Source organism: Falco rusticolus, chromosome 4, assembly GCF_015220075.1.
Source record: "Falco rusticolus isolate bFalRus1 chromosome 4, bFalRus1.pri, whole genome shotgun sequence".
Taxonomy (NCBI): domain Eukaryota; kingdom Metazoa; phylum Chordata; class Aves; order Falconiformes; family Falconidae; genus Falco; species Falco rusticolus.
The window spans coordinates 60,287,024-60,358,585 of record NC_051190.1 but is presented as its reverse complement, the minus strand read 5'-3'; the positions used below and the strand labels follow the sequence as shown (position 1 = coordinate 60,358,585).

Here is a 71,562-nt window from a genome sequence, read left to right as displayed (position 1 = left end):
TGGAGAAAATACACAGAAGTCAGAAAATCTAGTGTCACTTAGTCAAAAAAAGTCAGAGCAGAGACTGGTTTAATATTCTCAGGAACAGCAAGAACAGGTCTTCTCCGTGAAGGAAGACAAGTGGACACCAAGCATGACCTCAGCACAAGCCATGCCCTCCCCGATCAGGACATAATCACACAGGATCCAGGCATAGTGGCCAGAGCCCAGCAACAGTTACAGGGTCCACCAACAGCTCCAAGCAGGCCAAGAGGATGAGTCCAGAGAGTCCAGACACGAGCAGAAGACAGCGCTAAGACATAGGTCCAAGGTCCATCCAGGAGGCAGGGCTGGAGACAGGTATGCCTGAGCTTAGATGGACCAATGAGCAATGGAGCAGGTGAGCGTGGGTCCTGGCTGAAGCTGTTCGGGGCAATTAAGTCATGTCAGTGCATTCAGGGCCCTGACAAACACAGACTCAAGGATCTAGAGATATTGCTCTTGTAGGTATGTTGTGTTAACACGCACCTGCCTCACATGCTGCAGTGTAGTTAGCTGCTCCATACAGTTTCCCCATCTTTCTCACCTCCTTCTTACTGCACATTCCAGCAGATTTTTTGCATTCTCCTAATCACAGTTCTCTGCTCTCTAATTGTTCCTTTTTCCCTCTACAGGCATATGTACACATTGCTTCCAGGTACAGCTGGATTGCAGAAGTCCAATTGTTCATCAGATGACAGTCTCTTAGATGTTATTGAAATTTTCTTCACTCCTCACAATCAAGTTTTCTGAGGGTGTGTAAATACCTTCTTTTTCTTGTAAATGCACACCACAGAAATTAAAACAGCACCACAAAGATGGTCACATTTGTCAAAAATATGGGTGAAGTGTGGTTCAATCTACATTACAGAGAAACTTATCTATAGGTTCTCTCCTGGGCCTGCCTCTTACTACCACAACACAGGAAAAAAATTGTGGTACATATCTGATTATTGTAAGATGTTTTTCCTTTTTCACTATGAGGGACTCAGAGCAAAGCCATCTTCTAAGTGTAGCTTGTTGACACCTTGGTGATTTAAAGTTTTTGTATACACTCTACATATTAAAACAAATCAACATAATTTACATTTTAAAAAGAAAATAAATACTATACATGCTGGGTTTACCCTTTGAATGAGCACCATTTTATATCTACAGTCTTTTTTATTCTCAGACTAATCCCCAAACAATTTAACTTCTGATGCATTGTCTTTCTGGCCCCATTCTGTGCATGTATTCCTGATTTAGACAGGGTAAGCAATCAAGAGAGTATTTGGCAATTGCTCAGTTCTGTAAGGTATGATGGCCAAATTGTCACCATCTTATCATTACTTTCCATTCCCTATGCAATTACAATAAAGTGTCCTAAACTTTTATGCTGACTTGCTGAACCCAAATGAAAATCTAAGATGCACTGACAGCGCTTCATTATGTGCTACATTACTTCCCAAGATGCAGAAACATTTTTTACAAGACTGCATAATAAATGAACAGTAAATAAGTTAGAAACACTTTAATTTACAGGAGATGAGGCTTGAGATTAGTCCAAATGCTGTGATAGGCCAATATCTGATTTCTAGTAATGTTTTAGTAAGGTTTGCTATCATACAGACTGATGGTGGGAAGTAATTTATTTTTTTAGAATTTATTTACTCTAGGTAAAACACTGAAAATTAAATCTGTTCTACCAGAGAAGATACTGGCAAGACCGTAACATAAAAAGCACTTCACTTAAGCACTTCCTTCAGTTAAACCTGAGTGCCAACAGCCACTGCCAAGGAATGAAGACATTTTATTTAAAATTACACTGGCAAGAGACCATCAAATTATCCTTAACATTTTCATTAAATTGAGATACAGATATAGTTAGGGTAGTAAATCTTTTCAATACAAGGAGTTTATTCCTGAGCCAAGGCCAGATTCAGCAGTAATTGTAGGAACTATTAGGACCTAAAACCTCATCTACATTACCAAAACAACTGTTCAAGGCTTTAGCCCAGTTCTGAAAGATGGAGGGGCTCCATCCTGTACTACAGAGCTAATCAGATCAGACAGTGATGCATTTGGATTCCATTCTGGGGTGATCATTCCATTTTTTGTTGGCTTGGTTCAATGAGATTTTGGGGGTTTCTATTAGAAATCTGTCAATACCTATAGGTTGTCTGCAGTCCATGCTCTCAAGGCTGTAAAACAGTCAAACAGGTGGTACCTTTCTTAATATTGACACTTCATACCTCTATAGGAATGTTGGGCTGAAAAGGATAAGGAACCTTATTTCAATAGTCTCTAAGATGAAAAAGTTATTACCCTATGGTCTCAGCTCCTTTATAAGATCTACACAGCAAAATTTCCCCCCAGAGATTCCCACATTTCATTTACAGCTTCTGATTGAACAAGATCATTTATTTTAGGCATCCAGCCTTGGGAGGAGTGTGGGGGTAAGGGCTTATTATAGTTTTATAGCTATGGTTGTGAGACATGATTATGTTACTTGGCAAGTGTTAGTTAACCATAAATCCTAATTTGTTTTCTGGGGTTAAAAACTATAAACATATTTAATTCCAACACTAGTGCTGCAAAGATGTTCAGCTAAATAATAAAGTAAAGGTTAGGATGCTCTTTTCCAAGTCTGCCTAAAAGCTTAAGTATCAATTTATTTTAATAGGAATGGAACAGTCAGGATCCTTAGGTGCCTCTGAAAGCCCTGTTGCAAATAATAATTGCTCTCAAGTGAGGACAAACATAACTTCATATTTACCTTGTTATCTTTGGCTCACCTTCAATATACCTGGAAGCTTTCCCTATATATAAGCATTATAAAAGATGCCATTCCAAGCAAATTCCAATATGCTCATTTTACACTGACAGAAACATATTTGCTATGGGCCAGTACACGTCCAGCTGTTGTTAAAATGTGTTCCACTTCATTTCCTATTTAAATTGGTTGGAGCATTTTCACCTTCCCTTGGTGCCCATGTAAACAAGAGCCTTATCGAAGTCACATCTTTCATGTGGTTTGAGGAAAACCAGACCAGATTATTTCTTTGGTTTAGGTAACCTGAACTTCCATGCAATCCAGAAAAACACATACACACACACGCACGCACTTGTATGTATGTATGTGTGTATGTATTGATAAATGGATATATGGAAGTTTTTTCTTGCAGAAGTTCTCAGAAGAAGACAAAGAGGTCCTTCATAACATAATTACAAATGTTAAAGGTCTTGAATGTCTGAAGAAGAAGATCCCAGTACATCCCAACCTATGTTGCTTAAGGATGAACCTCAGATGGGTTGTTTGGAGTACAGGGCCTTGGCTCTTGTAACAGTGACATAATGTAATGAAAAACACATGCCAGTACCATGCCCTCTCAGAAGATAGCTTTTCTCTGGCCAGCTCTTATGAGATGGAAGTGACCTTCAAAACCTATGGGAAACAGTGGAAATTAAAGGCCCGTGATAAGCTTAAATTGTGAATCATAGAATCATTTAGGTTGGAAAAGACCTTTGAGATTATCAAGCCCAACCATTAACCCAGCACTGCCAAGTCCATCACTAAACCATGTCCCTAAGCACTGCATCTACATGTTTTTTAAATACCTCCGGGGATGGTGATTCCACCACATCCCTGGACAGCCTGTTCCAATGCTTGACCACCCTTTCACTGGAGAAATTTTTCCTAATATCCAATCTAAACCTCCTCTGTCATAACTTGAGGCCATTTTCTCTTGTCCTGGAAGAGGAAGTCCTGAAGACTTCTCCAAAAATCATTTAAGGGGCAAAAGTTATGATCTTGTGGAAAATAATTAAGAGAAATCAAGGAAAAAAAATCAATTCAGGTAACTAAGAGAAAACAATAGTATTCTGATATGTAAAATTATTCTGGGCAGTTTACTACAGCTACACCTTGAAATCCTAGAAGATTGTTCTGACTTATGTCTGTGCATCATTCAAGTTATTCAAATTAATTTTCTCCATGGGTGTATTAGCTTAATCCTAAATGAGCTGTATAGGTTCTTCTATAATCTTAGATTTTGCATGGCTCAGATCCATTGATTTAGCTTTGCAGTTGATAAAAATCAGTGTGGCTACACAGAAATCAGTAGAGGTGAAGATAGTTCATGCTACCTTAGAATAAAGTTCCTGAATTTTACTCCTACCTACTATGAGAATTCTTTACAAGTAAGATCAATGTAATCTAATTTTAGCTGTCTAAGTACTAGGCATCTAGTCTAGCCTCTTCATCTAGACGTCTCAACACAAAGGCACTTCCTTCCTATTCTAAACTCTCTCTTTTAAAGGGTTCAGCTCACTGGATGTGTTTATTAACTGAAAGTTCATTATAAGATTAGGCACTTGCTATGTGTATGGTTGAAGTTAGCTGAGGTGAGTTCACCTTCCATATGACTGAAGACAAGCCACACAGTAAAGAAGAAATTTATCCTTCATCCATAAGGAAGGAGCAATGAAGCTTAGAGAATTCTAAACAGTCTTCCAGACCTAGATGATGAATGAGCAATAAGAATGTTCAGGATTATTATTAGTGTCACAGAAGGATGTTGAGAGAAGTGCCAGAGACTGTTGAGTAATTCCCATTTTACTTTAGTACTGATTCTAAAGGCTGTAGTTAACATCTGCTACATAGAAATTACATTTGCCTTTGATCTCTGCTGCTAAATGTGGATTTTTCAAAATACCATTAGGAAGAGGAAAAGATGCCACAGCCAGGGTTCAGGAGATGTAGTTTAAATGACCAGCACTTCCACTAACCTTCTGTGTAATCGCGATCGAGTAAGCTAGCTGGAAGGCATATTTGTAGAGAAGGACCTGGACTCCTCCTAGACAAGAATTTGAACATGAGTCAGCAGTGTACCCTTGCAGCAAAGAAAGCCAACAGTGTAGCAAGCTCCATTAACCAGAGCATAGCCAGCAGGTTGATGGAAGTGACTATTCGCTTTGTTTGGCACTTACGAGACTACATCTGGAGAGCTGCACGCAATTTCGGGCTCCTCAGGGGAAGAAAGGCATTGAAATATTGGAGCAAATCCATTAGAGGACCGACGAGATTATGAGGGGCTGGACTGTACAATACAAAGAGAGTGAAAGAATTGGGTTTGTTAATTGGGTTTGTTAATTGGGTTTGTTCAGCCTTGGGACAACAAGCTGAAGGTAAGACCTTACTACAGTTTATAACTAATGGGAGCACGTATAGAGAAGGTAGAACCAGACTCCTCTTGAAGTGATGGACACAAATTGCAACCAAGAGGCAATGGACACAAGTTGCAATGAGGGAAATTACATTATTTTCAAGTAGATATTAGGAAGAAAACGTTCACGATCGTGGTGGTCAGACACTGGGATGGGACCCCAATAGATACCTAGTGAAAACTCCATCCTTGGGGATATTCAAACCTAAACTGCACAGAGTGCTGAGCAATGTGTTGCCCTGCTTTGTGCATGGGGTTTGGACTAAGCCTATAGGTCCTTTCTGGCCTCAACTGTTCTCTGATGCTGTGATTCAGTTCACCTAACTAATAGCTACAGTGTGGTCATTTACATATGACCTGGTTGCTCTGGGTTCCCTTTGACATCAGTGTTGTGGCTCATCTAACTCTTATTTTAAGATGAGACGTACCAGTCCATGACCAGTAATATTGTTCAGTTGCTAAGATCTTTCTGATAACAAAGGAGAGTCCCTTCTGAGCCACAATGACTTAGTCATATCAGTCCCACACTCTTTACCTCTCTTTCACATTTGTAAAGCAGAGATACTCCTACCTCTGTATTTTTTGGGAGGAGCACATTTGTTAATATGGGAGTCTCGCTCAGAGACTGTGGTGTTGGCTGCTACAGATGGAAAGAGAAAAAAGAAATAAAGTCTTCCAGATGATGACAGCACTGTGGCTCCCTTCTTTCCTAAGCAATGCCAACAATAATTTTAAAAAAGCCTTTTATCTTCAAACGTATTTCAGAGCCACTTCAGAGTGAGAAGAGCTTCTTAACACATGAACTTTCAGATGGCTGGGTGGAAGAAAATATGGAGCTTTCCTTTAAACAATTAGAGCCCATTTTGCTAATCAATTTTTGTCAGGCGCCTAGAAACATTTTTCATTATCAGATTCCAAATTGTCTTGAACAGTGTGAACTAATGACCTTTTATCAGTCCAGTTTGGGGCACTCTGATACATCCCTGCTCAAATTAAATAAATCATGAACCTAATGAACACAGGCTGGCATGACTGCAAAAGCAATGAATTAGTTTGTACGCTATCTGAGAGATCACAAACGTACAGTAGTTACAATTAATGGATTTAATTTTAAATGCTAGGGCTCCTGCATGAAAGTGCCTAAGAAGTCCATCCCGGCATTCTTATTACTCTTTAATTATAATTGATGTACCTGGGAAAGATGTCAGCAGTGTACGCTTTAATACAGGTGCTAGTCTCCCTTAAGAGCTCACAGTCCTTGCTTGAAACAGTCAATGATATGCAACAAGGTTTTGATGAAATCCAAATTTATTAGGGTTATTAAAAGTCATTAATTATTTGGCATTGTAGAGATGTAATCTGGTACCATTTTTAATAGACAGCTTTATATATTTGAGAGTTTAGGTTTATTTTTAGTTTAAAAAACCTCTGTCCCTCTTGGGCCCCTCCTGCCATTCCTGTTTCTTGCAGATTTCTGGTTTTCCCTCCTTAGGCTGAGCTCTTATCTTCCACACAGATGTTTCCAGCTATTTTCCATGCTTTTTTTCCAGCCTCAAGACAGGCCTTCACTGCTCCACTGTCACTGTTCTTCTGCGAAGCAGCTCCCAGGAGGTTCAACCAGCAATGCACAGTTAGTCAAGTCTGAAAGATAAAGTCAGCTAACATCAGAAGATAAATCCATCTTCTGTAAAATGACCTTGAGTCCACTGGCATTGTTTGAGGTGTCAAGCTTAATCTGAACATAAGTGGCCTGATAATTAAATATTTTCCAAGGGTAGTCCTGCACTTGCAGCCCAGCAAGCAGAGTTGACACCAGGCACAGATGAAGTCAATGGCTGCCTGGGGCAGCCAGCTGCGAAGGGCAGGACAGCAGCTCTGCTGTCACTGTGCACTTGCCTCTGCTATGTGGAGAAGACCATCAGCTCCTGCCTCTGCAGGAGGGCACAGAGCATAAATGTGACAGCAATGAGGAAGGAGGTGCACAGTCCCAAAAGTAGATGTCATTGTTCCAACCTGTCTGTCCCCTGAGGAGCAGTGGCAAGGTCAGCTCAACCAGGATCTGCATCCCACTCTCCCTCCCAGCTTCGTCCTTCCACCTTCTCAGAGGTGGCTGCATCCAGCTCCCAGCCCTTCATCCCAAGGGCACTCCAGCCCAATTCATCACATCTCCCTGGGAGGCACTCTACCCTTTTCCTTCAGCATGACTTGGGAAGAAATATTTGTCCTCCAGGTAACTTTCATAATTACAGCACAAACCTTGTGTTATTGCCTCGACTTCTGGAGTTATTAGACTATAGGAAAACTCTAGCAATCAGTTAAAGAGGAAAATTAATTTTCTAGTTACAGAGACTGAAAACGGCAAGTAGGTGAGTCCTGAAGGCTCATAAAAAACAACAGGCAATTAAAATTAATCCCATGTGGATTTCGTCATTGACTTTACAAAAGGTTTGTCATTGACTTTAATGCAGTCAGAATTTTCTTGATTCCTTTAAAAAATGTATTTTTTAAGGATGTATCATGATTATTGGGGTCTGATTAATATTTTTTTTAATATTTAGGGTTGGCAATAAAATATTTTATGGAACTTGGTTACACATGTAAGACCATTTGATAGATTTTGTGTATTATACATCTCTGGAACACAAACCTATAATTTAAAAATTAAATTATGTGAATTGAAACAACATCTAAACCGTGATTTGTATTAATTATATACTTACTTTCATCACTTCCATTGTCTCTGCCTACCAATTAGTCCCTGCAGCGATTGAAGTCAGTAACAGTGGTTGATGGTGGAGAATCAAAACAAAACACTTTTAACTGAGAAATGGAAACTTGCCTACAAGTTTGTTTGCTTTACATTATCTGGTACCCTAGTCTTAAGCAAATAAATATTTTGGCCAAATAAGAACACTGGTTTGGTCTCTTGTGGAATACAGGACACACAATTTGATCCATTTGCCTCTGCAGTGGTCCATACACTTTAGATGTAGGACTTGAAAAAGCATCCTACATCATGCACTCCAGTCCCCTGCTACCACAGGCTCCACATGTATAATCCTTTGCACAAATTTATGGAGCCCCATCCTAGGAACACTTCAACTGTTTGAAGCAGAAACTGATGAGCTTCCCCCTCCAAAATCTGTCCAGTCTCTGTTTGAGTCCATTTATCCTTGTGGCCTCTGTAACATCCTCCAGCAGCAGAATCCTGTTGCTCCATGCCTATAAATGCTCTGTGGGTGATAAAGCAACACCTTCTGTTTGTTTTAATCTTTTTTGCTTGAGTGTTTATTGGTTGTCCCTCAGTGTTTGTATCCACCCCATTTTCCTGACTAATCCCATCAGAAGCTGTTGCAGAATCTGGCTGATACGGAGCCTAAAACTTTTCCTCTAATTCACAGCCCAACTCTGTTCATGGCCAGTTTATATCCATTAGTTCTTGCAACAGCATTGGCCTCTGGTTGAGTGCTGCTAGACAAAATCTTCTTTCTGCCCCATTGAGCTTTGCTAGGCTGAACAAGCCTTGCTCTGCTGCCTGAAGCTGGGGAGCCAGAAACAGGCTGAGACAAGCTATCAGCCCCTTGCCATTGAAAGGGACGATCCCTGATTTTCTTCTCCTACTCCTCCTCTCTCTCCTGGCCACACGTATGTTTCCTGTGCAACCAGTTCTGGATCTTGTCTGACCTTTCAATTTAGCTGATTAAATCAGGACTAAAATAATCCAGCAGAAAACACGCAGAGTTTCCTGCTGGCTTCGTGAGCAGGATCAGTTTGGCAAGTGGTCAAAGCCAGGCTGGTTCAGGCCACCTCCAGGAACTGCACCGACTGTGTCTTCTTGCAAGATCAGCTCCCCACTGCCTTCATCACCCTGTTAGCTCTTCTTCACCCTGTTTGTCACCATGGCTGATCAGAACTGGGTGCTGTGTTGCAGAGCAGCTCTCCCGTGTCATAGTGAAACTCGCTCTTTGAAGCACCTTCAAATGCATCGTTTCCATTTACTTTTCTCATATTTGCATGATGTTGTCTCTTAATAGTCCTGGTATTCACTGGTACATCCTGATCTTCCTTTTCCTCAGACATTTTCAGTTGATGAGTTCCATCCACAGCAGAAGTTCCTCTGATGGTTCCCCTAAAGCAGGACACTTCTGCAGGATGAAATTCCATCTCAGTTTTGGATTCTAGTACTTTCAGTTATTCAGTGATTTCTTTCTGATGGATATTTAGATTCACTTCGGTATTGACAGCACCTGTCAACTTTTTACGGTGGGAAAATTCCTCGTGTGTGTGTCACAGTCACTGATAGAAATATTGTACAAGACAGGCCCTGGACTGGACAGGTGCTAGAGAACATCTCTGGTGGCCCTTCAGCTTAGACAAGTTCTGCTTGACTGAAGTTTTTCCTCACTAAACCGGAATTACAGTCACTTTAAGGAAAATGCAATGTCGCAAAGCAGCCAGATTATGACAGACAACTTGACCTTGGTTTTTTTCCTTACCATCCAAAGTACTGTAAAGCCTAAAAAGAGGAAAAGTAAAAAAAAGTAAAAGATATACAGGTTAATTGCCATCAGTGACTGTAGTCCCCTTATTATTTTCATTTATTCATATAAAGCTTTTTAAATAGGCTTTGTTTCCAGAGTATACTATCTTTGGAAGGCTTCCTGGAAATAGTATGTTTTAAAGCTAACTTTAAGTGAACAGAAGGTCATGAAATTGTTTCAAAAGGAGACTGGCTCATGCATCTGATCTCCTTATTGCTTACAACTGGTATTAAAAATTTTCAGGTGACTATGCTAAAGGATTTTAGGAAGTTTATTGTTATTTATTTTGCAGCTAACTAAATCCCCTGCCTCCACTTTAATTATTTTTAAATTACAACAATGTGGCATGTTTAACATGGTTGGGAGTCACCAAGTAGTATGCCACAGATAACCTTCAGGTATTTACTTATCTGACTATAGAAACAGAACAACGAGATCTTGAATATTAGCTGCTTGTTAGTTGTAATTAAGTTATTTTTAGAAACTGTTGAGATAAAGTTTGATCTTTCCGCCTGACTCTGCACCAGACTGATGTATTTGCTAGGTAAAGTTCCTGCCTTCAGGAGCCACACAAGCAAACAAAACACTACATTGTACAAAAAATATACAGCCTTTGATATGTATTTGTTGGCCCTGCACTGTCCACTGTCTATCTAGTATGCAAGACTAGAAAGGGAACCAAATTTTACAGATATGTTCAACTTTTGAACTCAAGAAAAACTGTTTACTTACTTTCAGACTGTTGCTCCTAGAATGACAGTTTTGCAGAGCAGTCTCACGCTGCACTTAATATGGTAGCAATATGTCACTGCTGATCATTAATTTACTAAAGAAAGTATCTCTGGTAACAATTTCCCAAGGCATGACATCTGTTGTAGTTTGTATTTTGATGTTAAGAACATTAATCTCAAACAGTTCAACAATAAGGCTTGATGGAGACTAACATTTTCCATTGCATAACCCTGGTTATCTGGGAAAAAAAACACCAAAATATCTGAGTGAATACAGAGAAAGTATAATTATTTCAAAGAGCAGTTATTGCTGTACGTGCATTAACCTTGCAAGTCTCATGCCTAAAATGTCTATATAATGTATTTAACCTTGCATTCAATAGTGCAATATGATGAACAGATCACTGTAACAAAGTGCAAGAGATGATCAGAAAACACTCACCAACCAGCACTGCTAGAGCCCGCGTGATCAAGTGCTGCAATATGAAAACAAGAAATATGGCTGTAAAAACATGCAGTGTGACAGACAGGGAAAACCAAGGCAAGAGGGAGAAATGTCAAGAATTCAAGTTATTTTGAACATGATAGATCATCTATAGACTTTGTGAAACTGGAGTTTTATTGGGTTTTGAAAATGTAGTAAAAACTCCCCATTACTTTTGAGAGTTTGGGTCTAACAGACATGAGAGTGAAGGGAGGCTGGAAGTATTTATTCCCCTGAAGAGACAAGGCAGGCTGCACAGGTTGCCCAAGATCAAGTAGGATAGCACTAACAGAGACCAGCAGAATTCCGTGTGGATCTGTGTCCTGTTTCCTGTAAATGGGCTGGATTGCAAAGGTTTACATTAGCATGGAAGTTTAACCTATAAAGCTGAAAATGCTGTCAGTAATTTTGCAGTGAGTTTATCTATTGTTCGTGTTCAAACATGCTGAAGTTATGAAATCCCACATTGATTCTATTTGTCAATATTTTACTTTTAATTTTTAATCCACGACCCTTCAAAAATGCCCCTATTAGTGGTGTTCAGGCAACCAAGTGGCAAATACTTGGGGAACTAAAAGAAAATAGATGTACAGCTGGTATTTGCAGCAAAGTTAGCTGATGTCATCATAGAAATGTAATTTCTAGTCATAGTCAGGCCCCACACATAGAAACTTTTAAACTGAGTGAGATGATGCATTGAACTCAAGTTGGTTAGGCCACTGGGGTAGAAATGCTGAAGTAGCCTGGTCCACGCTTGGTACTTCCACAGCAACTAGGTAGTGTGAACCTAGACCAGCCTCACTCACCCAGGGCCTTCTCACAAATCCTGTGAGAGCCAAAAAAAAAAGTTCTTCCGTGTTCACTAGGAATGAAGTTGCTGAGCAGGTCAGTTTTTACCAGTGCTGTGAATTCCAAAACTCAGCTTTGTCAGACAAAAGAATAAATGCAGGCACGATTTGAAAGTTAGTTCACAGGTAATTCAATTCCAGTGAAGCTAGCTCAAAAAATGAAACCTAAAGGAAAATAAATTGTGTTACCTCTGTAGTGATGATGCTACTAAGACTAAATTAATTCATAGGAATTATGGATATTGACCCCTGCTAGTATCAGACCATAGGTGGCAAATGGTGCAATTTTCCACCATTCAAAAGAACTAGAATATTAATGTTTAATATTTGAGCATTAAAGCTGGATGAGTTCATTTAGCTATTTAATTTTTTCATCATTCCTTCACAGTTAGCACTCAACTTGTGCTGAAAAAAAAAATCCAAGACTTGTCATGTTATTTATCTTGTGCAATTAATTTCTATGACAAGATAACAAATACAGTTTTGGAGGCACCATTTCATATGAATCCACCAAAATGTCTCTCCATTGAAGGTTTCATTGAGATATGCCCTTAAAGCAGGAATTTAGATATTTTTGTACTACAGAAAGTTGTAGTTGACTACAGTAAGTTTTCTGAACATTTACAAATGCATTTGTGGAACAGCTTATACAACATAAGAATATCAGTATAGTTCTTTTGGGGTTTCATTGTTTTTCTCTTTATTAGTAGCAGTAATATGAGGTTTTGGTCATGTTTACCCTGTACTGAGGCCTTCATATGAAAAGCAGTGTTAAAGGTAATAAAATACAACATTTCAGAGATTTACTGCTAGAAATCTGGCTACTAGACTGTAGTAAAACAAAGGCAGCAGGTACATTCCAGTTGTATGAATCTGCTAATGTAGCATCTCTTATTCCTTGGATTTACTGTTCCTTTTTAATTATGTTCATGGCAATAGCAGTATGCTATTTTTAAATTTTGGCAGTTTAAAAATCTTGTACGTTTGGGGAAAGATTGAAAGTTGCTTCAGTAATATCTTTTCGTGCCTTGCCTCTACAATCTGCAGATCATCATGTGGATGTTGTCACTTAATGGGCCACTGATTATTATTTTAGAAGAAACATTGTCTAATGTAACAAATGGATCTGATCACAAATGGACTTAATATTTGGAGGATTAATGGATTTGATGACAAATACTTCAAAGGCAACCCAATACTTAGGTTTCCATGGAGATTTGCATTTAAAATAGGAATTAAATTATTTTGTAATATATGAATAAGAAGTATCTGTCCCAAACTCTTAGTCATAGGAAAACAAAACCATTAGCTGAAAATATAAGATAAAGCTATTACATTATCTTCTAACCATTTTTAAAGCAGTTCCTTTGGAAAATTTTGTTGGCAAATAAAATTCTTCTTTGGATCTGTCTAATAATAGTTTCTGAGGTCTGTAGATTGAAAAATGACCCATTTGTAGATTATTCTAAAATCTATGACATAGACTATTTTAAGGTATACTGATGTGTAAATGTTGGCTTTAATAGAGTCACCACAGTTTTACGTGCCAGAACTTGCCGTATAACACTCTTCCCAAAATGTATTTGTTGTAAACTACTTTCCAAATGAGTTTGTCATAAGTTTTTTTTCATGGCAAATATTGCATCATACAATTGATTTTGTATTAATTACTTCTGATGAAGAATAAGCTATGCACTCTCTTTCTCCAGGACAAGTCACACAGAGAACAGCAGAGGTAACATATTTTATCAGAGGAGTAACTTCAGCTTTGCCAGTTGAGTGATTCAGCATTTCACTGAGTTATAAACCCATCTCCTACAGGGTGAGAGCCTCTTGGCCAAAGAAGCCTCTCACTGAGACACCATCACCACAGTCTGAGCCCCAAACTTGCCCTTTTTCTGTCTCCCTGCCATTCTGTCAGCTCCTAGAGCAAGCGACGCTGCGCAAGTCCCAGCTTTCACGGTTACAGCTCCCACGGCTCTAGAGAAAAGCTTGAAATGCAAATCCAGCAAGGATGATCGTTAGCTAGCAATCAGAAACAATCAGCTCTTTATGGATTTTGTTACCATTTTGAAGCCATGCAAGGTCTTGCAAGAGATCTTGCAGAGTGACCCAGTTCTGTGTCTTCCTCCATTCCCATGTGTGGGGGATTCTCCCACATGATTCAAACCCATCTCTGCTGCTTCAGTGCACCAACCTGATATAGCAACTCCAGGGCCATGGTGAAGATGCTCAGCCACAGGTTTGAGGGCAAGAGCACCATGAGAAATGGATCTGACCCTGTGTAACTAAACCCAAGAAAATCCACCAGCGATCCCACACCTTCCCATGAATGATCACTTACTCCATGGTACTGGGAGTTGGTGCCAAAAGTTCACACAGTCCTATCATGGCTTCTCCCAGTTAAGCCATTTCAGATGTATATGTTCTTTGACTACTGTGCAAATCATTCTGTGGGTATCAGCATTACAGTAACATGTATTACCATGCACACATAGAGAGAAAAAAAAAAGGATGAAATGGGATAAAACAGCCTGAATATGGTCCAGGAATTAACCCTTTAAAGGACAAAGACTACCTGAAGGTTTTTTTCCCTTAGATTGGGCTCGTATCGTTTTTACTTCTTCATGATATTCAAGGAAGGCCTAAATTCTGTCGCATTTACGCAGTCTGGGCTTCACAAGAAATTTTTTAGTGTATGCTTTTATTTCTTTTTTTATAGTTCTTCATCCAACCCCTGGCTGGACCAGAAATTTGAGGTGCCTTGCAGCTGGTGAGTCAGGACATCACAAGAGATAAAAGACTGATCAGAGGAGATGATCAGTCAGATAGTTTCCACAGGACTTCTGGGTGATTTTGGTTTTGACAGTTGTTTCATTTCAGTTGCTGACATTTGGAGTATAAGACATCAGCTCTCTCTTGTAGACAAAGTCCTCCCACCCTGATACCTGTGATGACAGAAATTCCAGCATGCACCTTCCAAGTTACCCAGCCCCATCTAGGAGAAACAGAAATGACCAAGATACAAAATCTCTGCTAATTTTAAGGCAATAATGAAGTAGAAGAAATGTTTTATTTAATAAGTGAGACAAACTTGCCAAGAGTTCTTTATAAAGGCCTATAGTGAAAGACAACCTGTTCTTAAGAGTAATTTTCATCTTGCTTTTAAAGCGCAAGTTAGAGCAATTTGGGTGTTCTGAAAGCAGAGAAAACCCAAAGGAAATTATAGAGATCAGTGTAACAACCAAATCTGTTATGATTAATACTCCATACTTTCTAATCCTTATAGAGGAAACTTTAAATGATAGAAATGTCTGATGAAAGATGGCCGTCAGCTGGAGTTTCCTTCTCCTCACCTACAAGATTTTATATGGAGAAGATTAAATTGGCTGGCTTCACAGCCCTATTTCCTCTGAAGCCCGTTGCTCCGTTCACTCTGTCACTGCCCACCATTTGCTAACATTATAGCTAGGAAATTCCCTGCAAAAGCAAACAAGGATAATATATGACAAATCCCACAAAACCCTTTCCTAAAAAAAACCACAAAAAACCACCAACCTGAAACACTTTTTAAAAGTGTTAACTGTATTCTCACTGATTCAAAACCAGAAAAACAACAGTACGGTACCAGTGCACATCCACAGCCCTGTGCCACCCTGCTGCTGACCCACAGGAGATTTACACGGCACCAATGCACTTTTTTCCCAGTGGATACCCACACTCACAATGTGTACACCATAAAGCAGCAAAATGTGAGGCTTTTCCCAGTGTGAGGAGGAGGTATTCTGTCCTTTCAGCCCCTCAGATGTCCATGAAATGAGAAATCTTCTGTCCTTCAAAGGCCATGTCTGTCCATATCACCTGTATTCTCACTCCCCATGATGGCAGCACAAGTATTTAAACACACATATGGCTGATTGCACCCACAGGCATTTGCCCTGTACGTACTGCGAGAAATCTGTGCTAAGGGTTGTGGCCTCCCACTCCTTATTTCCTTCTGCCTTGCCAGTGCCTCTCTCCAAAATCCTACAGAACTCAACTGCCCCCAGCGTTATCCTTGGTATCATGGGAAGACACAAAGAGAAAAAAGAAATGGTGTTGCTCATGCTGGTTTCTGATCTTTCTGATGGTTTTCTAGATGATTTGGATTCCTTTAACCGATTTTGTACTAAACCAGAGGTTTTCCACTTTGCAGATTCTTAGTTTAAGGCAATAGAGACGCTCACAGTGTAATACTGTCAAATGCAATAATGCAGGATAAGGTTTACAATATCTAAAATCGTGGTTACAGTGCCATGGTGGTCTGGATTTTTTTTTTCTCAGTTTCTTTCAGATCACATCTGGTACAGTTTCAACATTTTTTCATCTGCAAACTACATGTGGAATGAGAACGATAATAAAGTTGCAGCTACAGAACTTGGGCTGATAATGAATAAACCAGAACAGAATCCAAGGATCTGGGATGGAAAGCATTGTGACTTTGTTAGCAGAGTTTTTATACTGACTGAGTTCCCAAAAGTTTAGAAGTTGGGCCCCAGCTTAATCCGGCAGGATTTGGGTCTTTTATTATTTTTACTTCTTTTTTTTTAGGTTTTTACAGCATGAAGCTGCCACTCAAGTTTCTCAGCAGTTTGGGAAACTCACACAGGAAGGGTGAGCTGTATTTTGTCTGCCAGAAAACATCCCCAATTCCCCTGACTTCAAAGCAGGCAGGGCTGGATCCTGATGGTCTGCTTTGCTTCTTTGTCAGAAAACTCTGGTTTTCATAAGGTTAAAGTACTGCTTTACAAATCCTGTTTGTACGTGATGATAGTACAAGAGGGTTGAGTTCACTGGTCAGGCTGAGTTATATTCAGCCTAGAGAAGACATAAGGACAAAGGAAACCTGGACACAGCCATGCTAATCCTGGGACCACTAGGCTGTTCCTCATTAATCCCAGCTGCCCATGGCCCCCAGGATTTATGGTTCACCATAATGGTGGGATTTTGATTATATCCCTTTCCCTAGGAATGCATGCAAGGGTCAGAGTAAAGCTCACTTCCAGGGTCTTTGCGATGTTTAATTGCTAGAAAATAATTACCTAAAGTATAAAATTAAATTAAATGTCTTCCCTCCTTAGAACTCCCATTTGCTTTGATGCCTGATGAAAACTTGTCAATAGTTCTAATACTCTGGAACTGGTGTCTGTCGTGGTGTTTCATCACTGTTTTGTGCATGTACCTATCCCTCTTCTTCAACTGTCAGGCTTAGAACTGTTGTGTCTTGGGTTTGTAAAACATTGTTACTCAACACAGACAACAAATAGCATTGCAACAATAATTTAAGTTAGAAGCCAGTGTCCAGGACTGCCAGGGAACAACATCAGGTTTTCCCATTCCAGGCATTCCTGAGAGAAAGCAAAAGCAAGATCCCTTTACTTTCTTGGCACTGAGTCACTGATGTGACTGTCAATTAGACGTTTTAGGAGCAACAAAGATTATGATATGAATGCAATTTAATCAGTCATTTTACAGCAGCAACAGTGGCAATTAGAAGTGTTTTAGTACTTTTAGGTCAAGATTTAAAATGATAGAGTTTATTGCTGCTGATTTAGAGATTAATGTTGTGCCAATCAATCAATTACTTGGTATAAAGAATTGACAATTCATTGACATTCTTCTTCCAGACTGGCAAAATACTATTTAATAGTTCAGGATTTTAAAATACATATATATATGGAGCTAGAACAACAGCTATTTCAGAAGAAAGACAGCTGGGAAAATAGAGGCAGAATAAAAATAACATTGAGAACCTTGGCAGTTTTCATCAGCCTCTGTAGCCACAGGGTTATTTCAGAACAAAAAGTCAGATACAGCATTGGATTTTTGTGCAATACATAAAAATACTCTGAAGAAGGCGTTCTGGGCTGCAGTACACAGGCAGCCCAGGAATCCCCTCTTCTCAGCCCTAGTTCTTTCTTAACTGCTGCCTTTCTTAATGAGTTGTCTGAAGGCATTTGGGGAGAGCGGAATGAATGAATAACACAACAGGCAATTCCCCTTTAGCGTTATCATTGGGCTTGACCATACCTACATATCTTGTCTTAAAATAATCCAAACCGCATGTTAAATCTGGGCTCCAAAAATAGCCATTCCCACCTGATGCCCTATTTTGATGCCAGCAGTCAGAATTGCCTGGTGAGCTATTTCTGATTTGTACAAAAGCAGAGTCCAGCTATGAACGGTGCCTCTGGACTAGTGCTTGTGCTGGTGCCAGAAGAACTAGCACCAAAGGAGTTACACAGCCATGAAATTTGTGTGAGAGAGGAATCTGTCCTGAATTTCCAGTGGGATTCCCACCTAGCCCAGGAGGGGTAGATGTTGCTGTTTCCAAGGTGCTGAGAAATCATTGTGCTGTGATCTGGTGGACTCACTCTGGTTTCTATAGACTCAGAAGATACTGTCACAGTAGATAAATCATCTACATCAAAACAATGTGGCTACTATGGCTGCATAGCACTGTGCTACTCAACCAGAAGAGTGTACACCAGCATCCATAAGGTATGTTTGCACCTGTGCATATTTGCAGGAAGGAGAAAGAAAATGAACAAAGTCAAAGGTCCAGATTCCTTTTGATATGAGTATTCATAGACACAGAGAAATTGTATAAATGCAACATACCAAAATTTTTTTGTTATTTGCATCACATCTGCCAGTAGGAAATGGAAGAGCAAAAGAGGGCTTTTGCATTTAAATAACTTGTTAATGTCTGGAATCAAAACAGTCACAGAACTGCAATAAAGAAGCTCTTCAGTTGTCGCTGGAGGATGTCCATAAAGAGGATATAATGAAAAGGACTGCCCAAATGTTCAAGGATAATATAGTTAATGTATTACTTCTTTTATTATTTTATCATCTTTCATTAATTGCTGGCATCTTTCCTGCAGGAGCTGGTTCCATGAAAAGGGCTTTTAGTCAAATGTCCTAAATAAAATGACCACTTAGAACCCAAGAACAAGGTTGAAACAAGGTTCACCTGACTTCTCTAAATCACGCGGGACAGGTGAGGGCAAAATACCACATTGATTTCATTTTGTGGCATCCTTATGTCAGAATTGAACCAGACTCGGCAGAACGATGCCCCCAGGAGTACAACTACATCTGTATTCTAGAGTAAAGACCAGGTCTGAGAGCGTTAAAAGGTATTTCTATCCACCTGCTGACTGTCAGTTCACCTGGGCTCGGGCTTTGACTGCCTTTACTGAATTCAGAAAGAATCAAGCCTGGGATATTTTCTGGCCAAGTAGGCTTCTTTTTTTTCACTCTTCCTAGCCAAATGACCAGGCCAACACTTAGGCAGCAAGCAAGCTTGGACTCTCCCCTCCAGGGAGTCCTGGGCTCAGTTTTGAACAAACAAGAATGAGGTTTGACCAGTGCAAATATTTCCTCGGTGTTGGCTATTGAAGGTCAAACAGCTTTTCCAGAGACCCTATGAGCACACTACAGGACAGGAGAAGCAACACAGAGACAACATCCTCACACGTAGACAGCTGTAACAACAGTAAATTGGTCTCCAGGTGAAAGAACAAGGAGCAGAGGCTGGTACCCACAACAGGGTGTGTTCAGGGAGGTCACTACATCTCCTGCTTGCTCACCTAAGCTAGCAGAAGTCTACCATGTCTGAATGCCTGTATTGAGCACAGGGCCTGACTCCAGGGAGCAAGCAAGAGGGTCAGGTAACATTTGGAAAGGTCTGTTCCAGTTCTGTGCTATTCAGTTCCCATGTATGGGTACTTCAGAAGCAGAGTCCAGCAAAGGGGACGTACTGCCTGCTCTGAGCTCTGAGCCAAGTCCACTGAAGTCTGCAGGAACATTCCTGCTCCATCTCAGTGAGCTTTGAATCAAGTCCTTCATGCAGTAGGGCTTGGATAACTTCTCTTCAGAAGCAGCAGTGACCACAACTACACAATGTCCTACCACAGACTTGAGACTATCCCTGTGTCCTCTCCCATAACTTTTAATATCCACAAATACACTCCCTAGTCCAATGGTTGCCCGCATCTTCTTTACTAGAGAAAAGTAATGAACTCGAGTGCTTCAGTGATATGGAAGTCACCAATCCCAAGCACATGTCCCCATTTCTGACTGACTGGTTTTTATTAAATATCAGTAAGAGTCAGGTATGGTATTTCCTGTCATTCAGCACGGGTACTTCCTTCATCACGAGGTATCCGTTTTGTGTTCCCATTGCGATTGTTTGCCATTCTTCTGTAGCAGAGACTTGCACTTGTCCCTTTTCCAGCTACCATTCAGTTCACATTAAAAACATAAAATAGCGAGGATATTCTGAAATTTATGGAGAAAATGTCTAGAGAGAAACCCACTCGCTGATGCTGGAGTAGGCACAACAGAGACAACCCAGCAAGCCAGAAACAGCCAGAAACAGATTTTCTTTCAGAGCAAATTTTACAAAAATCTTGTGCTTTTTGGCCTTTAGACCCTGACAACTGATTTTAGTGAAATTGCTCCCAGGTTGCTTGACAATAGTTGGGAGGAGAATGAATCCATATGTCTTCACTTTATATTAATTTCTAACGCTGTAAGTAAGCCTAAAGGGCTTTACTCTAGGCAGTGTGTGCAGAGCAAAAGAACAACCCCTGCCTCTTGCACAGGTTATGTTGCTGCTTTTACTTAATGACTCTAATTAAGCTATACTTAGTTAATTGGATTTAACTATATCTAGTTAAACTAATATAATATATAAGGGAAACATAAAAGTCTTGATTATATTGATTGGGACTGTGCCAGTTTGTAACCTTCTGGTTTGGGTCTGTTTGCATCCCACAGTGCTTGCTGAGGGTTTGATGTCAGCGTCCACCAGAACTGTCAGAAACTTGTTTTAGAAGACATTGGTTTAGAAGAAAATGTTTCCTCACTCCTGGCTGGAATTTCTGGCCAGAGAGAGAAACAACAACATTGATTTCAGGACTCACTTGCCTCAAGGGGAAAGGGACCAGGTCTCTTACACAAGCAGGTGCTGACAGCTACGGGGTTCGGTGTGTTAACAAGGTCTGTGGGGAAGACTCAGTGCTTCCCACTCACCAAGTACAGCCTGCTTTCTTCCATCCATGCCCATGTGAGGACTTTCTGACAGTGCATTAAACGTTGCCCAGCCCTGGCACATTCATGCCCCATCTTGTTTTGGGAAGGCTCGTGTGATAAGAACGCCAAAGACCCAGACCTGTGGGTGTAGGAAACCATCACTGCATGAAGGCTCAGGCATCGCTCTTTCCCACTCACCCTGCCCCAGAACACACTTAGGGTCTCTGATGCCTTATATCAGAAGCAACTGCTGCTCATAAATAACTGTTAAGGCAATTGCAATGTCACCTGAGGTGTTAGGACCATCAGGCATGTTAAGTTCATGGATCCCATCCAAACCCATTGAAACATAAGAATGTTTTGTTAAGCAAAGTCTTTTCAAAACATGAAGTTACTGTCGATCCACAGATAAGAAAATTGAGACACACAGCAGCTGTGAGAGTCACCTGTTACAGGCCCAGTCACGGGTAGCATCCACGTCCTTACAGAGGGTATTTCTGCACCAGGGAAATAAGAACTTGAAGGCAGTTCCTTACTAAACAGATCTAACTCTTCTGTTTTATTCTTTTGCAAGATCATTCTGAAATGACCTGGGAGCTCCAAGCAGTCACTGCATATTTGGGTCAGCAGTTCCAGCACGTGTTTACGAATTATGAAGTTATTTTGCATGGAGTATTTGCTCTCTCTGACATGTGCCACATGGCTGATTGATGGGCAGGGCAAAAACTTTGAGCATGAGAAATGTGATGATTCACAGTAAAGGCCATTCTTGGTGAAGAAAATGAGATTTCCCATTGGTGAGAACTGATCGTTGTGTCAAAGCTCTCGCAATTTTTTCTTTCGTGCATACTTTCAGTCATTGCCAACTATTCCTTTCTTTTTCTTTCCACCCTTCCCATTTCAAGGTGTGGTGGGACATCAGATGTCCCACCAGACCTTCTTCAGCTCCTGCCTTTTTAAGGGGTTGGCAGACGGTCACCGTCTTGATCCCTGTGGTCCCAGAGTAAGTTCAGTGATTGTCCTTCTGCCACGGCTTCTCCTCATGAGGAGGGACTCCTTTTCACTGCAACTTTTTGCTGATTCTGTTGCTTTATTTTTCAAGAGTTTAATAGTCATAGGGTTTGATGATTTTTTGCCCTGCTTGCCAAAACCCAAAACATTTGAATGCTTGCCTTGCCTCTCACGATGGAAAGAAACTACAATGCTAAAACATGGGCTTGGGAGTTCAAAACCCAGGCAAGAGGAGACTACCAATGTTTTCAAGTCATTCGTTTCCAAACGGAGGGGAAACCAATTCTGTCACGATCTGTATTTCATTATGCATCTCATGATTTGTACACCAGGAGGACAGAAGGGGCATTTTCTCTCTCTTGGATTGGCCAGAAATAGCACATTTCAAAATCAATTCTATTACATAGCAGCTTTTCAGCAGTTCAGCCTGGAACCACTGTCAGATCTTAGAAAATGAGAATTGTCAGAGACCTTGAGAAGCCCTTGGTCCAGCCCCAGGTTGTGATTGAAAGTATCTGCATAATCTCTGTTTGATCTTTCGCTCACCTAGTCTACTAAAAATTATTTTGCTGCATTAGACATCAAGCCACTCCTGCTTCTGTATATATTCCTCCATGCTTTGCAAGCTGCTCATGCAAGGACAGACCTCCCTGATATAACCCAATCCATGATCAGGTTTTGGTTCTGTCCACCACCTTCTTAAATTCAAACTTTACTGTATACCTGGAGTAGGAGGTTTAGTCTTAAGACTTTGGTTTCCTTTAGGCAAAGTAAAAATCCCTAAAATACATACGTTTGATGCTACATAGTTGTGTTCCCCCTATGGTTCTGTTTTGGTACTGGAGGGTTCTGGAGCTATAAAGGCTTGAGCTACTCTTAAGCATTTTTTAAATATGTATTCTTTTTTTTTTTTTTCTTAATCAGAACAGATGGTTTTGTAGAATCTGAAAGACTGCACAGACAACAAATTAATAAAGTTTTCAAATACAAGATATCTGAACTCCTGGGTAAGCCACCAGATCACTGCAAAACTGCAGACGGAAAATGGAGCTTGCTTTGCTCCTGTTCTGGGTGCCTGTGAGCAGATCCACTTCCCAGGGGCCAGCTACAAAAGCTTTTACTATGGATTTAAAAAAAGGACTGGCCTTAGTAACTCCTACCTTTCTTTACCCCTTTTTTTATGGGTGGGATAGAAAGAGATAACATGCCAGACAATGGAGATGCATTGGCTAGAAGGGCTGTCACTCCCAACCAAGTGAGGAAACGTGTTCACAGTGAACGTAGCCCTGGAAAGTGAGCCTGAAACCAGCTGTGGGGAAGGGAGGCAGTATTTCTACTGGAGCGCAACAGGTGATTTATAATATCTGCTAACTGACACCTTCCATAAAACTTCACCAGCAGCTTTGGATGGCCATCCTTTTTTTCTGCTCCTTGTGCAAGGTTTCAAGGTCATGTGTTTAGAGCAACAGGTTGATTTCATTCCAGTGGTGAATGGCAGCGAAGGCGAAAATCTCAGCAGTGCCACTAAGTGACAAACTGTCCTGCTCTAGCAAAGTTGTTCCCTTCAGCAAGCCCATCTCTCGCTGTCCTGCGGAGGTGGCTGCTGACAACGAGATGTGGAATTTTGCGGTAGGTGGCTCTTCAGCCATACCCACCTGCACAATGGAGAATTTGCTCAGGAGCAGACTTGGTTAGCAAGCCCAAAATACCTCCGGATAATCACTGGTATCTATTTGTGTATAAAATTGTCATTGCATTACGGCCAGCGGTTCTGATAAAGGTTAATTACTTAGATAAATTGAAAAATCTATGTTCATTTACAAATGGACATAAAATGAAGTCTCAATTATTATAATTTATTTACACTGTCAACTTAGATGAAATCATATTCAAAAATATTGCTGAAAGCTGGGGCCCTGGGGCCTGATTCTTCAAAGCCTTAATGGCACTAGTAGTTCTTACCATCTGAGTGGCAGCATTTGAGTCAGGTGAGTTAAGAGAGAAGAGGGCTTTTGTTTTGCGGAGAAATAAAATTGATCTTTTTTAAGAATAAAGTGCATAAAGAATTCTTTCCTTGCCCAAAAGTCATGCATATTTGATTTGGATAGTCTAGAGCGTTTTTGTGCTACAGTAAATTCACAGCAAATATAAATAGACACTTCCATATATTTATTACTCCAGAGAGACTTGTAGATGGATTTCACCTCGCTTACCATACCACAAGCAAATTATGTTGAAATCCTTCCAAGATCTGAAATGATATGTTTATAAATTCTCCTTATTGAACTCTTGGCCTCAAGTAACTTTATTATAATAAAACATTTAGATGGTTTATTTATTTTTTTTATAAATGCATCCTGTATGCTGTGAGAGAAGTGGCAGCAGTTTGTAATTTCACATCCATCGGTTGGATTTTATGCTGCAAAACAATCATAAAGCATAAACGCACCAAATAAAAAAATAACACCCCAGTGTATCAGATATGTAATGAATTTCTGCATGTGCTGTTGTTTTCATTATGCTGATTTACAGCCACTTTAATGTACACAGTCTCCTTAACCAACTTAGAGTTGATTGTTCTGGAACTAAACTGTGATTCAAGATAAGGTACTGGCTCTTTGCCATCTTTTAGGAAAGTTATCTAAATCCCTCTGGGGGCAAACAAACTTGGATTAAAGTGTTTAGGTTATTCAACACACAAATTATGTCCTAGCCACTAAAACCAATTGCTCAAATGCGGTGGAAGCAAACTTGACACCCCTGGAGCTGCAGACAAGCAAGTAGTGAGGGACCACGGTGTCTGTGAGCATATCGGTATCTTGCAAATGTCCCAAAATCTTAAGAATTCCTGGTCCACTCAAGGTAACTTGGCTTGAGGATTTGCCTTTAATGACATGATGCAATCCTAGCAATACTGTGCATTATTTGCATTCATGTGCAATAGCCTGGCAGTGTCCTTTTTGACAGTGGCACACCGGTTAGTACATGCAGGCAGAAAGGCAGGCAGCGGGAAAGCCTTGCCCCACAAAGGTTAGTATTTCAGCCAGGTCCCCAGATGTCCAGAGGCTGGAGGAAAGAGAACCTTTTGAGAACAGAGCCGATATCAACATACCTGCTGTGCTTCCAGGGCATATTTGCATCTTTTGAATAGCAGAGGAAAAAAACCAAATTTATATGTTCCAGAGACAAATCAATGTCACCGCAAATCCTGGAGCCCTGTTAAAGAAGAGCATTACCCTGAGCTTTCACTTTCTGGTCACTGTCAGAGGTTTAGCTTGAGGATGGATTTTGATCTTGGTTTTCTGGGGTTCCCTGCGCACGGCTGGGCCCCCCTTGCCTGCAGGGCTGCCCGTGCTCGATGCTGCAGGGTGTCGGGGAGCAGCTCTGGTTCCCCAGTTACAGGGATGCTTCTTAAAATGTGGCTCAGTGGTCCACACCCTGACTAGCATGAGGCTAAGCTTGTAACTCATTGTCATAACTGTGATTAAAGCAAATTTACCTATTTAGTGGCAAGCCCTGGGAAGCCAGGTATGAAACATAACTAGAAAACACCCCACAAAAACTTGTGAACCTCACAATGGCCATGGACCATAACAAGAAGGGGATCTGCCTTTTCCTCCTCGAGCATCTCCACATCTCCCTGTATCAGTGATGCAGGTGCGCGCTGTCACTGAGGTTCCCTCCATTTCTCCCCGTTGTGTCAAGGCAGCCCTGAGCAGCAGCCACTAGTGTTGCACCATGCAAAACCCAATGACAAAATCTCTCTGATTCATTCCCAAATCCCACTTTTGCTGCCCAACACCCTCTGCTCCTCTTTACCGCCCGGTGCCCAGCATCCTCGTAGGAGCAACCCCTGAAACAAGGCAGTAAATGCCAGCAGTGACTGTAGCAGGAGTTAAAGCAACTGCTGCACTAGAGTTTGCTGCCAGAAATGTGGCTGAAATTACTGTGTTATCTCTTCTAATCTTATCTCTTTTACAGGCTCTCTCACTAGCCTCCTAGTGAGCTGTAAGTATTGTAATAACATCAATTAGGTGTCCATTAGTATTGCAGATACCACTTTTCATGCAGCATTATGGAGATACGGATTTATAAAATGTCAATATTTTCTTTCCCTGCATTATGTTAATCATGCTGTAAGTTGCCACACTAACAGTGTTCACGGAGGCTGTGATATTTATGCTGATTTAACATTTACAAGCCGCCAGTCTGCCTGGGCGCTGCGCTCCATACAAACACATGTGAAAGGCTAATGGGCTGAACTGAAAAATGTGTCTGACTTAAGTAATTTTATAAACACTTTAAACACATTAGGACACTTACACTGCTCTGCAGACACAAAGCCTGGTCCTATTCGCTGTCAAACTGGTGGCAGAATTCCCACTGACTTCCCTGAGACCCAGCTCGCTGTGCCTTAACTAAATAAATGTACAATAAATGTGCAATACATGTAGAAAATGCAGAACCACTTCCCACCTACAGCGAAGACCTCCCCGAGTACAGGGTAGACAGGCTACGTGCTGGGAGATGGAACCACTCCTGGGCTGGGCTGAGAGCCTGTGATGCTGAGGAGGTGTATCCAGAGCAGCAGCATTTGGAGCAGGATTTATTCCCTCCCCGTTCTCAGGGTAGGTGCCTGCAGTGCCTGTGCTGTGTGTGAGCTTGTAGAGATTGTAGATACTTAAAATGACGTGAGGTGAGTCCTGCCACCCTGTTACACATCTTGTGATGCTCTTCTAGGCTTAAGGCTGGGCTGAATGGACACCTGGCAGTGCTACGCAGCTGTGCTGCACGTGCAGCTTTGGACAGGCAGGGAGATCAGGGCACAGGCAAGAACATGCCATGAACTTCACACTGCAAGGAGGTAAGAGGGTGGGTGTCATGGTTTAACCCCAACCAGCAGCTAAGTTCCACGCAGCTGCTCGGTCACTCCCCACCCCCCCGCAGCGGGATGGGGAGAATCAAGAAAAAGGTAAAACTTGAGGATTGAGATAAGAACAATTTAAGAATTGAAATAAAATAAATTAAAAACAATAATAATAATAATAAGAACAGCAATTGTCATGAAAAGGAGGGAGAAGGAGAGAGGAATAAAATCCAAAGGGAAGGAGGAGCAAAAACCAAGTGATGCACACCAGTTGCTCACCGCCTGCTGACCGATGCCCAGCCAGTGCCTGAGCAGTCAGCAGACCCTGGCCAGCTGCCCCCAGTTTATATACTGAGAATGATGTTCTGTGGTGTGGAATATCCGTTTGGCTATTTCAGGTCAGCTGTCCTGGCTCTGCTCTCTCCCAATTTCTTGTGCCCCTCCAGCCTTCTGACTGGCAGGGCCTGAGAAACCAAAAAGTCCTTGACTTAGTATAAACACCACTTAGCAACAATTAAAAACATCAGTGTGTTATCAACATTATTCTCATACTAAATCCAAAACACAGCCCTGCACCAGCTACTAGGAAGAAAATTAACATTTTCCCAGCTGAAACCAGGACAATGGGACATACCAACTCACCCCCCTCAAACATATTAACTATCTCCTTAAACAAGGGGCTAACTAGAAAATGTGTTAGGTGATGTCACCATCAGCTTTTCCTTCCCATCAGTATCATCTTGCCAGCTCCCACTCCAGTTCTCCAGCCACCTTCCCCTTCTGTTCCCTGTCCCCATAGAGTCCCCAGAGCACCACCATCCTCATTCTTCACCTCTCTCCTTTGCATACAGAAGATTCAGCAAAGCAGAGGCTGCTGCCCCCATGCTGATCATGTTGTCCTTTTGTCTCTTCACACGCTGCCATGTGTCCTGGTTTTGGCTGGGATAGAGTTAATTTTCTTCCTAGTAGCTGGTGCAGTGCCGTGTTTTGGATTTAGTATGAAAATAATGTTGATAACACACTGATGTTTTAGTTGTTGCTAAGTAGCGCTTACTCTAAATCAAGGACTTTCCAAGTTTCCCATGCTCTGCCAGGGAGTAGGTGCACAAGGAGCTAGGAGGGAGCAGAGCCAGGACATCCCAGAACTAGCCAAAGGGACTAGCCAGACACTGCAGGGTTTGATCCTCCATAGAAACTCCCAAGCCTGATGGAGCCTGGTGGCTGCTTCTGTTGCTGACACTTTGTAACAAGGAAGCCTGTTGATTTCTTTTAATGGGAGAGTAATTTCTGTTGACATTAGTTGGTCTAAATGTCAGTATCACAGTATCATCCTCATTTTGCAGCACTTATTCCACATAGTCCTGACATGATAACAATGTCCACTTAATCTTGCATGGAAATTTCCATTCAGTGTCCATTGGTCTGCACTGATTTATGCGGACACTGCTTTCTTGTGTCACCGTGAACTGCTCTCCATAGATTTTCTGTGTCATTGATTTGCCATCATCTCCACAATCCAATACAATTTTCCTCCACTTGCATTTGATATTCTCATGTTGACACCAAAGACCTGCATCACTGAGACTGTATTAACATCATTCTGACATGGGAACAAATCCTCACGCTAATAACATTTACGGATGTTACTTACTTACCATAATGCAGTTACCAGTAATTTGCTTCCCGACGATTCAGTCTTTGGACTTGACATCCAGACATCCTCTTCAAAGCGTTTCTGTTGATCATACCCTGCAATGCAACTTCCTCTCTAAATGAGTAGTAATAACTGCAACACCAATAATTTGATAGACTGGATTTTCAAAGACGTTTGCAAGCATTTAATTTTCACAACTGCCTAGGCAAGAAATAAACTTCTCATTCCATATAAAAATAAACTGGAGAGTTTTTAAAGTTTGCTTTATGAAAAAACAGTAGGTGATCCTTGGAATAAACAACAGCCCAAGCGCTGTGTCAGTTTTGTGGGAGACCCATAGTCCGTCCGCTCCTCTACCTGACCCAGACAGGCTCCAGATGGCTGCCCTGACCTGTTGGCCATTCCCCATTCAAGGATCTCATTTTTTGTTACAGCCAAAAATTCTGGCTCAGACCCTAGCAATCCTCTCAACAAAATTTAATCAGTACTGGTATGTTCCCATGAAAAGTTTCAGTTTCAATAAATCAGCATTTTCCAAGAAAAAAACATCTGTTTGGAAAACTCCCAGTCCACTCACATCTCTGCTGTCAGCTACAGAAAGTCAATATTATTCTCCATCACCAAGACTGCCTCTACACTCCAATTTTTTAAGAAAGAGAAATTAAGGTCCCGATAAAGGATATGATTTTTTTTTTCTAAAGTGCCCAGATGATTGACGACCCCAGCAATTTCATAGGACGCCTGTTCCAAAGTCACTTGTAAGCTTTTGAAAATCCCACCCCAAATCTATCATTTTGAAGCCTGTTTGATTTTTAAAGTCTGGGGTTAAAAACCACAGAAGAAGCTAACCCAAAGCTTATTCAAGACCACACAGCAAGATCATATTGTCCCCACGGATGAGAAGGGAAGGTTTTGAACACTTTTCTAGCCAAGGTGTGTGTAGGGCAGCAAACCCAGGCCCTTTGCAAGCCATGCTGGTGGAGGCAGCTCTTTTTTCCCCTTAACAGCCATATATGTCTTATATATAACCAGCCACAGATCCACTCATTTACCAAAATAATTTGAACTGCCCAAAGCCACAGCAGGGCCCTTGCCAAAAGGAGATGTTGGGGCTGTTACCTGCAGGTGCATTTTAGCCAACTGCATTGAGCTCAGCCAGCAGAAGCTATGGATGAACCTGCTTCTCTGGACAGTGTCCACTACCAGGAGACCCAAGTAGCCCTATACTAACTTCCAGTAGCAAAGCTGACATACTCACAGTCAACTGAGAAATTCTGGGGAAAAGGATTTCGTGAGCTGCCCACATCCCTCTTCTACTTGCTGAACCGATCTAGGCAGCAGAAAGCTTTAGGAAAGCTCAGTATTAAATTGCGATTTTGTCAATAAAATGTCATTTCATCAGTAGTACGACCAGGTGGCCAAATGTTTCTGCATAATTAATTCAACTGATGCATTAAGGAACATTATACACAATACTAATCAAAAAGTACTGTCGATATAAGGACCATATATAAACCCAGCTAAGAAAACTACAAACCTGTTTGAAAGCGAAGCTCTTTTTCCCCAAGGTGATCCTTCAGTCTACAGGGATGTGGATTCTGGTGTTGAAAATGCCATTAAGAAAACAGCATGATGGTCCACAGAAATATATTATTTCATTCCCCAAACTGTTTCCTTCTCAGCAAGGCTTTACTGGGATCTGAACTTATATTGTACCATCTGATACACAGGGATCATTGAGAGCAGAGACTTGAAGGAAGCAGGACTTGTGGTTCTTGGGAAATTCTACAGTTTTGATATTTGGGTTTGTTCTGAATAAAAATAAATTGCAAAATGTTGTAAAACACTCTGAGAAACTATGGCTTTGAAATTACGCTGTCAAGCCAAGTAAAAGCATTTTCTTGCAGTTTGGATTGAAACGCTTTGCCATGTAAAGTTTTTACAAAGTCAATCCTGCAATGAAAATGAGAGTATTTAATCCTGGGACTGTCAGAAATTCCTCTGTGAGCGATTGCTGAGTGCAGTGGCAGCCCACCAGGCAGGGGATTGACCACCGCTGACCTCTCCCTCTCGGCGCTGATGTCCCCTTTATGTGGCACTGCCTCTCACTTCCCCAGTGCCCCTCCCCACCCCCACATCGAAGCCCTGGGCCCCTCGCCCATCCTTATCCCCCCCATCGCTCCTCACCTCCCACCACCCTCTCTCTTCTCCTCGCTTTAGCATCTCTGGCTCCAGGGTCCTCCCACCTGCCTCTATCACGTCCAGCTCCGAAGTTCCCTGCAAGCCCTCGCTGCAGGTGCGGTACCCATGATGCTTGGTGAGCATCACTTGGTGAGCATCACTCGGTGAGCATCACTCAGCCGGCTCTGTGCCACCACTGGCTCCTTCCTCAGCCCATTTCCCTCTCTGCGGCTGGGTCTGACACCTCGCCTCTCCAGTACCGGCTGCTGCAGCCCATGGGATGCATAAAAAGCAAAGGCAGGGAGGGAAATCCCACTCAGAGCCTGACTAGGGTTATCTCTGGAGCAAAGGCAGTCCCTGGGAAATGCAGCTGAGGAGGCTGCGTAGCTCACGGAGGAGCCGCTTTTGAAAGTTTTATGATTTGGCCAAAGGCTGCGTTTGTGGGATCGATGACAGAAGGTGTGCCCCGTGCCAGGGGGGCCTGATCCACACCAGCTCTGGCCGTAAATCATAGCTCCATGGGTATGCAAACACCCTCACTGGAAAGACTTGAAGCGGGGCAAAACAACGACATTATCTCTGAACCTGGCTCTTGGAAATGGCTGAACCGTTTTTGGTGGCTTAAAAAAATAAAAAGCAGGCAGATATTTTGGCTCAGGAATTTCAGCCAACATTGCTCAAATGTGATGAATTTAGAAGCAAGTGAAAACAGGTCTTTAGAAGGGGTATTTTAGGCATATTTATGTACAGGAAAAAATCAGCAGCTCTGCCAGTAGGAGCAATAATTCAGGCAGGGAGAATACAGTATCGCTCTCACTCCTTAGAAAAATGACATAGTACAAGGCTGAAGGGAACAATGCAGCAGCATCTACAGGAATGGTGTTGAATAGTATATTGACGATATATCTGAATATTTTCAGAAAATAGTCAATCTTTTTATTTGCATGGATCATTCTACCACGTAAATATCTCCACTGCATGAGCAAAGCAAATTAGTTCTGCTCTTAAAATTAGGCATTTTTATTCTGAAGTTAATAATATTAACTTTAAATGATTTTCTAGTCTTCTATAAACAAGATCATGTTCTAGAAATTTTCATCAGTGATGTTATTAATTCCATTACCTTCTTGTAATTATTTCCTGTCCTTAACATGGGAAAATTGATGATACAACGTGTTATCTGTCCCCAGAAAATTATAGGTGCCACAACAAGTTGCCATCTTCTGCACAAATAAGCCAGTAAAGCAAAGAAAATGCCTAGATTTATCTATTTTATTTGTGTTTGATATTTTCAGTGTGTCTGCATTTTAAATGTATTTTAATGTAAAGGTTAATGGAGTTTTAATAAAGGGCAGATGGCTACTCTAATTGCAGAACACCCAGCATACTCTTTTAAAAACCTCTTTAGCTGGCTAGACAGATATTAATAATTCTGAATGCCATTAGAAAAAGCAGAGGTTTGAATCAAATGATTCTTCAAAGTTAAATTTATTATTAAACCAAAACTGCAATCATTGCATACATTTTGCAAAGAAAAATTGTATTATCAATATATTTCCCATCAAGTGATCCTGTGAACTCTCTATTATCTATTATCTATAGCTAAGTTATATATACTAAAGCACCAAATGTTGAACTTCCTATTATATATTGTTTCTTTTATCCAGATGTCAACTTTCAGCCTTTTTTTTTCATTCTCTAAACATTTTGCTAGTCACACAGTCTCCTCCCCACTTCACTAATTTGATCTTTTTTTGCAAGAGCGTGATTCCTGGGTGACATAACATTATGCATGCACATTGCAATCCCTGGTATGTGTCTTAAAAAAAAAAAAAAAAAAAAAAAAATAAGAATAAAAGGAAATAAAAAGCATGAGCTATTTTGTACTAGGCCCTGTGCCAAGAAGAGCCTCCTGCCTCCAGAAAATACAGTGAAAGCAAACTGCATCTATGAATATCTTCAGAGCAGCCAGTTCACTGCTCACCGGGAGGTGGAAGGTGGCCAAAAGCCACGCAGGAATAGAGAGAAGCCCCAGGTACAAATCCTGTGGGTTTTACACCAAATAGTTTGATTCTTTGAGCATTTAGAGTCAGGTATTTCAAAGTCCCAATTAAATCCTCAGAAGCTCTAATGTGAACCTGAAGTCACGGCAGAATAACCATCTAACACCTGAAATAATTTAAACCGGACGGCAGTTTTCTGCTTTGGAAATAATTTCTGTAACCTCTTCCTGCCCCCACCGCAGACCCCTCTGCACAAGCCCATGTACACCATAACCGTCACCATCACCTTCTGAAATTAGCAGTTACATTAACAAGGTTTTGAAATATTGGCTGGAATGCTGTTGGGGGCTCTACAATGGAAGAGAAGTAAGTTTTATATCATTTTATGAATGGACATTAATCAATGCTAAATCACAATGAAAGTCTTATGGAATCACATATTACAATCTCCTAAATCACAGGAGGAACTTGCCGTGATTGATGTTACTACGGTGGCATTTGATACAATTAATAGCGAGAGTGGTTCACTTTTAGGTTTTACCACATTAGGTGCTTTTTTCTGAGCCCACCATGGATGGGAAGGACCTTTGAAGCCCAGGCCAGGAAACAATAGTATTTGACACATTATTAATTTGCCCTTATGATTCATCTTTTATCCATCCTGACATTTATGTTGTCCCTCTGACATGCACACTGGAGGCCCAAACAGTCCCAGAGCTGAACAGCATGGAAGTGAAGAGAGTCTTCACGTGTCTCCTGGGGAGGTGGCAGCTATCCCACTCTTCATCCACATGGATCTATTTTTTCTCCAAATCCCTCTAAAATCCATTGCCAGAAGCCCTGCCTGGTTGGAGAGGGGGTCCCATGGAGGCAGGGCTGGAGACTAAGGCTGGGGCCTCCTAAGCGCAAGGCAGCCTCCAAGATCTACAGAGCTGAGGTCATCTGGAGCGCTCCTGTTTGGGGGGACCAGTGACACGAGGTGAGCTGGGGGGACAGCAAAGCACAACTCTGCCTGCTGCAGGGGTGACTCTGTGCCCAGCTTTCCTCTGCCCAAGCCCACAGCTATCAGGAAGAGGTTCAGCATGACCCCAGACATGGGTGGGAGGCAAATTCTCTGTCCCAGGTGTTTAAGCACTAGGCAGTGAAGGGCCACCCAGAAAGCCCATCTGGATGAAGGATGTCCCAGGTACCTGCATACAGATGTGGTATCTGAGCCACGAAGCCCCTGCAGTGGCCCCCAGGCCCTCACACGCTGGACGGTAGGATGGAGTGGGATGGACCTTGGAGGATGCCTCAGCTGAGGGATGAAGAACTGGGAGACCTGAGATGTTTGTGTCCATCTGCACCAAGGGGGAGTGCCCGGGGAGAAGGGGAAGCAGGGAGCAGAGCATTTCCCCCACCCACACACTGTCACAACCCACCCATGTTCACCTGTCCCCTTGAGTGCTTCTGCCAGCCCCCTCCCTGGAGTCAGCCTGCTCCTGGGGGGCTGCTCCTTCAGCCTTGTTGCATGAATGTTCAGGTGCCCCTGCATGGGCTTGTGGGGTCCCCCCATGGCTCAGCATGGGGGCAGAGCCAGCCCAGTTCAACGATAAGGTGGGACTTCATAGAGTCTGTGGCCACTCTAGCAGTGGGGACTGCACCAGGGGGCAGGGGGTGACCTGTGCTGCCTACCCTGTCTTTTAGGGCAGCTCTCGGGGTCTTTCCTATGGGAGAGAGGGGAGCAGAGAAGGTAAAAGAACACCAGGTCCCCCATCTCCTTCTGATACACGTGTCCCTCCATCTCCAGCACATCCCTGGGGCTCTGCTTTGGGGGGTCCCCACCAACCACCCCGGCCAGGAGGGGGTTGGTTATTTAATACACCATTATATGTATTTCACACACATTTAATACCCCATTAGTCCCTCCCTAGTCCCCCGCACGGGCTCCTGCCCGGGACAGGCAGCAGGGGGTGCCCCTGTACAGCCCCTCACCCCGAGATGCCACCCACCTGCTGCATCTGCGCCGGGGGTTGGGGGTGTACACCAGGGGAGGATTTGCAGGGGGAGCCCCAAAGGCGTTCCGCAGCCCGCGAGCACCCCGGGGCTGTGCTGGGGCGGGGGGAAATACCCGCAGCCTCTCTCCAAACGGCTCGGTTGGTCCTTAGCGGTCCGGCCCCCGCGGCGCCGGCGCACGGCGCGGCGCGAGAGATTTTCAGCATCCTGCGCTGCGCGCAGCCCCCGCGGCCGCACCGCGGCCGAGCGCGGAGGGTCCGAGCGCGGTAAAGCCCCGCGGTGCTTCCAACTGATGCATTCGGGCGGGTATTTAAGACGTATGAGAGAAGAGTAGTTAAACCCCACATTATATAGTTCTGCATAGTCTAAAATTGCATGCGCTGACCCATATATTTAAACTGTAAACGGACTCCAGTCATTTAAAATATTGCAACGTCGATAGGACTAATTAATTGGAAATAAGAAACGAAAGATACAATTAAACGAGGAGAGAATCATTTTCTAATTTAATAGCGGGACTTTATAAGATCACAAGCTAAAAAGGCATCGAATGATCCTATCGACGGAGTGTTAAATCAGCGTGGCTGGAGGGGGGCACGGGCCACGGCCTTCCTCCTCCTCCTCCTCTTCCTCCTCCTTCCCCCCCCCCCCCCGGGGGCGCCATTCCCCCGCGGAGACCTGCGCTCCGGCCCGCGCCCGCTGAAGCCCCGCGCGGGGCAGCGGCAGGTCCCCGTCCGCGCGGTGCTCTCAAATAGGGCGATATATTTTATTAGCCCCCATTTCCTAACAATAATTTATTGCGATAAAAACAGACACCCGGGTCCTCTTAAATTGTCTTTCATAATGAATAAATTTAAACGGGCTAATTAATATATAAACTAACCCAATTTGTCAGGTTGATTTGTATTTTAGTTAATTGTGAAAGTAATTACCACATGGGCAAATTAACAGCTTTCTGGAAATGACCAAGGCAGGGTTTTTTATTTCCTTCCTGGGTGAAGAAAATTCATTGTTTTCCCAGCTCTTGATGTGATGAATATAAAAGCATAAATCTGGGTGATTGGTGCAGGCAGAGTCTAAATGGCTTCATATTTCATTTTAGGTTTAATAGAAATATTCATGCTCTGTTTTAATGAAATTAAATTGAAGGGGGGTGGACTGAGAGGCTGTCGGTCGGGGCTTAAAGGGGCAGCGCACACTCTGTGGGCTTTTGTTGTTTTCTTGAGGATGAGCAAAAAACTGCCAAGCTTCGTTATTCCCGAAAACCGCGCCTGGTGCGGGGATTGCAGCAGCAGAAATACATTTAAATTGTTGCTTGACGTTATCCGAAGAGAAAGCCCGATCGAGAACCAGGCAAAACTTTGGCGAGGGGCAAAACAAATAATAAAATACTGATACATATTTTTTATTTAATATTTAATACATACTAATAAATAATTAAAAAATGATAAAAACATCCCGGCCCCTAACGCAGGGACAGCTTTTTCCCTGGATACGGGGGCTTGGGTTGAGCAAAGGCTTTTGGCAGACCGGCCCTTCTCCCCCGGACTGACACCTTGGAGCCCACGAAATGCCCTTTTCCCGGGTGGGAGGTGCAACGGGCCGTGGCCCCCCAGCAGCCGGCAGGGGCAGGGTACTGGGGGGGGGACCCGCTCCAGTTGTGACTTGTCCGCAGCCTTCCCGGGATCCTTGCCTGCTTTCCCGGGCGAAAGAAAAAAAAAAAAAAAAGTTTGCCAACGCCTGGGCATTTTGCCAGCCCAATCACCCGGAGGGGGGTCGCTTCCCCCCGCCCCAGAGCCGGCAGCCCACCAGGCGCGGGGCAGCCCCCGGGCCGGGAGCGGGAGCCGCTCCGTAATGGATCTGATCTGTGACTTGTTGATTTCCCCTGAGCAACTACAGGCTTTGATGCAGTCCCGGCGAGAGTGGTTAGCTGATGAATTGACAAAAACTAATCAGCTTTATTGGGAAACAGGTTAAGGGCAGCAGAGTGTCAATAATTCTCCGCCTGACCCCCTCATCCATTAAGAGAGGCAGGCTGATTAGACCGAGAGACCCTGTGCTTTTTGCACTGAATTGCTTTCATAAACTCACCATATTAGCAGTCATGCGAGCGGCTAATTTAGAGGAGACATCCCGAGGATGTCACATCTATCAGGGAGGTTTATGTATCATTACTCATTACAGAATGTCGCAGTGTAATAGTGTTTTTGGCAATAAGCTGGCCCCGCCCGCTGCGGTTTGTAACGGCTTCGGAGAGACCGGCCGACGTGGGGGGCTTTAATTCAGAGGACTGAGACCCCCACCGTGGTAGGGCTCCCGGCGCTCCGCCGTTCGCACCGGGCAGCCCGCAGCACCAGGGCCGCCCGGGGTTCGCCCCACGCCTCCCCTTGCACGCACCGGGCCGGCTTTTCAAAGGCCGAGATAGGGATCTGTTTGCCCACGGCCGGGGGAGCGGGGATCTGCTGAAAGGGGACCACCCGGAGGTGGCGGGGGAGCGCGGTCCTTGCGCTATCTCCGCAGAGATAACCGCGCATTGTTGGCTCCCGGGCAATATACTGGATCAACACAGGTGCGGGAGCCGCCGGGAGTTCAGCCGCCCGGATGCCCTGCGGGCACCTGCGGGGGGCAAACACGCCGAGCGGGTCGAGGGGAAAATAAGAATTCTTAAAAAAAAAAAAAAAACAAAACACCAAAAAAACACCCCAAAAACCCAAACCAAAACTAAAAGGAAAAAATTTAAAGAGTTAAAATAGGACAAAGAGGGGGGAAAAAAAAATTGGTACTCTACTAAATTACAAAAAAAAAAAAAAAAAGGTCTGAAAATCGAAATCCTTCCCTAAGCGCTCAGTATTGCCCCCAGGTGAGGGCAGCCTGGGAGAGCAGGAGGGTCAGGCGAGCGGCCCCGGCGGGCGGGGGCCCGGCTGGCCCCCCTGTGGAGCTCCCAAGGGCTGCGGGGGCCGTGGAGTGGCCGCTGCTGAGCTGAAGCTTGGGGTCGCGGTGTGGGGGGGCTCCTTTGCACGTCCAGCAGCCAGATGATGCCTGCGTGCGGCGCCGGGCCGAGGCCGGTGTGCCCGGACGGGACGGCCCGGCTGAGCCCGCCCCGGGAGGCGGTGATAGAGCGCGGCGGGGGGCGATGCGACCCCTGCCCTCGTCCCCCATCAGACGGCCGCGCCTTCCACCCTGTCACCGCCTGCAGAAACGCTCACGGCACCGGCCACCCTCGTCCGACGGCCGCTGCGAGCCACGCACCCCCCCAGCCGCGGCCGCGCATCCCCCCGTGTCCGGACGCAGCCTTGCACCCCCGCGGCTCCGCTCCCTCCTTCCCCCAGACTGCACCGAGAGGGGCCCGCAGAGCCGCACCGCGCAGCGGCCTCCGCGTGTGCGGAACAAGCGCGCAGGCCCCGCCCGGGATCCCGGCCGGGATCGGAGTTGGCCCCGGCTCTGCCCGGGGCCGGTGGCGGCCGCGTCCCCGTGCCCAGCGTGGGGGACGCGCCCCCGTGCACGCGGTGCAGCGAAGGGACGTGACCCTCAGCCCTGCCGGGAGCCGGGTTACGGATCCAAATCCCTCCCCCCACCTCCGGGAGTCGGTCATGGGGACACCCGCTGTCGTGGGACTGCCCGCGCGTGGGCCCAAAGCGGCCTTGCGGGGGGAAGCGGGGGGCGGGGGAAACCCGGCGGGAGCCAGCGACCCCCGGGCCCTCGGAGGCCGCCGGTGGCCGGGAAGCACGAAGCGGTTCATAAAACCGACCACGGTTTCCCCATGTACCTTCCGCCGAGCCCGGGGAGCGGGGTGCGGGGTGCGACTGCGGGGCGCGTCCCCGAAGCTGCCCCACGGGTGTGCGGTGCTCCCGTGCAAGGCCCGCTGCTGTTCGGGTCTGGGTGCATCTGCTGTGTGCTGGTGCGGGGCACACCTGTGTGCGGGTGTTGTGTGTGTGTTTGTGGCTCCGCTGTGCCACGCGTGTGCCTCTGCCCAGTGCGGTCGTGCCTGGCTGGTACAGGTATGTCTTGTGCCTGCCTGTCTGTGTGGCTGCTGTGCTTCTGCCCGTGTGGCTGCTGTGCGACTGTGTCCGGAGGCTCCCAGCAGGGAGGTCAAGGAAAAAAAGAAAAAAAAAAAGTTAGTGCAGGAGAGAAGGGGAACACCAGGGCAGGGAGCAAAGGGTGCGTGTGTGCGTGCACGCACTCCTGAGAGGTGCCCTGGGCCTTCTGCCCCCCGAGCAGTGGTGGAGGGGGCTCAGGACCAAAGCGGTCGGGCTATTTTGTTGGTTGTGTCGGACTCTGCTTCTCTGTTTGTTTCCCTCTCCCTTCTTTGCCCCTTTTCCTCCCCCCTTTTCATTGCTTTTAGTTTTCCCCCCCAGGGCACGGCCCCGGGGGCAGCCCACTCTTGCCACAGTGACACCGGCAGCCCCGGGGGCACAGCCCGGCCGCCCCCCGGGTGCGGAGCGGCCCCTCCCGGGGGGGGTTTATGGCAACGGGGGCCGCGACACGGGCAGTCCCCGAACCCGAGCGACTTCGCCCCGGGGCTGCCAAAGGCTTTTTGAAGGGAGAGCGTGTTTACCTTGGCAGCGCTGCTTGCCGCAGCCTGACCTTCCTCTCACACCGCCTCTGCGAAGGTCCCCGCAGCCCCCCGCCCCCCCGGGCAACGGGACCCGGCGAAGGCAACCCGTCGCCCCGCCTCCTTCCCTTTTCTGTTCGGGCCTGTTTGCGTTAGATAAGCAGCTCTAATAACACTATTGACAGACCCGGGGCTGGGGCAGACGTGACTCCCTGACCCACAGGTGTTTACTCTTTCCGACTCGTTAAAAAGCGGCCGGCGGCGCGTTTACGGCAAATATTTGCCGTGTGCGGGAACGGTGGGAAACCGTCACCGGGTACGCGGCGGGAGGCAGCTCGGCCGGCAGCGCCAGGCGAGCCCCGCGGCCGGGAGGGCTCTGCCAGCCGAGAGGAGCCGGCTCCCCGCCGAGCACCCCGCGCCCGCCCCGCCGGGGTCCCCGGGGCTCGGGAGGGGGAGGGGAGGGAAAGGGGGGGGGGCGGGCCGCCCCCCGGCCGCCGTGACAGGTGGGCGGCGGGGCCAATGGCGGGCGAGGCCGCAGCGGCGCCGGTCCAATGGGAGCCGCCTCCGCCCTTGAAGGGCGCGCCGCGGAGCGCGGCCGCACTGCCGCCCGCCGCCGCCGGGAGACGCGGCCGGCCCGGGCAGCCCGACGCGCCGCGGTTCCCCCCGCCCTCCCGCCCCAGCCCGCCGGCGCTCCCATGGAAAAATCCAAAAATTTCCGCATTGACGCGCTGCTGGCTGTCGACCCCCCCAAGGCGGCGGCGGCGGGGCAGAGCGCGCCGCTGGCCCTGGTCACCTCGCTGGGCGGCAGCGGCAGCAGCAGCGGGAGCGGCAGCGGCAGCCCCCCGTCGTCCTCGTCCTCCTCCTCCTCTTCGTCCTCCTCCGAGCATCCCGCCGGCGGCCCCGCCGACTGCCTGCGCACCGACAGCCCCTCTCCGCCGCGCCTCCTGGCCGCCCACTGCGCCCTGGTCCCCAAACCCGGCTTCCTGCCCGGGGCCGGCAGCGGCGCCCACCCGCACCACCACGCCTCGGCGGCCGGCATGGCCCTGGGACTGCACCCCGCGGCGCCCGGCGGGCCGGGCATGCCGGCGCAGGCGGCCCTCTACGGGCACCCCGTGTACGGCTACTCGGCGCTGGGCGGGCAGCACCCGGCCCTCTCCTACTCCTACTCGCAAGTGCAGGGAGCGCACCCGTCCCACCCCGCCGCCGACCCCATCAAGCTCAGCGCCGGCACCTTCCAGCTGGACCAGTGGCTGCGAGCCTCCACCGCCGGCATGATCCTGCCCAAGATGCCCGACTTCAGCTGTGAGTATTTGCCTCCCGCCGCCGCGTCCCCTCCCTGTCCCGGTGCAGGGGCCTACCGGGAGCTGTCTCCTTCCCAGAGGGAAGAAACCCCCCATCCCTGCCCCCGCGGAGATAAGCTGTAGACTTAAACCGGAGGAGACAATTTTTTTTTTTTTTTAGTTTTTATTAAAAGGGGAAGACAGCCATCCGCGATGGCAGGCGGGTATGTGTGGGGCGCCTCGCCGTTCCCGGCCCCCGAGGAGCCCCGAGGAATCAATCGCGAGCATCCCAGCCCTCCGTGGCCGGTTAAATAAAGGTGGCAGGTCGCTCCCTACCCGCCGCCCACCAGGAGGGGAGATGGGGGGTGGGGACCGGGCAGGGGCAGGAGCCCCCGTGGACTGCTCCAAACAGCCGGTCCCCATGTACCCCGGCAAAAGCAGGGTGGCAGGTCCCATCGCTCAGCCATCGTTCTTCATTTTATTCCTTTTCTATCGCAAACGGGCTTGTGATAATTACGGCAGGCTCCTCCAGTTAAACGGGGAGGGGGGGGGCTGGGGTGAGCCAAAAGAATCGGGGTTCTGCGTTCCCTGGGGATCACGAATAGACACGAAGCAAACATAGAAGACAGGGTTTAGGTTTGGGAGCAGGGCAGGCTGAAAATGCTGCATTAAACCCGACAATCCCGGAGTCCCAGCAAAGGCACACCGCTGGTGCTAGGCCTTGCGGCCATGGGGACCTTGCATGCATCTGTTTTAGGCAAAGATCATTTTCAGAGGTGTGAGCTCTCGGTGGGAATGGCCCGTTTAACAATACCGGAGGTGTAGTTTTACAAAATCATGCCAGGAAAAGAATTGTGATTTAAAAAAAAAAAAAAATCCCCCCCTTCCCCCCATACTCTGCGCACACGTTGGTAGACAAAAAAGTCCATTGTTTTCTCTCGAATTGGGGTTGTTTAGACTGGAACATTCAGGAAGAAAAAAATAATTAGGAGAGCTGTCAGAGCCCTGCCTCTTAAACAAGGTGCAGAGGGGGGAATAAATAACCGGAGAGAAACGAGAATGGAGCCTCGGAAAATCGCACCGCAGTGAGAAAATGTGCCGGGAGCGGACACTGCCCGGCTCTGCAGCCCGCCCCGGCCGGCGGCAGCCGCCCCTGCCTAGGGCTTTTTAAAATTTTTTCCTTTTTTTTTTTTTTTTTCCCCCTAAACTAAATAAACCAAAGTGCCAAAATACTTCGGGAAATGGGCAACAGTGCTGCCGCGTTGCATTCCCGGGGGTGCCCAGGCCCCTTGAAGGGGCTCAGCCCTGCCGCTGCCCCTCTCTTGCCCATCACCGCGTCTTTTTTTTTGTTTTAATCTATTTTACATATACAATCCTTGCCTTTAACTCTTTTCTCTGAACGCGGAAAACACGCCAATTTTGGGTGGGTTTTTTTTTTTTTTCTTCCTCTTTTCCCGTTCAACGAGTTTTCCAGCCCTCGCCGCTATTTACGCTGTGACGGGCGGCGGTGCCCGGCGCTGCCAGCCTGCGGTGCGGAGCGGCCCCGGCCCGCCGCAGCGCTTCCCGCCTGCACTCCCGTTAATTAAACGGGTATGGGCGGGCTGGGAGTGCGGCAGGTTTAACTAAAACATTAAATGGAACAAATCGCTGCTCCCCGGGGAGGCCGGTACCCCTTCGCTACGATCCTTGGCTCCATTTTATTGTCTCGCATTTGTTAGCCTCTTGGGAAATCAAGAGACATATTTTTCTTTATTTAAAAAAATTTAATTTTTTTTTTTGGGGGGGGGGGTCCCCTGACACTGTGGAAGCCCAGAAACCTCCAAGCTGGAGGGCCTGGAGGAGATTCCCTCCTCCTGTCCATGCTCCAGTGGATAACTGCCCATCCCTGCCTCAGCCTGCCCCCCTCAGCATCTTTCCTTCCTCACCCCATCCCGGGGATGCCCGGCCGTGGTGGGGCGGCTCCGCGCTCACCTCCGCGTTCCCCCTCCTCTCTTTTCCCAGCCCAGGCGCAGTCCAACCTGCTGGGGAAGTGCCGCCGGCCCCGCACGGCCTTTACCAGCCAGCAGCTGCTCGAGCTGGAGCACCAGTTCAAGCTTAACAAGTACCTCTCCCGGCCCAAGCGGTTCGAGGTGGCCACATCGCTGATGCTCACCGAGACGCAGGTGAGTCCCCCTGGCCCCGCGGGCAAGGGGCAGGTGGGGGATGCTGCCGTCGGGGGGGGCAATGGATGAAGCGGTCTGTGTGTCCCCCGTCTCGCCCAGGTGAAGATCTGGTTCCAGAACCGGCGCATGAAGTGGAAGCGCAGCAAGAAGGCGAAGGAGCAGGCGGCACAGGAGGCCGAGAAGCAGAAGGGAGGCGGCGGGGAGGACAAGGGGGATGAGGACCTGCTGCTGCCCGCCTCGGAGAAGAGCGGCGGGAGGAGGATGCGGGAGCTGCCCGACAGCGAGCCCGAGGACGAGGAAGAGGAGGAGGAGGAAGAGGAGGCAGCGGCAGCGGCCGGGCGGTGCTGCCCTTACCACTCCTCCGATTGCTCCGAGGCGGATGAGGAGGACACGCAGCCCCGCGGCCGGCACGGAGCCCCGGCGCAGCCCCAGTGAGCCCCCCCGCACGCCCCGCTCCCTCCAGCCGCGGGCTCTGCCCGTCCCGTCGGGGCGGGGGGAAGCCCTGCTGCTCTTGGTCGGCACCGGCCCCGCTCCCCCCTTGCTGCGATTTCTCCCTGCTTGGAGGGGGATGGAGAAGAGGATCCTCCGCGCGCCGGGCGGGGAAGAGGATTTACGGTGAATACAGTGTTAACATTGACTGAAAATCAGACAAAACTTGAGCCCCCCCTCCCTCCCGTCCCTGCCCCCTGGAAGCGTGTTCCTTTCGCTGAATATTGGAAATGTTTTGTTCTTACTATATATCGGGGAAACTGTTTATGTCATGAACGTTAAAACTGCTGGAAATCTCAATACTGTCTTTATTTTTGTATATCATATTTATAAAAAAAAATTACCTCTACTTATGCATGCTAAATTATTCCCCAGGCCCTCCCACCTGCGCGATGAGGTGGAAAATAAACGGCGTTTTGTACTTGAGCTGTACGAGCGCTCTGTGCGGGGGTGATGCTGGGCTCCTCGGGCCGCGGTCCCTGCGGGCCGGGGGTCCCGGTGCACCGGGCGGTGCCGAGGGGCCCGGGAAGGAGCAGGGAACCGTTTTCTAACCCGACTTTAAATCGGTGCCGCAGCTGCCGCGCTGCATCTGACATCAGCGTGGGTGCTGCTGAGAAGCGTGTTGACGCAGGGGAGGAACGGAGCCCGCTCCCCCCGGCCCCGCGGGTTGTTCCGCTGCCTGTCCCACCCGCGTACTGGGGGATTGCTCGCTGGGGGGGGGGGGCGGGGCAGGGCGGGCAGAAACGGGGCCCTTCTTCCCCCCACAAGGCTGCAAACCCGTAGGAAACGGGGAGCAGCGCTGGTTTCCAGGGGCGGCTCGGCCCGCAAACGAGCGAGGTGGAAGGGGGCGAGGGGACCCCGCGCCCTCCCCGGTACCGAGGACGGGGCTCCCCGTTCCCCGACGGCCGCCCCGGCAGCGAAGCGCGGGCTTTGCGATAACGGCGGGATTTATCTCGCCAATAAATTTGCAGATCAATTCATCCTTGTCACCGCAGCTCTTCCCCAAATCAATTATAGCGAATTTAAATATAATCACTGGCTCATCCCCACCAGCTCGGGGCCACTTCTGGCAATTTATCCCCGCTAATGAATGACTGCGCGGCGCGGGTCCCGCTCCCGCGTAGGGCCGCGCAGGGGGGCGGAGGGACCCGCCGCAGCCGGAGGGTCCCCACCGCGGGGCGCGGTCCTCAGCCCCTCCTCCCCCCCCATCCCGGGTGCCTCGTAGGTCACCGCTGCCCCGGAAAGCCCCAGAGCTCTGAAATACGGAGCGTTCCCACTCCCGACACCTTAAAAAAAAAAAAAATTTTACAAACCCGCGTTAACCTTTCACAGAAGAACAGCACGGCCCCTCTAAACGGCTTCTATAAAAACCCGGCCCGTGAAACACAGGCTGGCGGGTGCATGGGGGGGTGGCATGGAGTGACACGAAGGGACAAGGGGTGTCCGTCGCGGGGAGCGGGGGCGATGCCGGTAGGTGCTCGCTCACCGGCACACCCAGCGCGCCGCGGGTATCGCCGTAAATCACGCACCCTCACGGGGTAAATCATAAATCTGGATGGATCCCGTACGCCGAAAGACTTGATCGGGATCAACTCGATTTGGGCTTGATCGATACCTCCCCCTTCGCGCGGGAACAACCGCGTCTGAGGCTTTGATTTCAATTTGCAAACGATTTCCTTTCGGCCGCCGCTTGCAGAGGATTTAAGGCGATAGAAAAATGAAGGCATCAGCCGCTCCGCCGTTTTCCGCCCCGCTTGCTGCGGCTGTATTGTCCTGGGCGAACGGCCGCGCAGGGCCGCGCAACACCCGCGCAGGACGGCGCAACGCCTGCGCGTCCGGGCCGCTTGCTTCCAGCCGCATTTACACCTCCACATGCCTCAAGCGCATCCATCCGGAGGACATAACGTTATCTTACAAAAAATTAACGCTAAGTGAAATAATAATAATTAAAAGAACCTGAGAGCTACCTGAGATGGCCCACCCCAAGAAAGATCCTCCCTCAGCCATTAATTTCTAATTAAATCGCTAATTAAACTGGCCCAGAAATGTACTGTGTGCCCAACAGGCGTGTGTCCAAGTGCGCCCCAGCCCTGCGAGCAGCCTTGCGGGGCCCGGGCAGCCACTGCGGGATGCTGTATCAAAGTCCTACCGGTGTATTGCGTCTGTCTCAATAAAATTAATCTCTTTAAAGCCCAGCGTCTCACAAGAATACCTTTAGTGTGACAGACAAGGGCAAATATGTTTTTCAGATTCTGTTTTTATGGACGGATTAAAGTTTATTTTCCATAATAGGGCACCTAATAAAACTCATAAAGCTCTGTCAGTCTTACAGCTGGTGGCCTCATTTAACACTTGCACTTCGTAAATCATTTTACAACTTACCAGGTGTTTCCAAAACCGAAAGGAGAGGAGGGGGGAAGAGAGAAAGGGGGTGGGGGGGGAAGAGAAATTAAAGCCGCTTAAAATGTAGATACGGTCCTTCGGCGGTGGGTGCGCTTGCACTGTCCCTTGGAAGGGCTTCAAAGAAGGTGGCGATCCCAACGGGGGAGAAAAGCCTTTTAATCAGCATTTCCCACGCTCTTTTGAAGTGCGGAGGCTCGTCCCCACGTGCAGCGCAATCAAAGCCGCGGGGTGATTAGCGGAGCCCGGTTCGGTGCGCTCCGCAGCCCGCCCTGCCCCGCGGAGGCTCCGCGCCGCTCCGCGCCCGGCGGTGGCTGCCCCGGGCTGTGCCCGGCCGGGCGGCATCACACCGGCACCAAGTGAGCCAGAGGCTGGGCTGGGGACGGGGAGACAGGCTGGAGCATCTCCCGGGGGTCGCTTCCTTGCCCAGCCCCAGGGTGTTCCCTATGCGCCCAGCCTGCCTCCCCGCCCCCCCACCCCCTTCCCTCCACCAAGTGTGGGTCCTCCCTGCACCCATCCCCAGGGTGCCCCGCACCCAGCCCTGGGGACCCCCGTTGGTGTCGGTGGGGTTGCTTTGCCCCCAGCCCCAGCGCAGGCAGGGCTTAGCAAGGCTTTAATCTAGCCCCCTGTTTGTAATTTCATTATTTGATCGGTTCCCTCCCCCAGACAGAGTAGGTATCAAGCCTCTTAAAACTTTCATTGCTGTACTTGAGAAGTGGTAAGTATGAACATGGACCTTTGGTAGACGTTTAACTTTAAAAAGCGACATGGTTTAGGCATGGATGTCATTAACTGGCAATTTCATAAGCATTAAGTGCTAAAACAAAAGAACCAAAAATAGGATCCATATGTTCAAGGTAAACCTGCTAAAAGTCTTTCAAATGGGAAACCATAAATATAATCCCCCTCAAACTCTCCGTGAAACTGCTGGGAATGAAATACTTCATTAGCAGAAAGACCGCTGATTATTTCTCAAGTCTGAACTGTTACGTTCATCCAAAACTCAGGGATTAATGTCAGTTTTTCCCTCCAGCTCACAGTGAGACCCTGCCCCATGCTCCCTCCTCTTACACCCCTTCCCCTTACGCCCACTGGGCCAGCAGCAGGGCCACGAGCCGGGGCTGCCTGCCTGCTGCTCAGTGAGGCCTCAGCCCTCCCGGCCCTGATGCTGTTACTGGTCCTGATTCCCCTCGTGGGGGGCTGCACTAACAGTTGGGTCCCCAGGTGCCACTCCAGGCACCAGAGATGCCCCAGGGTGGTGAATCTCAGCGTAGGTCTCCTCCTTTCTTCCCCAGCTTTGCCCTTGCTGCGGGTGCCGGGATAACTGCGTGGTCCTTCAGCTGTGAAAGAGGAAACATTATTTTTTTAATTCCTGAGGCCGACGTCATTCCTGTGGTGGGCAGGGTGCTGCCTGGTGGGCTGGTTGAATCCTGTGAACAGCAATGTGTGACAAATAGTGGAAAAGATGAAGCTCCCAAGGGGACCTTAGTCTCCCTTGGGCATTGTGCGTAGTGGCCCCAGTTATGGTCCTTCTGCCCCCGAAGTGCTGGTTCAGGTCTGGCCAGAGCTAAATACCAACTGCACATCACTCTGGGAGTTACTCAGCAACTGCGATACAGATTTTTTTATTTTTCACCAATATTGATGCAACCAGGATCACATCTGCAGGGGGCTGGAGTTGCCACAGATTAGATGAGGCGGTTTTGTCTTTTCTGGAACTTTTTGCTTTATTTTTCCTGCCTTGAGGAGTGTGGCATTGTGTAGTGTCTCCTCCAAAGAGTCTTCTGCAAGGGCAGTGGTTCCAGGAGGTATTTAGTGTCTTGTTCTCCCTGCTCTGAGGACTGAAGAGCTTTAATTTAATCAAAGTTCTGGGGCACTCCCTGTATGGAAATGGAGGTGCCTGTGTGGAAATGGGATCGCCTGCAACGTGTAGGAGGTCAGAGAGCTCATGTAGTGGTCTTTCTCTGATCACAAGCTACTATCAAAATTTGGTTTTCAGCTTCCTTTTTGTTTTCCTGAGTTAAATCTAACTGGGACCCGTCTCTAAAATTGGTAGATGAGAGGAATGATGCCCTTTTCCTCTTGTAAAACCCAGCAGAGCCAGTGGCTTGCAACGAATTGTGTAGCTGGAAGGCTGAGTTTCATTTTACTGCTTGCGGGACATTTGCAAGCAGGTCACAATTTCCTCTAATTAATCCATTATTTGAAATTATTATTCACAGGACTTCTGTTAATGTTCTTGGCTGATGGTAGCTTTTGGCAGGTGGGACTTGTGTCTGAAGAGGGAGCACGGATGGACAATGCAGAAGGCTCTAACTCGGCTGCCTTCTCTCTTCCCGCACAGAGGAGACAGGGACGGAGAATTCCCGTTCCCATCCAGCCCTGCTGGGGTGTGGATGCCACTTCCATAAATACAAGCAAAAGGCAGCCAGCATGGAGCTGAACCTGGCGATGGGGCGGAGCAGCGATCCCAATTTAGAGCAACATCTTCAAGGGATGGGGCAGATTGTCCATCGCTTGGTATCCCCGGATGCCCTTTCTGGAAAGTACGTGAAAGCCAAGCACAAGCCACCGAGCCGCCTCCGGTGCTAATTTCTGCAGTGTAATAGCGGCTGGCAACGCGCAGAGGTCTGCATAGACGATCTAATGATTCTTTTTGGACTTCAACATGATGAATCTATAAAGCATGTATTGCTGTAGCAGCTAGGTGCAATTTTAGAAATGTTAATGAGTAATTACATAAAGGTTGTCCACAGTCATTGATGTTAATCACTGTTCTTTTGCCAGAGATAATTAAGATGACACTTCAGCAGCATCAGCCAGTGGTTCCCACTGTCTCTGCTGTCTCCTTCTGCCCCCCCAGCTCCTGCCATGGCTCTCACCCTCCTTCAGGGATCTTCTTGACTACCTTCACCCCTCCTAGCCCCCTAACTTTTCTGAAGGGCCTTACTGACTGTGGCCTGAGAACTTTTAAGCTATATACGAGCATTTCACAACCTCTTGTGAGGGGGGCTGAGGGTGCCAGGAGCAGGAGATTTGGGTGATGTCAGGCAGTGACCTGCTGCCTCCACGCTCCTGCTCAGAGCATCACAGCACTCAGCTCCATTCTGCAGGTAATTGGCTTAGACAAAGTATGCAAGTTGCTTCGCTTTCTTTGGCCTCCACCTCATGAAGTGGCTGGGCTTCCCACCTTCTTCACCTTTTTGTGTGTCTTGGAAACCTCTGATGGAAAGGATCACGGCTAGTATTAATGACTATGGAGAAGCTGGAGTAACAGCTGTGTAAGTATATGGTTTGTTGTAGTAAAACTTATAAATTTTACCCACATTTTCACTCCTCAGCCTGTGATCAGATGCTGTTCAGTGCAACACAGGTTTCAGGTGATGGAAAGCCTGTGATGGAGGTTTTAGTGAGGAGGGATAGCCTGGCTGGGCCACTGAAATGTATGGGTGGGAGGGCTGCGGTGTGAGCTCCTCTCATGCCTCTCCCACAGAATTCCCAGGTAAATGAGTCAAACTGCCTGCGTGCTAGTTCCCCGGCTGTAGGACAGCAAGGACATGAGCGTGTGACCTGTTTGCTTGCAGGGACCACGCAGTCACATTGAGACGGGAGGGTCAGTCTGGGTGTCTAAGGTTGGATCACCTCAAGGGAGCAGGAGCTCCTGGCAGCTTGCACCATGCACCATGAAAATGACCTGTTGCGTTGACTCTGAAGCTGCCCAGATGGGACACGTCTCTTGTTACTGCAGATCTTCATGGGTGCTCTTTGCTTTGGGGGTGGGAGGGAGAAAGCACTTTCATCAGCTAAGCATGGCGAGATACCTGAAACCCCCACTCCTTTATTCTTCCAGATCTTCATCTTTAGGACTGATAAATACATCTAGAGGTGAGATGTGAGGGTCAATTTTAGCAGCAGAGGAATATAGGATGATGCTGAAAAAGCTTAAATGTGCTCCTCTACAAAACCTGTTAACCCTGCGCCTCCGACAGCTCCACATCAGCCTTGGGTAGCCCTGGCTCCTCCCTGGAGGAGGCCATTTCAGGGAAAATGTTACTCAGCATCCATGAGGGTGTCAAAAACCTGGCCAGAAATAAAGATTTGCTTCTCCAGCCCTTGGCAGCCTGAAGGTTCTTTTAAACTCACAAACCTTGTGTAAGGTTTCACAAGAACAGGGCAGCCTACATCGATGGCTCTAGTGTCTTTCCAGATCCGACTCTCACATTGCTTTCAGATCAGATAAGAAAAAAACACGCAGCCTCCAAGTCAACCTATTGCCTACTGATCAAGCTCTGAAGCACTGGTGAAGAGCTCCCTAGAGCCTGCCTCAACAGCTCTTATCATCGTAGGAAGCACTTATGATTTGCAGTTGCTGTCCCTGCCTTTCTGCATGGCTTCCTAATCTCTGCCACACAGCACCTGCACCACCCCTGGCATAACAAAAGTCTTCACGAGACCAACAGATTTAGTTTCAAACCATTTAGTTAGGGAAACTGGGAAAGTAAACACGGTCTAGTCAACATTTTCAGGGTGAACTGACCTGCAGAGCAAGGGGGGAAAAAAATCCACTCAGAATCTAAGGCTTTGGCTGAGGAGGAGAGATGATTCTGTGAATGAGGCAAGCCTAGAAAATGCAGTCAAGATGACTTATTTTTCCCCAAGGTGACACTGAGCATATCTCAGCTTATTGCCTCTGTACTAGAACAACACATTGCTCCATCCCCGGACTGTAACTGAAGGCTGCTCCTGCACCGGGCTTCACTGCCTCCTAACAACATGCCCTGTTATTTCATGCCGGAGCCGTGTGTGCCTGCGCACCCAAGAGAGAGATGAGGGTACTTGTACCGTCTGAACGGGAAAAGGCTCATAATGGAGTTTTTAATAGAAAAATGTGTCATGCTTGGAAATCTTTCACTTACGAAAATGAAACAACCGTTTCACTGTTACTGACAAAAGACTTTAAAGGAACTATCAAAAAAAGATCTCTATTTGTAGTTTTACTCTGTACCGCTCATTCTAGTTATATTACTCGGTTATTTTTTAATGTATTCGCTTTGAAGTCCTCCATTTGCATCAGGTGAGCTGGTTTTGGTGGGTGAACCATTTTGTGCTGGGACACAAGTTTTAAGGAATTTTTGGTGCCAGCTGGCTCTTCTGAAGCTTATTCTTGATAAGACGCTCATTTCATTTCCTTAAAGTGTTATTAGGGAAACCACATGACATCCGATTCTGAATCGTGCATGCATATGAGCTAGCGGAAGGCTACTGTAATTAGTTTTAAAGCAAGGCTGCAGGTTGCACCAGGGTTTAAGGCTAGCACAGCTGTTTTATACAGGCAGCTGCGATGTCCATGCCTGCGGGCCTCACGGTAAACTAAGCTTTACTGGAGGGCGAAGGAAAGTTGCTCCAGGAGATGAAATCATGAAAAGTGGCATATGGTAAAAGAGTCATATCTCTACCTACAATTCCTGAAATCCATCCAACCCAAAAAGTCTTGAGTAAACATTACACCTCGCCTTTGGAAAAGCGACCCTACGGATCAAATTGTCTCCTGAAAACAAAATTGCTTCATCTACTGCAGGGAAAAAAATCATGTATTGATTCTCACACACATGGGTTATAGCCAGGCACTAAGCCACTACACTCAACACAACAAAAATTTGAGTATTAAAAGTTGCCACTCACGTATTTATTACGCTGAAAGCACTGTCGCACACATTTGGCACTGCGCTGCTCCTGGGCTGTAACTTTTCACGTGCAAAGTTCACTCGCAGAACAATGCGAATCAAACGATCCCAGATGTGCTTTAAGCACAGTATTGGGTTGCACACCTTCGCTCGTGCGAGGCAGGGCAGACCTGCTTGCGTCTGCGCTTTCGGAGCAAGGCTGATATCAACCCATCGTCCCCGGCGTGCAGGACGATGGAAGTATGTCAAGTTAAAAAAGCCCTGCAGATACTTGGCCCATTCAGGTGCGGTGTTAAAACCCTGCCAAAAGGACTCACGTATGATTTATCAGTGTAACACTCTGGCCAAAGCTAAAACCCAGACTTTGCTGCCCTGTTAATTTTGATACAGAAAACAGAGGAAGTTTAAAACATCACTGTCCAGCTTAAAAGAAAGCAAAAATTGAGAAACCATGGTAATAGCTATGAGTGGATAGTACTGTTTAAAGGGGGAATCAAAATCTTATGCTATATAGCAAGGAAAAAAATAAGAATCAAACATCCAGCTTTTAAATGTATCTGAAGGAAATCATGCTGTATTTTCTACTGGATTGTCAGGAGTAAGGGTTAGCATTGCCATAGCTGCTTGGTTCTCCAGGGTAGTGCATTTTTAGCAATTCAAAGCCCTTTTCTGCTCATGAGGTAATAAGGCCCCCAAACCTCCTTTAAGGAAGGATTTCTGGACATTTTAAGCAGCAGGTCTCTTACTGGAACAACCAGGGAAAGTTCCTCGTGAAGGTTTGATGTTGGCTAACAGATAATGGGAAGAAACCTCAACACGATGTATTTTGTGTATGCGTGTTATTAAGCATTTATTCCACGGCAGACAAAGCAAAACGTGTCGCAGCCCAGCGTAACTTCTGCAGCAGCCTCTGCTGGCAGCCAGCGCTCAGCCTGCCGTTTTGCAGGGAGCCCCTTGCCAGCATTTGGACTTGCTGCTGCTACAGAGAGACCTTACAGCACCAGCAACCTTGCTGTAAGGAGGAGATGCTTTGGCCAGGCTAGCTGTGCTGGTGATAAGTTTTTTCTCCAGGGTTAAAAATATGATATCTAAACCCCCATATATATATCTATACATATGTGTACATATATGTGATACATATAAAATATATTATGTATACATATAGATTATATTAATATAAAATAAATATAAGATCATCTCAACTTTCCTTTTCACACGTGCCTTATATCTTTGGGACGCGACTGGACCACAGAAGCGACAGCTTGCAGATATATACGTACATCAAAAGCATGCTCTGACAGCCCTTCCACCTCTGCCAAGCTGTGGTAGTTTGGTCAGCAGGACCACAGGAAAAATTGTTAAACATGGCAAGACTCAGGAATTCACATTTATCTTGGAATTGGCAGATTTCTGTTTGACAGTTATTCCCTCAGCGAATCACAGTGAGAGGACAGGACTTACGCAGAATCACCCCCAGCAACTGTCCTCGTACCATGACTATGGCACTGGGGACTGGTGCATTTTGGCTGCTTTCCTTGAAAATTCAGTTTTTTCGAAAAAATGTACATTTGTACATAAACGTGACAAATGTAAAAACTGATGAGGTAAAATCTGTTTTCTTCAGAAACAAAGAGATGACTTTAATAATTTTAAGTTTGAATAAAACATATTAGCTGTTTGGAATAAATGATAACTAACGCAAGCCTTGCTTTAAAAAAAATACAGCAACTGTAATTTTAAACTGTAAGGTTACAATCATCTCCTCTAATTGCATAGCAACACCTGCATCACACCGCCTCAGGCAGCTGCAGCAAGTGAATAGATTCAGAGCCGTAAAACACAAGACAATCATTCCATGGGCAGCAAAGGGTGGTCAACTCTGATCACCCAGCAAAGCATTTGAACAAGGAACCAGCGCCTGTCACATTCAATGTAAGGAAGATGTTTCAAGATTTATCTTGAGGAGCAAAGTTGCCTAAACCTCCCAGCTAGAGCAATGTGTTTCCATTTATGTATTATTAAATCACAAACACATTGAAAAGCTGGGTCTATCTAAACTCCTGCAAAAAAGGCAATTAATTAGGTGGCTGTTGCAGTCTACGGGGAGCAATTTTTACTCACTGAGGTCCCATGCGCTCCACAGCAGGCAGCTTCTAAGGGCTTGCACAGATTTTCTCCCGAGTCTTGTCTTCAACACTGAAATATGAGGTTTGGCATGGTTGTTTGCAAAGGAGCCGTTTACATGCACTCTCTAAAGTTGCATCTTTTGTGTCTGTCAAAATAGTCTCAGTTCCACTGCCCATACTTTTGTTCGTTGGTATGCATATTAGAAATACTTGAATTAAATGTTTTTCCTCTTCTGCCTATTGCATGTAAGATGCAACTGAGGGGAAATGGCCACTTTTCTATCCTTGAGAGCTGCCAGTGGTATGAAACAGGCCGAAGAAAGCATCTTGCCTTGTTCTTTTGATAGGAATCTCTTCTGTGTTAGTTGTTACCCTGCTAGTACAACCTGGGATTTTGAAACCGGGTCTCTCTGCTCCCACGCACAACTTGCCCTCTCCAACAGAGGAAAGGTGGGAAAAATCAGCTCTCTGGCTGCTGGGGAAAGAAGCACTCCCCTGCCTGAAAACATTACTCCTACAGCTCAGCAAGCAGAGTATTCTACACTCAACTATTTGATTAAAAAAATAAAAATATTTAAACATTTTTCATCCACCTCTTTTGCTGCAGAACTGAAAATTTTCTGGAGGATGCCTACTGGGAGCAAATTTTCCCAGCAGGGACAGATTCAAACAAAGTAGCTGAATAGATCAATTGGTATCAAATGTAGTTAGGAAGCACCATAAGCGAGTGGGCTAGTGCACGCTAGAGGGCAAGCCTGGTTATAGAAACAGGGCTCGCAGCTCTCTAGCAAAGGTAGATCATGCAGATGCAACGATACTGTGGATGAGAAAGTGCTTCCCCCCGCCTCCCTGCAATTTAAAGTCTTTCCCTTCCTGGTCAGCCAGCTAGGGTAAAGCTAATACAAACAGCAAATCTTTAGAAAAACTACCGTTTAATGTGTAGTGCTAAGGTGAGAAAAGAAACAAAGCATTAACACCGAGTGTTACAAAAAGAAGTGTACATTTTTTTTTTTTTTAAACATCTGAACGGAAAATGCAAGCAAATTCTGAAGGAAGGTATTATGTTATTAAAAGACTCATGCTGATATTATTCTTTATGCCTAGAAAAATCTGATCAACACAAGTGATTAGCCAACTCCAGTTTTAAAGCTGTGAAAAACAGGCTAAAAGAGCAATAAAAATGTGCTGTTATCACTAAACCCAATATAATTGGGCAAAGTCAGATCTTCGAGTCATTTTACTACGGCTTAGAATCCGACTGAAGATCTTTTCCTGACACAGTGTCAGGTAAGCAATTCACAGAATTAGCATACAACTTCAACACTTTTAAGAAATAAAGTCTGTTTCTTCCAAAACTGACTCACCAGTCCTCGTGCCATCTAGTGGCCTGTTTCTTCAGGCACGTACAATGATTAGTTACTAAAAGCCTTTGGTTAAGGCTGCTTCTTTAACATACGGTGATCAGCATTATGCTATCATTTTAAATGAAAGGTTAGAATATGAAACGCGGAATGCTGACTGGGAGTATCACAGAAATTTACTCTTTTTCTCCAGACACTAACCATCAACATGAAGCACTCATACTAAAAAGGGTTATGACAAAAAATACATTTCCCCTTTATTCAAAAAGGCCTTATATCACCTTTGATTAAACCTGTAACCAGTGTGTAGACCAAAGATGGATCCTTGATGGCTCTCCTCATTCTCAATTATTTGGGTCTGAAAGACTAACAAAGCTCTGCATCTTCATGCAGACTTTGTTTTTCTGTATGTTTTATTAGAAAACCAGAACTATAGTTTCAATTTGGATTCTTTTGCTTGCAAAGCCTTGGTTGCTAGTTCAACTCTCTCTTTTAGTAAGCTAGCTTCTTCAGCGCTCCTTTGAGCTTGTGCATTCTTTAGTATGAAGTGGGCAAGGAAGAGTTTCAAGCCCTCCCGCAGCAATCCCAGTTTGGGGTTGTCAGATATCCTGTAAAGACACAGATTTAAAATAGTATTTAGTCTTCTACTTATCCTGTAAAGACACAGATTTAAAATAGTATTTAGTCTTCTACTGTTTCAGAAATTTCTTTATTTTTTTTCTTTATCTACTTCAGAGACATAGAAAAAAATCCAACCTATAAAAGGAGCTTTTCTGAAGAGGTTTTCAAATTACCAGCAAGTCTATATTAGTTTGGCAAGCAGCCCAAACACACTCAACATACAATTGACCCCCAACAACAAAATGGAATATTGGAGCCTTAAACTTCTTTATGTCAACAATTATATCACAGCAAAAAATGAGGCAAATGCCACGTTTGAGCTTCCTTGTGTTGCAGTGTAATGGTTGAAACATCACCACCTAATTTTTTCTAACTTCATGTGACATTGCAAGTTTAATACAAGAACATCACAGAATCACGGAATAATTTGTCAGAAAGGATGTTAGCAGGTCATCTTGTCCAACCTCCTGTTTAAGGCCAGACTAACATCCAGGTGCAGTCAAGTTGCTCAGTGCTATCCACTCAAGGATCTCCAAGGATGGAGATTTCCCAGCCTCTCCAGGCAATCCTATCCCATACACAAAAATCAGATTTTCCAGACAACGCTGATTTAAAGAAATGAAAAGGACCCAAACCTTTCCCTCATTACTATTTTTAATTCTTCCTTCTTACACTAAAGACCACTCTACCAGTAGTCTGTGCTAGAAGGTAATTCTACTGCACACAGATGGTAAATCAGTATGGAAAGTAGGTAATTACAGAGCTCTGCTCATGAAAATCCTATGACAAATTATACGTTGAATATCTGAAAGCCTTATTTTGTGTAACACTTCTCACAGTTGTAACTATCAGAGCCTGTACTAACACAGAAGTGATTCTCCCCACTCACCCAGGAGAGCTTACTTTTTAAGGGACGGATGGCTGAATTTTGGAATAGGCACTGTGTAATTTCCAAACAAAATAAGCAAACTTCTTATCTTCTTAATTACTACTCACCAAGGGTTCCCTGGAGATCTCTCTGATTACTTACCTCACAAAAATGTCGCTGAGTTCTTCAGGATCTGTTTTGGTTAACAGCATGCTTAATACTTGTCGCAAGAAACGGACTTTGGGTTTATCTAGTTCGCTGAATTCAATTACCTAAGTAGAGAGAGAGAGAGAGAGGGGGAGAATTAGATTAATTCAAGTATTTCAAACAGCTGAATTCTCTTCTAAATGAATAGTCATTAGCATACCAACTGGCCTCCCATATATACAGAGTCTTAAGTTTGGCACAGAAGAATTAGCTGAGAACGCTGCCTCCAAAAGCTAATTAATAAGGAAAGCAGAGAACTTTTTAAGGAATAAACCTGTCTAGTAATACCAGAATACTGGATATAATTTCTCTATTAGATACATACTTTAGAAATACCTATGAATATCCACATAATTGCCTGTTTAACACATTTCAATTATTCTTCTAATAAAATTATACGGACTCCCCATTCTGAAATCCAAGTGCTCAGTAGATTTCTTTTGTGCCTAATAAAAATCAACACCAGCTCAAAAGCATAGCTGAAAATCCACTGACAAAGCTTGTTAATGAAGGGGCCTCAGTTCCAACTCTGCGGACTCTAAAGAAAATGATCTTACCACTGCTCTAGATATAGAACTGTAGACTTTCTGAATGCCTGGGTCAGCATAGGTTCCCTTTTCCTCAGATGATAGCATTACTGTAATCAGTTGGATTAATTTAGCAATTCAAGAACAAGTTTTGTCTTAGTTTATGACCATGAACAGCTAAAGTACCAGCTAGGTAACCAAGAAAACATATTTTCCATAGAACAAGCACACGCAAACACAGAAGTATTTTGGAAAGAAAACACACCAACCTTGAGAACTGAAAGTGGCAACGATTTTGTCTTTAATAAGTGAGCCAAGAGTGAAACCAAGTTGGAGATGGCAGCAGCTGAGAGGTTTTCTAAGTCTTTGATTTTGTCCCAAATACTAAACTGAAATGTGACCTAGGTGTCAAAGGAAAAAAAACAACCTACAAATCAAGTGGCTGTTTAAATGAGTAACAATGTAACAAAACCTTTTGACCTTCTATTCTTTATGAGCCCTTTGATAATTAACAGAGATGCTTGAACAGACTATTCAATTCTTTTCAAATGCATAAAACAGGGGAAAGTAAACCTTCTGCAGTAGTTATTTTATTTCCTGTTCAGATCTGACCATGAGCATGCCTTACTTGAATACACAGCTATACCAGCAGAATATTTCCTCAGGATCCTGATCTTAACAGGCATGCATCCACTCTCAGGTATTTAATAACTGTTTTCCTAACCACAATAATGACACTAAACCAAAATAGAAACAAATTTTTCTTCACCTGAAATCGTCTTTCATATTCACAAAACTTATTAGCTAAAAATGCGTAGAAGGGGTTATATGTCTTCTCCTGTAAGCAGCAGTAAATGATAACATGAACGATTTCTCTCTCCTGCTGATCCTTCAGTCCAAGCCTAAAATTTAGTGAGAGAATGAGAATCGTTTAGTCGGGAAAAATTACTACCACAAAGTAAAAGCTACAGTTAACATCCAAGACTAATACTTAAAAAACAACCCCTAACACTGTATTAGATTTTACTTTGAGAAGCTTCTTACAAGTCTTTAAAACACTGAATGGCCTCAAACCCTTCAGACTGTGGGCTAAATCAGCGTCCTGGTACAGCAATATAAAAATGCTAGAGTATTATCAGTGTTAAAGGAGTGGCTGCAAAAGCAAGACCTCGACAGACAGAAGTAGAATGATACAAGTACAATTACCCCTGTGGGAGTAAAGGTAGCGCGCTCCACATTTGTAGCTCTCCATGAAGAAAAACAGGAGAGGGCACTGTCATCATGGAGTCTTGTGCCTTTGAATGTAGCAGCAGCACTGCAGCAAGCACTGCTGCATGGTGTACATTGGCGTACAAAGCTTGAAAAGTGAAACAAGAACTGCAGGATCCCCTTGCAGTTATTTCACACTTGTTCATGGGAGGAAAAACAGCCTGTGGACGAGCATAAGCCTATTTAGAGAAGCATGTCCAGGGCCCTTCACTTCTGTGGTAGTCACTAGAGATGAAAATATTTAAAGATGTTCTTCCTATTTAGTTGGTGATATGAATGCTTTAATCTCTAGATCAACTCCATTTACGTAATACTTGAAATTCACTATTGTCTGATAGTAGCCTAAAAGGATGCAGCCAGTGATTTCAAAGCACCTTAAAAAAAAAAAAAAAAAAAAAAAAAAAAAAAAAAGCAAAAAAAGCCTGAAGAAAACAGTATCAATGAGTACTTCTGTTGGCTGCCTCAGCATAAAGGCCAAGGACTGAACAGCCTTCCCACTTGAACAGCTGACCAGTCTGAAAGAGGGCTGAGACGCTTTGGCAGAGAATGGTAACTAACTCACAATGCACCTGTTCTGTGAATAATATGATTTAGCTTCCAGGGCTGCCAAATGCTTGGCAGCATTAAAACCAATTAAAATGAAAAATGCTTCATATTATAATCTGAAAAATGTCAAACAAAATTCTTTTCATTGCTTCAAGCTCAAGTTTCATATGGCATTAGTATAACTCAAGTGTATTTTCTAACCAAGTTTGACTCCACTGGAACTTGCTCTACCGTCTGTAGAGTAGTTTGTCATTGCTCAATTCTAATGTCCCTTGTTTGTACACACCTCCAGACATCTGCCATTGCATTTGATCACGGACACACACCAGATTAACAGAGAAAATACTGCCTTTCAGCCAAATCGCCCCCAGAATTTAAGGTTTTACAATAGGAAAATCTGGGCTGATGCTAATGAGTGGTGAAAACTTACAAGCCTGCTTCTCCAAGAGGCCAGCACTGTAAGTACTGTGTCTGTGATATAATTCACTTGCTCTCTCATCAGTGAAGTTCTATCTGATTTTATTACAGAGTAACAACAGTTGGGTTTTTTTTTAAATACACAGGTTTTCAGACACTGGAAGTTACATTGCAATCACTTATCTGGCAGTCTCTTCCCTTGTTCATCATCACTTCTTTCATGACTTGCTTATTTAGGAAATATGCACGTTGCTAGACATTGTAACCAAGTACATCAGCACTTCAATGTTCAATTTTGTTCTTACCTAGACTTCTTCATAGACTTAGCAGTATTTAATCTTTTCAGACCTAGCATTCCAGACATCTAAAATTTAAGAGTCAGGACTGTCTTTCACTGCTGAGCTTCACCATAAACCTGCACAGACTTCATAAGCCTGATCTTCTTTCATAAAGAACAAGCAACCACCTCATCTATTAAATCATTCATGAGTGACAGTATTCCCGTCTTGATCACTTTTGCTACCCTGAATTACACATCACACTACAACAGGATATTGAAGACTTTTACAAGCTTCCATTTGTTGTGAGATGTCTATGAAATAGCTTTAAAAACTGCTCCTCCATCAAACTTAAGAAGCATTCAATCCATCTCCTTTGTGAATCTATGGTTTGTGAAAGAGGTGTGGCCTTTCAGCTGATGAAATGGATCAAGTCCCTCTCTTCTTTGTCTCCTAGGATGTTCCCAAACCTCCCTTTACTTCTGCAATCACAAGCTGAGCCAGTTCAGGGAGCTGGTTTGGCTTCAAACTAACTATTTTGCTGTAAGGAGAAAGGCAAGCAAAACTACAGCAGCCTGGTTTTAAAAGAGTTTAAATTACCATTTAACCACACCTAAACTCTGCCAGAGACCTAGCACCAGATGAACCAACAACTACAGTTAAAATACTTCTTTATGTATTTCTCATGCTCTTCCTCATGAGGCTGACATCGAACATATGACTATTAATTCCCACACACTCTGGAACACATGTTCACATTGAATAATTCCTGCACTGACAATTTTGTGTACTTCCCATTATATTCTGCCATATGTGGGCAGACTTGAGAATTCCCCTCTCTGAGTTTGCTGTTTTAAAATCACTATCAACACACACCAATCCGCAGGCAGTTTGTCTGCCAAGCCTATATGTATACAGATTTGTATACTAGCTTGGATAGCACGGATGACAGTCAAGGATCAATCTGCAAATTGAGCTACCAGGTCTTGGCAAGAACTGCAGCAGCAGCAGCTAATTTCTTTTAATTGAACAGGCCATATTAAGATATTGGAATGACTCCATCACAGCCTTAAATCCAATCTGTGTTTTGCAGAAGTGGCATTTAATCAAATATTAGTTGACTTTATTACGAAGTCTGTTTTGGTTTGGTTAGCAAATTAAATAATTGCATGCCATCCTGGTAAGACAAGTCCCTTGAATTACAAGGCTGCAACAGAAAAGTTCAGACATGATCCCTCCCCTCCCAGTTACTAAGACTTACAATTAATATTCTGACAAACACAAAGAACAGCTTAGTTTGAGCTTTTCCCTGATCACACCTTCTAGAAAGCTGTTTGCCAAGTGGTAAGGCAACTGGTCTTAACATGAAATGTGACCCTGGAGCAAATCCAAAGCTAATAAATTCTGCAAGAAAGAAGTGGAGGTGCTAGAACACTACCAGGTCATGCAAGTATGGACAGAGACCTACAAGATGGCTTAACAAGGTGGCAAGATGTAAAGAAGTGGCAGCACTACGGAAATCTAGCAACAAAACCAAGAGATTGAAGGGGCTTTCTAGTCTGCCTCTTGTGAGGAAGCAAGCCTGCAACAGACTTCCATCCACTAGACCAGGATACACATCTTCAGTGCAAAAAGATACAGGCTCCTGAAGTCAAGATGCTGCAAATCACAGCTACAGACATGAGTGACAGTAACAGGGGCTACTCCCTTCCTCTGACTGCCAGTCAGTTCTGCCTGCCCCCTACTAGTCCTTACCCCGGGGTTTTGGTCCCTCTTTTACGCTTTTACCCTATGTGGATCCCTAGCTATGCACTTTTTTAATTGTATTATCAACTAAATGCTCTTAAACCTAGACCAGCAATGTTATTTTTCCAACCCAGCTAATGCTGTTTTTAGTTCTGGGCTGTCTGCGTTAGTCTATACTTACCTGACAAGTTTTTCAAAGGCATCCAGGAAGTCTTCACTTGTCATCAAGACACAAAATATACTTCTTCTGATATCAGTATTCATTCTCTGCTTACGAGCAAGCTCCATTATCTTTGAACTCACCTGAAAAAAAATCCAATTGCTACTTTATTTATGCTTGCTTTGAGAAAGCTATTTCTGTGCAGTATTGAATAAAACCATTAATGAAGATGTCAAACTATGAAGCAGCAATCTAAAGGTCTTGAACTTTTGCCCAGAGGCATAGGTATCATCAGGAGCTTTTTCAACTATATATTTCAAGTGTGCCAATTATTTTTAAGATGTGCTTCTCTAATATAAGTCACCAAGACCATCTCACCACACTACTTTTAGAATCAGCTCAGATATATACCACCCACAGACAGCGCTACCTGTCAGAATTCATATGAGGAAATTCACTTTTAAATCAAGGCTCTTCTTCCACTTACATATATTACTTTTGTAATTCTACAGGATAAGAAAAAATGAGCTATAATATTTGCAGTAACAACTCTTACAAAGCACGAGTACAACATTTTGAAAAGTGTAAGAGCAGAATTCACAGTCCAAAAGCTTAGTCTTACAAGAGTCTTTTTTTGGTGGGCTTGGAAATGAACTTATTCACTTGTATGCAGAACATTCAAAAGATCACAAACACTTAGACTTATAACTAGTACTGCTTGGATTTACCTTTCCTATATGCAGTTTTTGCTGAGTTTTGCTGTTTGTATCATTGATCATTGGTGCTCCGCTCCAGGATGACCCTACGATCCACCAGCGACCAACCCGATCAGCGCTGAGGAGAGATTCCAGGGAGACGCGGAGCTGAGTTTCTTTTCCAGAACCACCACTGTGAACCTTGAATATCAAAACCCAAAAAACTCAAATAAAAGCTTTTGAGGCTTCCTTTTTTTTTTTTTTAAAAAAAAAGAAATACTTTAATTACTTAAAATTACTTTTAAACAAATTTTTAAACAAATATCTTAAATCTCCATACAGGTCTTTGCATATATGCCCCTGCTCCCTTTAGTTTCAGCTACCTGAAGAGAATTTACAAGTTTCCTATGTCCTCTAATTTCTCAAATACAAGAAGTTGCTTAAATCTACATTTAAAAGCTCTTGATTTTTTATTTAAAGAAAAGAGATAATAAATTAAAAAAGTAGCCATCTTCTACTCATAAAACTTTATTAGAATTGAGACTTGAAGCTGACATTGTAAATCAGTTGCAGCATCTTACAATCTGGTCATGATTTTCCTTTTGAACACTTGTGATCAAATACAATTACACAACAAACTGCCTTAACTTTCGTACAACTCAAACAACAAAAAGTTTAAACCCTTTGAACAAAGTAAGAAATTTTCAACAAAGGAGTCTAGAAGCATACCAGGAGGACTATGAAAACTGAAGAGAGGAAATTCTACAGAACTAGGTTACCTAGCTTGTTGTTGCCTGGCCTATTATCTCTGATGTAGACATCCTGCATTTACAAGTTTCTGATAAATAAGATGCCCTGGGTGTTGTAGACAAGTAGTGTTATTTTCAGGTTGGAGATACATGGAATCTAAAACCAGATTCAAGTCCTGTGAAAGTGAACTCATTCTCAGTCTAGACAGACAGTTACATTCATGCATTTTGTACTGGGCTGTTCTAGACAAACCGCCCTCTCTCAGCCAACATCCCCACCCCCCCACCCCCAAAGAAAAACCCAGGAAAGAAAAAATATCTAGGTTTTCAGAAGCGTTAGGCTTCCAAAGTGATTCTGGTCAAGTTAGAAGTGGGTGCCTGCATCCAAATCCATGGAAAAAAGAATTTGTCATAATGACTCATTTCTTCTGCACAATCATTAAACATCCCACAATCTCTTTTTCAAGGATAGGACTCTGAGGCAAAGTCTTTGGCTAAGTATTATGTCCTTTCTCAAACTGTTCTGCAGAATGCTGGTTGACTCCTGACTTAACTTGGACACAGGAGATAATGATCTAAGAAGTGATTTTTGTCCACAAGGGTTTCAACCTGTTAAATGAATTAAAAAATACTATAGCCCTCAAGCCTATGCACGATGTAAATAATTACTTCTGGTTTAAAAATAACTATACTAAGTACGTCAAGAAAGTTCTCACCAGTGTTCTTTGCAATTTGCGGAGTTTTTCAACTGGTTCAGGATCATAACCAGGAATCTTACGCATGTCATTATTCCTTAATGCCAACATAGTCTCTAGCATAAAACGAACCTATTAGGGAAAAGAAAAGTTTCTGTGGATTATGTCCTCTAAGTTTATTTAATAAACTAGAGTGTACTTTGAAGTTACTATTTTGCAAGAGTAAGCAGCTCAGCTGGCAATACACATCAAAATTTAGATTACGTGAATACAAATACAGAGAAGGATGATTACTTTAACTCCTATTATATCTGTTTGTGTTCAACTTTCAATGCAAAGCTTAATTTGCTAAACACCATGCCTCAGTGACCATTTTTTAAAGTCTTTTTAATACTTTTAAGTATTACAAAACAGAAGCACTGTCCATTGCATAAGACACAAAATGCTCCTAGGCTTACTCATTACAAGCATTTTGGTGTCTGTGTCCTAAGAACTAATGAAGAAAGGCAGACAGGAAGGCAAATAACTGAATGCAACAACTGAACACTCATGGTAACTTGGAACCCAAATGCAGTGGAGCAGAAAACTAAATAAACACATGTATCTAAGTGCTTATTAAGGTCTATTCAGAACAGAAAATCTTTAAAACACACACACATACCCTAGTCTGATCATGTAGTTTCTTGTCTGCTGTGTTTGCTTTCTTCTGGGCTTCAGTGATCAGTTCCTTCAGAGCCAACGCATCATCTTTTCTTAAGGAAAAGCCCACATTTTTCAGAAGAAACAAAATCAACTCAATCTCTTTTTCAGTGAAAGTGCCAATAAGCTTTTTCAGAATATCAAAGATCAGCAGGGAATGAACCACATGTAAGTTATACAGATGAGCAATCAAGGCAAGCAGATTTTCACATTCTTTCCCTTCAGCATCACTTTTACAGAGTTCATCAAATTTCTTCACCACAGCTTCCAAAAAATGAGCACCGACCTGGCAACAGTTCCATTAAGGGGTGGGGGGGAATAAAAAAAATCCAGCAGTTAACTGTAAGTAGATTTTATAGAAATCTGTAAAACACCCAGTTTTGGGGCACTGCCACTAATAATTTTAAAGAAACATTGTTGCTCCTCCCAACCAATATGGATGTTCTACATTTACATACACAAATATCTAAGTGTTAAATGACATCCCGTTGCCCTGTGAACTCTATGCAAGAAAAGCAAATGTTATGAACTTACAGTACACATACATCAGAATTTGTTTACATAATTTTCATGGACACATATTAGCATCTTCCCAGCTGCCAGGCTAGCATGCTGTTACTGCTAGTCACTCATCCAGTAGAAGTGGCATGTCAAAACCCAAGCACATCACAGATGTCAGCATTTCAGAATAAAATCCTTAGCAGGTGGGTAAAAAATAGTACTGTAAAACAACCCCCAACATACCAAGTTTCACAGCTGCTGAGCATGAGCTTAGGCTGCTTTTGAAGCAGGCAGGGATAAGTCTTAGCAATTTGTCAGTGGTGCAGTTGGGAGAAGAAATTTTGGTATCTTTATATTTGTGAAGATAGAATTGATGGTAAAGACTGGAATTAGAAAGCATAGCAAAATATAAGTAGGTAATGAAGACATTACTGCTAAACTAGACCCACGCCATTATTCTGGTGCTAGTACTTACCAATTTTCTTATGAAACCCAAAGTCCCAGTAGCAGTACTGGCTTGCATTACAAACCTCAAGCAGCTTAGGTTTTAACTATCCAATGATCATACTGCACAAATACCTAAACGCAGTTACTGGAATCCCAACTTCTGCACTGCTCAAACTAATCTTAAATGCAGCTGTGCTATCACACTTCCACATAAAGCATATATTGCATTTATTTTACAGAGAGACAATGGAGATTTATGGTATACTTAGAGTCTTACATTTAAAGATGCTGTGTAACAGAGTCAGTAGTACAGAGGACAGTCTGGATATCATCTATTTCTAATACCAATTAGTATACTAGTATCTAAAACCTATTACCAAGCATTGTAATATTACATTATATTTGCAGTCAGAACAGCCTTTCAAGCAACAAAAAGGAACAAAAAAAAAAGTTTAATGGCAAGGCTGCATAGAGAAAACTGCTGTAATTGCATCCATCTGATATTTAAAATGGTTTCAGAGATAGCATTCAGGTCACTACGTGACAAACTGAAGAACTTGCATCAATATACCTTTTGCATTGAGATGTACAAAGAAAATGTAACTTGGTGGGAACATGGTGCTGAAACAGCTGTTTCCTGAGAGACATTTCACTGAAACTAGCTAAAATCTTTCCTTTTGACAACAGCAGTTTCAGCTTCTTCCTAACAGTAAGCAATAGATATTTTATCTCAATCGTTCATAAGGTTTAAAAACACAAAAGAAAAAACCTCCAAAAAATTTGCCATGTTTTTTGAAGGTTTTGATATTCTGTTATATTCTGATATTTGACATACCTAGTTACTTCCACTGATGATTTACATGACTGGGTTTAAAAAAGGACTTTTTCCACTGATGTAAACGGATTTCCGTAACTGTAGTGCTTTTCTTATCTGGATACACATTGTTCAAGAACAATGCCCTCATAGGCCCAAGAGAACAGAAATGGATTAGTGTAATTAACGAGGAGAAAACTGAAATTTAAAAAAATTCAGTTTTATGGATGTAGAAAGATTCTGATGAAAACTCTGATATTTTTGTAACTGACCAGTGGTAGCTCATGGAAGAAATAAATTAAACTGATAAAGCAACAGACTTGGTCCCTTGCACTTGTGGACACCTGGCAAATAAGCTACAAATACTGACGAAATTCAGCTAGAGATGCTTTTTAGTGACACACAATGAAAAACTAAAAAGCCTTTCAAACAAAATAACAGGAAAACACTGTACAATATGTATTATTAAACACAATTAGTTCCAACCACAAGAATTACCTCAATTCCTACATTATGATGAAGAATGCTGACTAAAAGGACATGCTCCATCATCAATCTTGCAGGCATGGCTACTGCAGTAACACAAGCATTCATGAGAATATCTGTCAGAGTTTCATTCATGTCCTTTCTGCTGCTGGCCATGTAGAGCTCTTCCAGCTGTCCACTAATGGAGGACAAATTCGGTTCACTCAACCTATTGAGAAACAAAATGCAATGTTCACTTTTTCTTCTCTCTACATGATTCCCCAAATTTCAATTTACCCAACCATCAACCCAGTCTTTTTAGAGAAACTAGCTTGGCTTAAGAAGAAAGATGGAAAAGATGACTGGAAGGGACCTTTTGTATTTTGCTGTGTTCACTAAACTAAAAACTGACAAAATATGTTTAGGTCTTTTTGCCTTTTTTTTTTTTAATATTTACATGTAAAAACAGATTGGCAGCGGTATTCACAAAGCACTGTCAGTGTCCTTACTGTCACACTGAACAGACTCCTTAAGAAGACCGACTTTGTTCTAAGCAGTTGTAACTATGGCATATCACAGTCTTTGGAGAAATTAAGTATTAAAACACCTCATACTCTTCTAACATATAAGGTACATAAAATTCTAAATGACTGAACAAACCACATACTGCAAACCATAGCCTGCTTTTTACAGATAACATAGATACAAAAATACCAATAGATTTCTTATCTTACAAACACTCTAAAATTAAAACGTGTGAAAGCGTTAAAATACTTTTCCTGTTCTTCAGTACTTTAAGCTATGCTTTAACACTACTTTAAGTGTTGCTCCTCCTCAGTTGTAATGTTGGAGAAATTTAGATTTCTTTAATTAAAAAAAGAAAATCATGCTTTTTTGGGGAGGGAAGTTATAACTCACACTGAGGTGTTTTTAATAGGCACACTCCAACCGACAGTGAATTACACCTAGCACTTGCAGACAACTGCTGTGTGGAATTCAGCCCAATCTTAAATTTATTTTCCAGATTTTTAACTTCTCTAGTGACCAACTTTGAAGAATTTATATCAACAAAGATAATAATTATTAAGGATAGCAGACATGATTGCCAACTTAAAATCAGTTTGTGAAGAGAAAAGTCACATCCTTGCCACTTTTCTTTGAATGATGAGCACTGTCACACTGAACCAGAAAGATTAATGACTTTCCTTATTACATTACCTATTAATAAGGCCATTCACCATTTTCTTCAGTCTCCCCAATTCTTCTCTCTTCTTGTCATCTAGTGTCTCCTGAGCTTTCCTTACTTGAGGGGGAACATACTTTGTAGCACTGTGATTATGACTCTTTCAGGAAAACAGTAAAATAAGATACCAAATGAGGCTAGTATCTTAAATATTTGAACACAAATATACATTTCTATTTAAGATTAATACAACAGAGTTTTAATTAAGTATTTTACCATCTAATAACTAACACCAAAGGAACAACTTTATGTAGAAAAGAAGCATGCAATGAGTTACCCTTTATGACCGATATAACAGCAGCAAAACTCCTCCATGCTTTACATGAAATTTTCTTTTAAGTTATTTTTATTGAAACCTGGCATCTTAGGTCTTGGCTTTATCCAGATGTTACCAGCTCCAGATGTACTAACAGTTAATGTTAGTGCCACCCAGGCTAAATAACCTGTCTGGCCTCCTCTCCTCCACCCCTGCTACAAGACCCAACACAGGCAGAACCTCAGGGCTCACCCAGAAAAAGTAACACTTCAATTTGCTCATTTTAACGGCAACGGGGTACCTCCCTTTATTTGCTGATCCTGTCCATAGAGACAAGGCCACACGCCTTGTGCTTCAGGGTATTTATCACCTGCCAGAGGCCTGACCCGGGGACACCCACCCCGCAGGCCCAGCCGCTGTCCCCAGGCCTCGGCAGGCAGCACTGCTGCTGGACCCGCAGCACACCGCATGGCTTGCCCCGACAGCAAGCACCTGTGCTTTACTGAGGCGATGTGAACTCTGCTTTATGTTCAGGTTGTGCCGCGTAATTCTGAGAAGCAGGTTTTGCGTTATCTAAGGGAAACACCCTACCTCCTCTTCTTCCTCCTCCATCTCCTCCTCCTCCTCGCCCGGGGGCTCGCTGGCCTCTGGCACCTCGGGGGAAGAGGACGAGCTCTCGCTCTCCCACTGTCCTTCCCCACCATCCCCCTCGGAAGGGTCTGAGGCGTCCTCCGCCTCCTCCTCGTCCCGCTCTCCGGGCCCCGGCCGGGGCTCCTGGGGCCGCGGGGCCTCCTCCTCGTCGCTGCTCTCGCACAGCCCGCTGAGGCCGGCCCGGGTGCCCAGGGCGCCCAGCACGTAGCCCAGCCCGTCCCGCAGGAAGCTCTGAGGCACCTCCTCCGCCGCGGCCGCCTCCTGCTTCTTGCGGCGCTTGCGGAGCCCCAGCCGCCGCTCCAGGCGCCGAATCTCCTTCTCCTCCTCCTCGTTGGCCTGCAGCAGGGCCCGCTTCCGCGCACAGGCGGCGGCGGCCGCGCGGGGTGCCGGTGCCGGCACCGACCGCTGCTTTCCGACGGCGGCGGCGGGCGAGGCCGGGGCTCTGGAGCGTGCGGCCGGGGCCGGCTTGGCCGGGGCCGGCTTGGCCGGGGCCGGCTTGGCCGGGGCCGGCTTGGCCGGGGCCGGCTTGGCCGGGGCCGGCTTGGCCGGGGCCGGCTTGGCCGGGGCCGGCTTGGCCGGGGCCGGCGCGGCCGGGGCCGGCGCGGCCACGGGCGCCACGGGCTCCCCGCGCTGGAGGCGGCGGCGGCGGCTCCGCTTCAGCCTGCGCTTCTCCTTCCTGGCGTCCCGGCGACTCCTGCGGTTCTGCCTCTCCGAGTCTTTCAGTAAGACCAGCGGCGGCTGGTCTCCGGCTGCGTGCACGAACTCTTGCACCGCCTGCCGCAGCCTGTCTAACTTGCTGCCGCGGCGAGCGCGGGCGGCCGCTGCCCTCTTCATCTTCCCCTCAGCCACGCCGCGCCTGGGCGCCGCCATCTTGGGGAGAGCCGATCTTCCTCTTCCGCCGCGCGGCCGCCATTTCGGGGAGCAGCGCCCCCTGCTGGGCCTTGGCCGCCGGGGCGACCCTTCAGGCGGTGCCAGCTCTGAGGGGATGGGCCCGGCGGGCTGGAGCTCGCTTGAGACCCGTACGAAAGACGCGAAATCCGTAGAGGTCCCTTCTCTTTTTTTTTACATTTAAGAAAATCTAAGGCTTGTCCCTCTTCTTACAGAAGGGATTGGAACGATTTGTCCCTCACAGCCCTGGCTGCGCTTGCAAGGCCCTGATGCCCGCTGGCACGAGGCTCTCACAGGAGCCACACGAGGCCACAGGAGCAGAGGGATGTCAGGGCCCCTGGCCTCTTCTCCACCTCCCCATTCCCCCATTTTAAACCCCTTCCGATCCTGCCAAGCTGTGGTGTCTCCTCCTGAGCAGGCCAGGGACAACATCCACATGGCCTCTGTCTGGTGCTAACTTCTCATGGGGCCTTTCCATCCACAGCAGTGTGCAGGACAAGGTGACGCAGCTGCTGGGACCAGTGGCCCCTACCACAGGGATGGGATCTTCCCCGCTCTGCCTCCCCAGCACGCACAGCAGGTGACAACTTGTCTATCATTGATGTGATCAGAGGGAATTAAATGTCCCACGGCAGTTTGCTGCTGTCAGCAGGAAAACCAATTGGTTGGTCTTATTTTTAGTCTCTTTGCTGTACTCTAGGCTTATGCAACCTGCTTGCCGTGTGTGCCTTGCCCTGTGTCTGTGTCCTCTCCTCCCACCAACTTTGAAATCTAGTGCCAGTTTCAGTCATGTCTGGCAGATGCCCACAGTTCCTCAAAACGCTGAATTTCCCCAAGTTTCATCAAAATAGTAGCTGGGTAGAGGAAGGAATTTCTCAGCTGAAGAAGTGCCACAAGATGACCTTAGACCTTAGCAAACACCAGAAAACGCACATGAAAGCCAGTGCACATAACCCAGTTTCAGAAAAAGGGTTACTCTTCAGTCTCCTGTGGGGACCAAATTCGTAGGAAGTCAGGCTTTATTATTTTGTTCTTTGGCGTTGCGCTTCTGACCTCTCTTGAACAACGAAGTGCTGCATAGGACTTATATTTCACCTGAAAATTTAATATGGCTCTATTATTCAGAAGATTATTTTTGTCTTTTTATGCATGTTTCCATATTCTCTCATTACATCATATGCCCTAGATGACCCATTCTTCAGAAATGCAGCTTTCTCAAGGCTGATGCATAATGAATCTTTCACTCTCAGTGACAAGATATGTTGCATTGATTTGTCAAGACATTCCTTTTGCTACATTTTCAACTATATATTATGCTATAATTTATTGCTGGGCCGCTCTTTATTCATGCACAGACAGCTCACATGCATTTTGCATCCTATTTATAGATTTATTGATAACAGTAATCCAGCAGCATGCCAGAATGCTAGATAAATACAGCTGAATATAATTTGAGAAAATATTAGATGCTTTTAAAACTCCAAGATTTGCATCTTCCTTCTGTCTCATCATGTAATTTGTCATTCAGGGCAACAGAGCTTCCCAGTAATGGGAGATTTCACATATCTTCAGGGAGAGAAAATGTCAGTATTTGCCTTCTTCAGTACTCCATGTCACAAAGCAATATGTGGAAAACGTGTTTTGTTGAACTCCATAATTCCAAATTTGAGTGAAAATGGGCATGCTACTTTTGCAAAAAAAGTATGAATAGAATTATTATCACCTGTTTGTGAAGTAAAAACACTAAGAATGAAAGCAATATTTCAGACAATATAAATGTAATCAAGAAAATTTAATATTGAAAGGAATATCAATCTGCTTGAGAGACTAATTCAGCATTCAAATCTAGTGATGCCATATCTAAGTAAATACATTGTAACAAATATTTTGGATACTATTCTACAATACTTTGGTTTATTATTTTATGTTTATCAGTTTGTCTTCAATTACCTGGTAAATACAGTTTTCTTAAAATCTAAAATGTGAGTAATTAGAAACTCCTGCCCACTACTCTTCCAACTTTCCTGTGTTGTCTAAATACCAGAAAAGGGGAGAAATCCAGTTTCCATTTTACAAATTTCACATTTAGAGCTCTGCATCATATGGGCATCACTTACTAAATAAGAATTCTGAACTGAAGGAACA

General features: G+C 44.9%; 2 protein-coding genes across 2 annotated transcripts; one reads left to right on the top strand and one right to left on the bottom strand.

Annotated features, from left to right (window-relative positions):
* Positions 1 to 39,868: 39,868 nt before the first annotated feature.
* On the top strand, positions 39,869 to 43,050 carry MNX1 (motor neuron and pancreas homeobox 1). The gene is made up of 3 exons (XM_037382529.1): positions 39,869 to 40,475; positions 42,455 to 42,615; positions 42,715 to 43,050. Exons 1-3 carry the CDS (start codon positions 39,869 to 39,871, stop codon positions 43,048 to 43,050), a joined length of 1,104 nt encoding a protein of 367 aa, XP_037238426.1.
* Positions 43,051 to 54,229: 11,179 nt separating this feature from the next.
* On the bottom strand, positions 54,230 to 69,441 carry NOM1 (nucleolar protein with MIF4G domain 1). The gene is made up of 11 exons (XM_037383831.1): positions 68,470 to 69,441; positions 67,598 to 67,722; positions 66,413 to 66,608; positions 64,115 to 64,438; positions 63,475 to 63,585; positions 62,043 to 62,210; positions 61,336 to 61,457; positions 57,668 to 57,800; positions 57,168 to 57,299; positions 56,327 to 56,436; positions 54,230 to 55,283 (listed from the first exon to the last, which is right to left on the bottom strand). The coding sequence occupies exons 1-11, from the start codon at positions 69,397 to 69,399 to the stop codon at positions 55,106 to 55,108; spliced, it is 2,529 nt and encodes an 842-aa protein (XP_037239728.1). The 5' UTR covers positions 69,400 to 69,441; the 3' UTR covers positions 54,230 to 55,105.
* Positions 69,442 to 71,562: the final 2,121 nt, after the last annotated feature.

What these genes read in the sequence shown, in the direction of transcription:
- NOM1 (XM_037383831.1), bottom strand. Translation starts at nt 69,399, where the DNA reads ATGGCGGCGCCCAGGCGCGGCGTGGCTGAGGGGAAGATGAAGAGGGCA. An exon ending in AAAAACTGCATATAGGAAAG is followed by an intron (nt 61,458 to 62,042) that starts GTAAATCCAAGC and finishes ATTTTTTTTCAG; the next exon opens with GTGAGTTCAAAGATAATGGA. An exon ending in TGCCACTTTCAGTTCTCAAG is followed by an intron (nt 56,437 to 57,167) that starts GTTGGTGTGTTT and finishes CTCTCTACTTAG; the next exon opens with GTAATTGAATTCAGCGAACT.
- MNX1 (XM_037382529.1), top strand. Translation starts at nt 39,869, where the DNA reads ATGGAAAAATCCAAAAATTTCCGCATTGACGCGCTGCTGGCTGTCGAC. An exon ending in CAAGATGCCCGACTTCAGCT is followed by an intron (nt 40,476 to 42,454) that starts GTGAGTATTTGC and finishes CTCTTTTCCCAG; the next exon opens with CCCAGGCGCAGTCCAACCTG. An exon ending in TGATGCTCACCGAGACGCAG is followed by an intron (nt 42,616 to 42,714) that starts GTGAGTCCCCCT and finishes CGTCTCGCCCAG; the next exon opens with GTGAAGATCTGGTTCCAGAA.